Source organism: Amphiura filiformis, chromosome 20, assembly GCF_039555335.1.
Source record: "Amphiura filiformis chromosome 20, Afil_fr2py, whole genome shotgun sequence".
Classification (NCBI taxonomy): Eukaryota; Metazoa; Echinodermata; class Ophiuroidea; order Amphilepidida; family Amphiuridae; genus Amphiura; species Amphiura filiformis.
In genome coordinates, this window is record NC_092647.1 from 44,049,704 (window position 1) to 44,121,792 (window position 72,089).

The following is a 72,089-nucleotide window of genomic DNA, read 5'->3' on the forward strand; positions in this document are numbered from 1 at the left end:
GAGATTAGGATTTTGTAAATCAAGTATTCTTAAAATAGTTATCAATAGTTAATTCAGTTCCAAGCTGCATTTGAAAGTACTATGGAAACAAATATTGACATTTCAACACATTGAACAGTAGCATGTGTTTATTAGCAACACAGAGACTGATCAAAATGTTCCAAGAAAAGGAAGAACCGCTGCTCAGAGGTCAGGTTGTCAATACAATCAGATAAAGCCATGGAATAGAAGTTTAAAAATCATCATAAAAATCTTTATCTCAAAGCCACATTGCAGACTATTTTCAACTAACAATACACGAATGTGAGCTCTTTTCAAAACAGGTGGACATCGCCCCTATCATTTGGCATTAGAAGACATAACACTAGTTCAAGAATATATCGGCATATTATTTTGTACTTGAGAACATGCCCAATGGACACGGGTTGTACTTTAATAGATACCTAACAGTTAGACCTTTCTACTTCTGCACTCCTAAAAAACATTATGGGATATGGGCGCTTGAAATTATTCTCACTTGTATAATCAATTACTCAATAATTGCTTACAGAATTGCAATGATAACGGCATTAACAAATATGACATTTTATCATTAAAAGTATATCTTTTATTGATCGTGAATACATATACTTGCATTAATGTCATTAAAAGTATCATTTTCGATTCATCGTGTTCATATTTAGACAACTTACGTAATTCACAATATTGATATTAGTGTGGTATACGGTATGATATTGACACAATCTTGTTTTTGGTACACTACCAGTATTTTGACTTGGACACCTTAACACTACGCTAAAGCTGTCAACACTTTCTACGAATTTCAACACGTTAAAATTATGTCTAATTCATCTTGACCGTTTGATTACAAACCCTTAGAAAATGATATCCACGATTTTATCTAATTATTTTTTTAATACAAGTTTTATGGCAAAGGCTATTAAGAGGCGGATATTAAACAATAGCAAAGGTCATCACACATTAATTTTGTCATATAGTGAACCAAAGCTACATGTACAAAATAAACAAATTAAGAAGCAGGTGCAAGTTATTGCTTGTTCGCTGTTATGATTAATCAGCCATTCAATGAACAGAACGGAAGGGCTATCCTACAACCACAGGTAATAAATTGCTTAATTAGATTAATTGTCAAAGTATTGATTTGCGTGTGGAAAAATCAATCAAAAATCTACGTCCATTTATATACAGAAGAACACTGCTTGATAATCACCATTTTGTACGAAGAAAGAACATTTTTGATTACTTTTGATTGTTTTTCCAATGCAAGCCTCGTCCAACCACGTTTCCTAGTTCCTTAAAATTAAGAAAAGACAAACATAACACTCTACGTTATTTTTCCATACACGTTTTCAAAACTACAATAGAGGGACAAGATATGTTTACTACTTAGGATATTGCTTATGCTTGTAGTAGTTGTTCATTATTAAATTCTACTGATTTTATCGATGTATGATCGTTGTTTTACATATATACAACTCATTTAATATCGTCCCATACAAATACAGCTTCTAAAACAATTCACAAAGACAATTGTGCTAGTCAATGTTGACTTTCCACATCCCGGTTCTCCGTTCAAAATTGTATGCGCGATTAGGGCATCTACAGACAGCTAAGATTATTCAAACCCCTCTAGACAAAAAATGATTTTTGTGTAAACTTTCCTCATCCAGCACATATTTTGAATGATAGAAGATCAAGAAGAACTCACAACAAAATACAATAACCATGTCTAAATATATCCTATCATGATATTAATTAAATCATGAATAAGCATGATAATTCTGATTAAACCTTAAAATCTACAAACAGCATTATTTAGCATTGCTGTTGTATCACGGAAGACATGTAACTCATCAAGGGAGTATCCGATTGATTAGTCATTTTGTCTGATCATCTTTTTTTAATCTATTGAGAATCTTGTCTTACAAAGGATGTTTCCAACCACGGTAGCGTATTCTTTACATTTTAGCTAAATCACTCTAATTGGAAAATGATACCAATTGAGCATTAACTGTCAAATGAGTTAACATTAATTGTTGTAAATTAACTAACGATTACGTTTATATTGACACAGTGATCGTAGGTAGTATTTGGCACTGCAATGCGTTAACAAAATATACAGATGATTGGCTATATGAGGGCGTTAAGCAAAGAAGCAGTAGCAATCGAAGCAAGCTGTCTTGGTCACGTGGAGAGGCAGAGCTAACTCTATCTGATGAATAGTATAATATGTGCAGTCGCCGGCAACTTGTATTAGAACTACATAGTATAACTTCAGCAGTGTTCTTGTCACCAGTTCACTCCAGCTTCTGGTCTGCTCGAAGTTACCTGCTCTTAATATTCACCAAAGTCATGAGACAGAATACCGGTATACCACAACTTATCTCAATGGATGAATGCTTGTCATCGAATGTTTATTATGGATTTAAGATTGAAAATGAGGAAATTATTTGAATATATCAACAGGACTGGGACAATAACGTGTTGAACGGCATCGTACTTACGGATTAACGAATCATTTAATGCAAAGCTTCTTAAATTAAGCGTCAGGGAGAATTACTCGAGATATCTCTTTTTGGTAAGTGTTGAAATTGGGTGCAGAATAAGTTATCTTACACGTTAATGTGCCTGAATATGAAGCGAAGATGATACTTTAATGGCATCAATGTGCTTTAAGTATCTGTATTCACGATCAATACAAGATATACGTTGGATGATAAAAAGATCATATTTGTTACCGTTAGAATTGCAATTTTGTATGCAATTGAGTGACAGATACTACAAGTGAGTAGCATTTCAAGCGCCCATATCTCATAATGTTTCTTAAGAGTGCAATAGCTAATGGTCTTGTTAGGTGTCTATTTAAGTACGTGATCTAGCCAGGTGCAACCCATGGGCATGTTCCCAAGTATACTATATACAAAGAATTATCTCGTACCAGTATTGCGTCTTCAAATGCTAAATGATAGGGGCGATATCCACCTATTTTGAAGAGTCGAGCTCATATATCGGTTTAGTACCATTGCTCTATTTGAATCAATTAGTCCATTTTGGTAGGGAGTATTTGGTGTCAGTGTTAGTGATATTATATTTCACGAGCATTTCTATATGGAAGATTTTATTTAGCTGACACGTGTAATGGATGGATAATTTTAGGATTTGGGCACATGTAAATCATTGTCATGTTGATTTTGCTCATGTGGGGCTACCAACTGTCCGTGCTCATGTGTGGTGCTACCGATTGTCCGAAATATAAAACCGTTGTTTTTCACCCGCCTTCATGAGTTTATTCTTCGATGAGAGGCAATTTAGTGGATAATCACTTGGCTCTTCCAAAAATAATCAAGAGTACTCATCGATGGTTAGATATGTTTTTGTTAACCATAATGTTGGAAATTTTACCTTTTCAATGACTAATTATTACTTATTTATGGTGTAGTGGCAGCCTTTCGCAAGAAATAAGGTCGCAGGCTAATGAGAGACCCCTGCCTTGCAGAATGTAATGGACTAAAACATAACTAAAGCAGCCCCTCATTTGGTAGGGATAATAGACGTTCTCCCTTGTAGTAAGGCAACTAGACATGACTAAAGCGACCGCTCATTTAGTAGTGATTTGTGACGGATGTGTCGTCTACGTACGTTTTGCAGCAGCCCCAACCATGCCAACAGTGCCATTAACTTCCGAAGAACATTTAAATTGAAGGTTGAAAATGCCCGAATCCATTATTAAGATTGGTATTCATACTTAACCGAACGTTAACCAGGCCATAGGCATTACTTAACATGATGAAGAATTGAAAAACCCTCTTGGCTTCCTAAAGTACTGCACCGAGTTGTAGTTTTATACGGGTACTACTAGTTGAATGATTTCAATATATTTTGGAATTCACATATGCAGCATTTAATTAATTAATGTAGATATCGGTTTCATCAATAATTTACTATCAAACGAGTCTTTTGCATTTCCCGATCACCATCTAAATTATTTTTACCGATATTTGGCTCTGTTCAATTTAATGCATATATCATTAAACATTAAAAGGGTTGGGTTTTTTTCATTCAGAATTGAACGAATTAAGAAAAATACCAAGACTAATGTATAAAATATGAAAGCGGTATAATATACGGAATGCGACTCATAATATCTCCAAAATTGTATATGACAAGTCAATCTTTCACTTAAATAACATTTATACATTATCTAACAAGATTGAACAGAATAATGCTCTAGCTAAATGCATATAATATACATTTGAAAACAGTGTTTTGGTAAGAAATTAACGGATCAAATAAACAAAAACTCCCACCTGCAGGTTAGACGAGACGGATGCCAATTATGGAATGATGTAAATCATAATACCTCAACAATTATGGGTGACAAGTCATAGTACGTTCACTCACACAAGATTTAGACTTTCTCTAGGATTAAAAAAAAGTTATATTCTAAAAATAATGTCTGTATACCCTAAAGCAAGCTGTCTTATCCTCGTCATAACATGTTTCATTAGTGTTAACATTTCTGTCAGTATGTACAACACCCTATACCCAGGATACTTAACGCTTTTTTCCTTCAGAATTTTACCGATATTCGGATATGTTCAATGGATAAAATATGAAAGCGCTATAATTGCAACTCATAATATCTCCAAAATTGTATATGACAAGGCATTCTTTCACTTAAATAACATTTATACATTATCTAACAAGATTGAACAAAATTATGCTGTAGCTAAATGCATATAATATACATTTGAAAACAGTGTTTTGGTAAGAAATTAACGGATCAAATAAACAAAAACTCCCACCTGCAGGTTAGACGAGACGGATGCCAATTATGGAATGATGTAAATCATAATACCTCAACAATTATGGGTGACAAGTCATAGTACGTTCACTCACACAAGATTTAGACTTTCTCTAGGATTCAAAAAAAAGTTATATTCTAAAAATAATGTCTGTATACCCTAAAGCAAGCTGTCTTATCCTCGTCATAACATGTTTCATTAGTGTTAATAGTTCTGTCAGTATGTACAACACCATATACATAGGATACTATCTACATAGTTTATATCAAACTTTCAAACTGTGAGCGATATCATACTAGATGAACGATTTACAACTTCATTAATCTCGTAGGAGTATCCTTGTAATGAAAATTGTGTAAAATTCATCAAGCAGGATTTAATATGCTCTTCATAACGTGTTTTATGAGTGCTGTCATGCAATTCTGTCGCCATGTACAACACCTGATATTCAGGATGCTTAAAACTTCTGCATAGTTTATATCAGACTTTCAAATGATGATAGATGCGACATAAACCCGCAATTAGATGATGGGTTTATAGTTTTAGTAATGACAGAGGAATGCCACTCTTTAAACTATCTGCATACTTGATAAGAAACTTTTAACTATCTGCATACTTTACACGAAACTTTCAAACGACGTGGATTCGATAAAGGGTTTACAGTTTATGGCAGAGGAATGTCCGTAACTGATGGATGCTACAATAATCCTTGAAATATTTCAATAATTTATAAGTCTTTCAAAGATAATGACAGATACCTGTTAAAATGACGATTCGATCAAGGATTTACAGTTTCGGTAATGCCAGAGGAATGTCAGTTTAGAGGTAACAGTAAATGTGGGATTTTCAAGACTCTTTATCTGAATATTTAATATATAAAACAAAACTTTCAAAGATAGATAGTGACAGATACCCGTTAAAATGACGATCCGATCAAGGATTTACAGTTTCAGTAATGCCAGAGGAATCTACGTTAGACGTAACCGTAACTGGATGCATAACGCCCTTTAAATTATCTGCATACTTTATAACAAACTTTCATATGATAACGAGTACACCATAAAATCGGTTACTCGATTATGAAGGGTTACGGTTTTACTAATGACAAAGGAATGTTCTTTGTAAATAACCCTTATTTAAATAGTTCCAAAATACACCAAATGTATAAGAACTAGGAAGGTGTAATCTGTTATAAGCATTTGTAAAGCTGTTAAAAGCCCATTCGGTGATCCCAGCGAAAGAGTAAAAAATAAAAATGTGTGAATAAATTGCCTTAAAGTGGTCATTAAAATTGTCAATAGGTATTTTTGATATGCAACGTTTGGCAAACAACGTGGAAAACGGCAGTATTGACCAAGTTGAAGCCCCGTTCAAGTGCTTGTAGCTAATTTTTCTACTTAAGTTTTATTTTATTTTTTATACTGCTTTCGGCTGAACCACTAGCAGGTTATGTTAGTATATCTATGACACTAACAAAGGTGCCAAAATCTTAATGTAGATCACTTTTTACGATCCTCCGGATGAGCAAATTACTGAACAGGCCTTTAAACACATACTCATATCAAACAATTGATACAAATTCAAATGGCACAATAAGTTTAAGTTAAATGTCCCTACAAATTAATATAATTTTATAAAAGATGCACAGCAATATAGTTTTATAACAGCAATCACGTCATTGGTAATTTCACCTCAACTTCAAAGCACATCACATTTTGTTTTCTAACCTGGACACTTCAGTTGACAACATGTTTCAGGTTTTGCAAACGTAAGGGTCCTGTAGGTGTAAGTTTACTTGAGTCAACAGTTGAACGCGGTTTCTAGATGCACTTACTCTCAATGCTAAATACTTTCTTGAGACCTGAAGTGTTCTCTTCTACTCGAGGCCGCTGTTAGCTATTTTCATTACTCTCCGTGCACATTCAAAGTCATGCATGTTTTCCATTACCTATATTGATAAAGGTTACCAGTATGGCTCTTTTAAAGGTTTTGCAAAATCAAAATCTGGTTTTAAAAAACATAATATAAATATCACAGTGATTGTTGTTGTGATTGTTATGTATGATATCCTAAAGCGTAATTTTTCTCCAAAGAATGATTGTAACATGTATTTCAAAAACACACTGGTTCATACAAACTAAATATGACATTGTAGATTTAATTTAAGTGTAGAGTCGACATTTGAGGAGTGCGCGAGGCAATTTCGCAGACAATTATTATCATACCCTAAAAAGGTACTCTTTTAGAAAAAGTTTGATGATTCTGATAATAAAAAAGGCACCGATTGGTATTTCCAAAAATATGAATCATACATGTATAGCATATAGTACGAGAAAAGCAAATAAAGGATTCCAAGGTACGTAATTTAGTACACTGTTACTTATTGTAGTGTAGCTACATTGAATTCATCAACTTAATAAGAAAAGTCGAATAAGAATAGATTTAATCTGGGCTACACTGCTCCTATTAATATTCCTGTCTCCGATTTGCCGGATTCAAAAGACGTTTTGTTAAGAGGAATCAGGTTGTGAATAGTAATTAAAAATAATAAAACATTTCTTATTGAAGATCTCACTGCTTGCAGTGAAATGAAATGAAATGCCAAAGTAAAGGGGTTTCTTTTGTGATGTAATCTACACGGCTTGCACACTAAAATTAATATACTTCTAAAATCCACTTGATTTGCACAGCACAAAAGTTATACAGTCATACAGGGCTTCTCAATGTTTGCAGCTTTAAGCTAGATGGTGTGAATTAAGAACTCATTTTGAAGAAAGATTGGTCTACTTTTGCATACAGTGTAACGCCTAGCTCTTAACGTCTCTTTTGTGAAGATGAAAAGGCCTTTAGTAATACCAGAGCTAACTACAAGTACACACGCAATATGGCTACTTTTGATAATGGCAAGAAGCTGAAGTTACACGATTGATGCAGCTGGATTTTTTACTTCTAGATATAAATTGTTGCAAAACTGTATCAACAGCAATAACTACGAGACATTTACCAATCATTTATACAATTCACTATTGAGGATCTTTCTATACTTTGTTCGGATTTTAATTAGCGAAAAGTATTCAGTATTTGTTGTTGCGTGAGTTAATCACTTACGCTTGCGTAAATGCACAGCGCAACTAGCGTAGTGGCTGCGACCAACCGCGCACACGTCATCCTAACCCATCTTCGCCAATTAGAAACCGAACAAAGTGTACCACATCCCTTTCACCAGTGAATAAATTGTTCTTTCGGTAATTCAATGTGAAGTTATAAATTGTTATACTTATGTTCTAGTTCTATTGTAGGTAGGAATCAGTGATATCGTCGCACAAAAAGCATTTCTATTGCCAAAGGATCTCATTCATAATTTGAAGTTCAAGATGTTCATGAACATTTCTGGTAACAAATTCGAGAAAGACATCCATAGACACGTAATGAAGTAATGAAAATGCTTTTAATATGTCAATATGATTTCAAACAAATATCTATAATATCGGCTGTGATATAAGAGGAGGCACAATCATACTAGCTCGTACCGCTCGTGGAAAATGGAATATTAAGATATGTGTAGTCAAAACAACCTCTAAATAACTGTATATAATCCCTCACTGTATGGTACAAAATGCAGAATTCAATTAATTAAGAAAATTCATTACCTAGATGATTTGATGCACACTATTGCTCTTGCCTTAAGAGGGTACTACACCCCTGGCTAATTCTGTGCCTATTTTTGCATTTTCTCAAAATTATAGCGCATTGGTGACAAGTAAGATATGTTTATCATAGGGGAAAGGACTACAAATACTGCACTGAAAATGCAGCAACTCAAGGCAAGTATTTAATTTATTGATCAAATATTGTTTTTTCCTCATTTTTGACTGTAACTCCACAACTGTTGTCTGTGCTGAAATAAAAATTTCCAGTGCAGTTGTTCCATACATATCTTACTTGTCACCAATACGCAATAATTTTTGAGAAAATGCAAAAATAGGCACAAAATTGGGCAGGGGTGTAGTACCCCCTTAAAAAGGTATAATACGAGAGATTTCTGTGCTTCATTCGTCTCAGTACTTTGTTATACATAGTATCAACTGAGCTATATAATTCGGACACCTTTAAACAGAAACTTATTTGCGATGAAAATTGTACTAAAAGGAATAATAAAAGGTTTCTCAGAATTTAGGGGCAATCATCCATGATGAATTAATTTGAACATGTAAATGCTCTTTAGAAATCATCGCATTAATTTTAGGTTCATAATAATAAAGTAACCGTTCAAAAAAGACCGTGGTAAGCTATTACCACAAATCCAAACGTATTTATTGACAATATTGGCGATTTTTTTTCACCAGATGATTATTTTGTATTAATATTGTTTCTGCTTCATCCTTCGGGAGATCAAACTTGTTTCTTGCAGCTTCATCTGGAACTCTTCTTTGTTCTTTTGTAGCTTGTCCTGATTGACGTGCATCCTCTATTGCACGTGTTTGTATCTTTCCAATTTCAAGTTTATGGAGATCCTTGCTCTTACTAGTCTATGATCACTTATAATGTTAAAGCGGTTAAGAACTGAGACATCTTTTAAACTAGTTGTCAAGATGTAATCAATTTCATTTCGATACAATCCATTTGGGCTCTACTCTCCCCTCACCATAACCACTCCCGTGGTCAGGGACTTGACAGCTGTGTTTCATACTTTGTGCTGCCATATTAGTTGGGAGTTATAGCCTTAACTCGTCACCCTAGCCATTGTTGGCCTTTGACGAGTGATAGTATGTAGCTCGGTAACTGTTGATCACCTACACAGACTCTGGGACTGTATGCCACTATAACCCGGCAAGAAAATGAACTGGCTGCCCCAAATTCTTCCGCAGGAGTTGATGTCACTATGCCTCTGACAACTAATACTTATTAACGATATTAATTAAGCAAAACTGACGAGATTATATTTGTGGAGATGGTACTGATGAATAATTTACGAACTATTACTTTAAAATCATTTAAAGCTAAAATTTCCTCGAGTGTAATAATTTTTTTCAGGTCAAATTTAAAGATTATATTTTGAAAAACAAATACGACAATGATAAAGTTAACAATTTCTTCAGAATAGGTCACCATGGTTCACACAACAACATCAATCAGTCATTGACATTTTCGTTCAACTAAGCTTTAATTTACACATTTAATTGGTTGAATTCCTTGAATACACAATAACTCTTAATCGCATAAAACCAATAAGTTACAAAAGGTGGCAATTAAGCAAAATTGACGCAATTATATCTGCGATAGTGCTACTGATGATTTCAATTTACGAACTCACACGCATCATTATAAAAGCAAAGGACGTCTCTAGTGTTTAGTTAAAAAGCTCTTCTAACGTAAATATCTGAAGGTCATGTTTTGAACAAGTAAATTACTCTTTGACAAGTTAAGTATTGTGTTAATATGGTGAGCTGATTAAAAGTAAACAACTTCAGAATACAAAAGTTTACAAGATGAGTTGAATACGCGTTTATTGAAACAACGTAACAATCATGATGTGGTTATTTAGTTAATATTTGAATATGTTCGATTTGCATTATCTTCTTGCAATGAGGACCATATTGCATTCAATAGATAATTCAATTCCTGTTCATAATTGCCCAGCAAACACAAAAACGTTTTAAATAAGTTATATTTTGGCTTTTGGTTTAGGTAAAAAACGTTTTAATAACATTAAAATGTCGGGTTATATAAAGGTCATGATAACGTTTTAAAACGTTTTGTATGAAAACAAACTACAACAATATTTTTTAATGTTTTCAAAAATGTTATTGTAAACTATTTTTGCAAACATTTTTGCCAAATATTTTGTCAATACTTAAATAACATTATGTTAAAATATTTGAACCCAGCAAGCACAGAAATGTTCTTAAAATGTTATTTACAAAACGTTTTAATAACATTTAAATGTCGGGTTATATAAAGGTCATGAAAACGTTTTTAAAACGTTATTGCAAATATTTTGGGCAAACATTTTTCGCAAAATATTTTTTCAACTCCAAAATAACATTCTGTTTAGAATGTTTTGAATCAAGTTTTCAAGAATGTTTTTGGAATGTTATTAAAACGTTTTTATACCCTTTATATAACCTGACATTTAAACGTTTTCTGTAAACATTTGTGTTTGCTGAGCAGTAGAGTATCAAAAAATGTTTTTAAGGTTATGAAACCGTTTTATAATCTTAATATACCCTTTATATAACCCGACATTTAAACGTTTTCTGACAACCTTTTATAACCTTTTGGGAATGATGTCGAAAACGTTTTGTGTTTGCTGGGTGACTATGCAATAACCCATATAACACCATTCCCTTTAACGCAATCTGACAATGCTATTAACCATTGGGAAATGCCGAATCGTGGTAACTCAATTTTCATTTTGAGATTATATGTGTCCCTTGGATAATGTTACGATGGTATTCTGTATTGCAAAACGTTTACCATGATTACGCTCACCACAACCCTCAAACGTCCTCAACATCAGTTAAAACCTAACGCATCCTTTAAAAAAAACTGTAAAGTTAAAATTTAAGTAAGTAACCCCTTCACAATTTTTCAATTGTAACGTTCATTGTCTCCAAAAAAGGCATTTCTACCTATACGCCAGCTTTTAATCTGTAATTACTGTACAAAACAGGTGGTGACCGCATTGCATTCTCTAAATTCAGTAAATTTTCATCGTCAACCGTGTAATTGAATGGGATTATTTTGAAATTTTAAAACGCTTGAAATATCACAAACAAATAGGCCTATGTTGATAAATAATATAAATACAAGCTAAAACCGTTGGGGTTCGATAATGAACCCCACAAAACTAACCGACTATATTGGAAAATGCCATACGGCCGGGCGGTTTCACAAGTTGCCGGCTCGATCATGTCATCCGCCGCCTGGTACAAAAGTAGCTTTTACCGAACGTGTCAATGTGTTGATTACTTTTTATATCAACAATGGCGTCTGACAAACACTAAATGACAACACGGTAATTAAGACATATTCAGATATATCTCTGTCAGTTCAATTGCGGTATGTTTAGGTTGCATCTGCTCATTACGTTCTCTGCTGTCTCTGATAGACATGTTTGTTTGGTACTCTTCAGTATTGTTACATCACCTACCTGTGTTCCTCCGCTTAGAATATAGCTCTTGTGTTAATCGCTTTTTTGTTAATTATAGTTTATAATAGTTGATAAAAACATTGACATTGGCATTTTAACTTGGTCGTAGTTATGCCCGAGCGTATATCGTTTTGATTTTGTTTTGTAGTTGAGTCCAACGACAAACAAAATGAAGCTTACGATATAGGTACAAATTTTAATAAAAATAAGTGAAAGTAAATATTTAGTGGTAGAATGATAATTATTCTACCAAATTAAATCAAACAAATATGCAGAGAAGATGATCTATCTCGTAGGTCTACCGTTCATAAACATTATTCCTCTACATATTTATATTTAAAAAAAATACCACGACATTGGAATGCTCAAAATTTGAATTTGAATTTCACATTTTATATATTACAACTAATCAATAAAATTTCAATGAAAGATTGATACACAACAAACAAAAATATGTTCCATGGTGTTTCGTCTATCACCCCATAATCGGGAATCAAGAAACTCGAATGGATACCCTACCTAATAAATATTTGTACTCGAATTTAATCAAAATATGAGCATTCTATGTTAATGTTATTCAATTCTATACCAAAACTAGTATTAACCGCAAAAAGTTGATTTCCCTTTTTGGAGGGATTTTTTCAAAGAAAACGTGCCACGTGCAAATATCGGACAATGGAAAAGGTCATTCAGGTTTATGCATTGTGGAGGAAAATTAACATTAATAATACGTAGAGAAGTGATATTTCAAAACAATATTGTTTAGAATGGACTTGATTGATCAGCGACAGTCGCCATGCAACCTATTGACAAGTACTTAAATAATTTTTCATGTAATGGGTTGTATTTTCCTCAAATCCATTTGTACTTTTTAACACAAGAATTAATCGATGTTGTTCAAAAAATGATGGAAGTCAAGGTCACTAATATTGCTATAACAACTAAAAGATCATAATTTGTGCTATACACGGGCGTATTGAATTAGCCTTATGTAGGGGTGATCTTTACGACATGGATTAAAATAAAGCAAGTGCAAGTCCTTCCTATGAAACATTTAATATGAACTGCTTGCATTTGAAATTAATAATGGAGCTCCTGCGCTTTCTGAACATATAAGTTTGTAATTAACCCTAAAACTACGAAGGGGGGTTGTACCAACCCTGAAGATTTTCAATCCGTCGTAAAAAAAACGCGCGCGTTTATGTCCAAACGATCTAAGCTAATCGTAGAGCCATCCTTTATGCTCATTGCTGAGGCCCACCATTGGTTTCTACAGTGAAATGAATGTGTTGTATAGGCCACTTATTCCAAGATTTACCGACTTTTTACTTGTTAGTTCGCATGTTTGGAGAATTTTGAGCGAAACATCAATTTTGCCTATACTTTTGTACATAGCCAGAATTTGCCAAATCTGCATGGGCGCTCTCACATTAAGATGTCATAGCGACATTATGTGAAGAATGTTTGTACTTATTTGAGTATCACTGGATACAGAAGAGACCCATAGATATACATTGGAACCAAATATTGTCGTTTAAAATTAAGAGGGTGCCCCCCCCCCCTTCCTAGTCCGTGTTACAAAATATGGCTCAGCAGTTCTAGGGTTAAGAAAACAAATCGTTACTTTGTTTATTACAATGTTGGTAGTAATGTCTTCTTACCAGACTTTGCACTCTCTTTGGGAACAAATATGATAATATCGTAAACTTACCAAATCTTGGGCTTCCATTCGTATCCAATTTGGTTACATTATTGGTTTGTCTATTTAAAGCGCTGATAATGAAATTAATAGTAGCATTGGGAATTTTCCAGAACCGGCACTGTATTTTTTTTGTAGTTTGATAATTATGTAGCTTTAACAATTCCGGCTGTGCCTATCAATTCATATATAGTATTATTGTCGTTTTACCACATCCATTACTGTCTGTCATAACTGGTTTGGGTAATATCTTTGGGCTATCCAAATCCTGCACGGCTTTATTTGACAAGATTAATCAATTCATAACTGTTTCGCCTTTTATGTACGTCATTATAAATATAAAATGTTAATAAAAACATATCTAATACATAAGCTATACACGTTTGTAGATCAATTTAAATGTGGAGTCGAGATCTCAGTATAATTTTTTATAGACAGGGCAATATCGCATTAAATCGTTTTCATATCCCAAAATATGCACTCATTTAGAACAAAATCATTCCGATAATAAAGTTAACCATTCGTGTCGGGAAAAGAGGCAGAATTTAGTGATTACTTACTTTTTATAATTTGGCTGTGACAAGTAATTAAAAATAATAAAACATATCATAGGTTTAGTGGTGTGCACTCTATGTAAGCTTTGATTTTTCCTTTCTCCACGTTTCGCGGTACATCTGTTCTGACGCTAAGCAGGCCACGGAAGGTACAATGTTAATGCGCAATGATGTCGATCTTCTCGTACCGTACAATATTTGCAACTAGAATTGAGATAATACGTTATAGGAACCCAATTCAAAGAAAGATTGTTCTAGATATACATGCGGTGTAATGTCTCCTTTTCCTGTTGTAAATAAAGATGAAAATCACTTTAATAATTCCAATACCTACCGGTATACGCAATACGGCTACGTATGATATCAACAATGGAAAGAAGATGAAGTTCTATCTTACAGATTGACGCGGCTGGCATTCTTAACTTCTAAATATACGTTTTTTTGCGAAAATATATCAAAAGCAATAACAACCTGCACCAAGCATTGCAAATGCCTTATTGGAAATTTAGCTTCCATACCTTATAACGACGAATTCGAGTTGTTCTTTTGCTAACTTAATTTCTTATTCTGATACAATCACGGATATCGTTGCACAAAAAGCAATTTTATCGACAATTTCACTGCCTTAGGATCTTATCCGTAATTTGAAGTTCAAAAGGTTCATGAGAATTTCTGGTAACAATTTGAGAAAGACAGTTACAGTAAAGTAATGAAAATGCTTTTAAAAATGCCAATACGATTTGAAACCAGTATCTAAAGAAGTTGTACCATAAGGTTAGACAAAATCATATTAGCTCGCACAACCGCTCGTCGAAAATGGAGTAATGCTGATATGTGTAGTCAAAAGAACCTCTGAGTATTTGTATATAATCACTCACTGTGTGGTACAAATTACGGCATTCAATCAATTAAGAAATTTCATTACCGTAATGGTTTGATGGGCATTATTTTCCTGACCTGTCTGAAAAAGGGGTTTATCAAAAAGCTATGCTATGCCATTACTTATTTGTATTCGCCATTAAAACGGTGCTAGAATCTGAATCTGAAGAATATTTTCAACGCTTCTCATTCGAAGCCAACCGAGAAGATATGGTGTGCGCAAGAATATAATTAGTCCACGTATTAGAAAGATGCTCTTTAGATATTATCATATTAATATGATGGTAAATATGAAGTAACAGGTCAGCAAATTACTGTGGTAAGCTATCACCGCTAATGAATGAAATGACCTTATCAAATCAAGTGTAACAATTTTATGATTTAATTTCGCATCAATATTTGTGATGCGATCAAGCAAAATCAGTCGGAACTCAGAAATATTGATTTTGAGATATAGCCAAACAAAGGCAATATTTCCTTTTGTTTCCTATTGTTTTATGAGCTTTAATTGCTCATATCTTTAGAACTGGTTGTTCAATTTCAATGGGGGTTTCTGCAAAAATCAGGCTTTGTAAATCCTGTTTACTATCCTATAAGAAACTGAAAATTTATTATTGCCGAGTTCCGACTGATTGTGCTTGATCGCATCACATTTTACTTTAAATTTTCATTTTAAAAGGCTGATACTATATGTATAATATTTGTTTGCATATTTGCCCGTCAACGAGTGAGCCTGTCTGCTTTATCTTTATCTCTCTGTGATATATTTTAACGATTTAGAAGTAAAGTATTGCTATTTTTTAAAATTAATTTTGGATACTATCATATTCTTACCAAAACCTGAACAATTTCTTAATCATTTTTACAACTATTTATCTGCCATCTAGTGGCATATAAACTTAAAGATATAAGCTAACTTTGTTATCACTTCCCAAAATAATAAATACGTCACTACGTCCTCAGCAACGCTAAATGTAGAATCTTAATACACAGTTAATGGATGATTATCGCTAAAAACAAGATAGCTTTTACTTTCGATCGAGCACATTGACGCAATTATGTTTGCGGAGGCGCTACTGATGATCAATTTTCGGACTTACTAAAAGCATCTTTAAAGCTAAGGATTTCTCGAGTGTTTATCAGTCAACAAAGCACTAAACTTAGATTATAAACTAATGCATTTCAGATCGCAGGCTCTTGGACAAGCCTCGTATTATTTAAATATGATAAGATGATTGATAATAAACAATTAATAACCCATTGAATTGCCACCTTAATTCCCCACATCAGTTGAGTAGCCAGGTTTTCGGAATATTATACCGACGGCTTCCGATGAGCCGACTCCCTCCCTCCACCCCCTCACTGGCCGGCTACACCACTGTCCAACATCGATTAAAAAAATATTTAAGCCGATGAAGTATAGAATTAATATTTTAGTATAGTATACGTAAGTCTTTCACAAGTTTTTCAATCATAATATTTAACGTTTCTATAAGTATGACATTTCCACCTGTACGCAACATTTAAATCGGTCATTACTGCACAAAAGCTACTTTTACCAAACGTGTCAATACGTAGATTACTTTTCATATCCACAAAGAGAGTCTGGCAAACACTCAATGACAACACGATAATTTAGACAGATGCAGATGTCTCTGTGTCAGTTGAAGTAACTTTTATTGCGTTTCGTTACAGTGGCATCTGCTCATACGTTTTCTATTCTATTCTGATGTGACCCTGTGATACAGCTGTTTGTCTGTTATTTCCACCCTCAAATATTGTTAAGTCCCAATCAATCAACTTTATTTTCTGTTAATTCGTTTAGAATTGTAGCTATGTTCATTCTGATCTTGTTGCTATCATTATTTCGTACTTAATAATTGGTTACCGTCGGTTTTCTTGTTTATTATCTCTTGTGTTAATTACTTTTTGTTACTAAAATTAGTTATCACAATATATAAAGGCATTGACACTTTCACGTGGTCGTAATTTCGCTTGTTTACGCGGTTTTTTTAATCACATTACTCGTTGACTGCCGATAAACGTCCCAATAAATCGGACTTAGTCACCGGTCAGTTCTCATGATAGATATCCATGGCTAACGATGGTTAACTATGAAAACATGTTAAAGGACATCAAGAAAATTTTCTAAGTTATTTATTTTGAGCTCTTTCGAGTATCGACGAGTAATGGATATATTCTGTAGATTTAGGTTTTGTCTGTGACTGCTAATGTGAGGCCGTCGTAGGTCGTACGGGGCTCAAACTCGGTGGGTGGGTGTAGCTCTGTCCTGGCAAGAAGAAGTTTATGTTCGTTAAGTCATCCGACCCGGGGCCCCCTCCCAGGGGTCATTTGAGGTCAAATGACTAAAAACTGTCATATGGGCATGAAACTAGGTCGTACGGGACTCAAACTCGGTGGGTGGGTGACGTTCTGTCCTGGCAAGAAGATGTTTATGTTCGTTAAGTCATCCGACCCCGGGTCCCCCTCCCAGGGGTCATTTGAGGTCAAATGACTACAAACTGTCATATGGCCATGAAACTAGGTCGTACGGGACTCAAACTCGGTGGGTGGGTGTAGTTCTGTCCTGGCAAGAAGATGTTTATGTTCGTTAAGTCGTCCGACCCCGGGGCTCCCTCCCAGGGGTCATTTGAGGTCAAATGACTAAAAACTGTCATATGGGCATGAAACTAGGTCCTACGGGGCTCAAACTCGGTGGGTGGGTGTAGTTCTGTCCTGGCAAGAAGATGTCTATGTTCGTTAAGTCATCCGACCACGGGGTCCCCTCCCAGGGGTCATCTAAGGTCAAATTACTAAAAGTGTCGTGCGGACAGTCAAACTTTAGGTAACAGTCAACATTAAAAGCCAAATTTTTAGGTCATCCAAGGTCACCACGGGTCATCTGAGGTCAAATTAGTAAAAGCTCATATATGGGCATGAAACTTGGTAGGTACAGTCAACATTTAGAGTTATAAGTTTAGGTCATTTTGGGGTCATCCAATGTCACCCTGGGGTCATCTGAGGTCAAATTAGTAAAAAATTGTCATATGGGCATGTCACCATCAGCCTGGTAATCGCGCCCAGCCGAGAACCGCCAAATATGGGTAACCGCCTAGTCTATTTTAAAACTGATGCATCAATGACTATGTTCATCATTCTCACATAGATATAGAAATACTAAATTCGTTCACTATCTATATTTTTACTTCTAGTAGAGCTCCAATCTAAGGGTTAAAGTTATGTTTTAGGTTAGGTTAGGATTTTTTAAAAGTACCCAGTACAGTGAACCTTATGGTACAAATGCGCGCGAAAATTTTAGCTAGGCCTATTGAAACTAAACTGGTGAAATATGGGACAAAAGTGGAATAAATTCGCGCAAAGCGCTAAAAATGGCATTCTGAGGCTATAAAATGGCCAAATATGAGGTTAATTTCGACACAAACCAATACACAGGCGTCAATATTGTGGGGTGATTATATTGACCATCCCCCTGGCAAAATATTGTGGCATTTATCCCCCCGATCTACGCCTATGTAATTTAGAGCCCTGTGACTCCATCGGTCTCCCTCTCCCTCTCTCTCCTTCCCCCCCTTCCTTTTTTTCTTCCTCCCCTTGGCGGAAACTCTAATAGGCACAAAGGACCAATATGCGATACGTAATCTATTTCCTCTTCTTTCTATATCTAACCTCCTTGGGCCTACATATTAGTACTGATATATCATACGCTGGCGAAATTACGTAATTAATCGGATTAATTAACATACTGAGCAATAGGTGAAAACAATTTTGACAAAAGGAGTTGTCCTTGTCAATTTGTAGACATGTACTTTTGATTATTTACATAGCTTCTTCTCCAATCACTGTGTAAAACATCCATCCAAAAATCTGATTGCTATTATTATATGGATGAATGGACATATCACAAAAGGATTGCTTATCTCAATACGGCATGTACTTAAGCATTTTTTTTAACTGACCGGCGTTATTGGGCGTTTTATCGGAGGTCACCGAGTAATGCCGAAGATCAAAATCGATTTTATGTATTGTGTATGTATCATAGGACGCTCGTATTAATTGTCTCTATGCGCTTGAGAATTCAACAATATAAATAATGGTAGCAGTTAGCAGCCTGGACAACCGATTCTTTAGAAATGCTTAGTCGCGCTGAAAGTCGATCGATACATGTTAAAATCAGCACAATTCAGAGATACACCTTTTTGCTATGAAATTTATTTTCTCGGTCAAATATAAAGCAATATTTTTTTTTTCTTCAGTAATGTCAGTTAAAAACTTGGTGCTTGGATATACATTTTTTTTACAAATCCTGGTGTTAAAATTAAGCATCAAATTGTGTCTTTTAGTGTGATATTTTTGATTTTTATAGGCCTTCAGTTCGCACGCGAGCTTTTTACGGAATTCATTTTTTAGCGTCTCAAACTAATATAGTTTGCTAAAGAAAGATATTTCCCACCTCTGTAAAGCACACCGTGTGGGTCTATATATTATAGTTTTGTTAGAATTTCCGTTTTTATTTTACCCTTTTTCCCTTCTTACTCCGAACATGTCTAACTCAGTACTTTTATCTCGAGAGCAACCAACAGAAATAGTCGATATTTCCTTTGTTGTTTATCCAGGTCAATTTTCCATTGAAAGCAAATTGCCCGACCAGCGATTTGGTAGCCCAAATCCCCAATTGAGTGTTCTGGTTAAACATGATCAGTAGGAGCGCTATAGGCCTGGGAATTTCTTTGCTATATTGAAGTTCTAGCAACACTGTAGCCATGCCGGTATTCCTATTAAACCCAGGGATATCGATCCACAATGCTAGTATTAGCCTTAGATTTCACTCGTTGATTTTGAAAAATGGTCAGCCGGCAGTTAAAATAGTGAAATGAAAACGCAAATTCTGACAAAACTATGATATATCGCTCACGGTGATGTGCGTTAGAAAGTTGGGAAAAATCCTTCATTAGCGAACTATCTTACTTTGAAAAGCTAAAAGGTTGATCCAAAAAAGGCTCGCGGACAGAGTTTAAGCCTATCAAAATCGAAAATCTTACACTAAATGACTAAATTTCACGCCTAAGTTTAACACTAGAATTTGAAAAAAATACAGTATCAAGCACTACAATTTTTCCTGACATTTACTGAAAAAATGAAAATGATTGCTTTTCATTTGGCCGAGAAAATTAATTTTACATCGAAAAGGTGTAACTAAAAATTTAGCTCATTTCAACACCAAATTCGATCGTTTGTATTGCCTCATTAAATGACTGAGTGAGCCTTGCCAAACAAAAGAATCGGTTGTGCAGGCTGCTAACTGGTAGCTCTATTATAATACACATTAATGTTTTAAGCAGATAAAATTCCAAAATATAATACGTTTTCTGCCTTTGCTTGTCACGTGGTAGGCCTATGTTGAAGTTGCGATTATATTTTTAAATAAGTTTCAGCTGAATAACAAGAAGACAAGTGGCCTAGTGGTCTAAGGCGCTAGGCTCATAGAGTACTAAGCGTTGCGCCGTGAGTTCGAACCCCGCCTCTGCCAAACTTTAAAAGAAGTAAATTAAAATTTGACTTTTTTAATTTCATATTTGGGAAATGTGACTGGGAGAATTTATGTATGGTGTGGAGTGGTTGGGCGTTTTATCGGCAGTCAACGAGTAATGAGATGGCGACGAATATGTAGCTTGAGATACAGACAAAACTTTTTACACAAAAAAAATGAAAGTAAATATCTATTGGTTTACCAAATAAAGGCATACACAGATGTAAGCGAAGTATTATTAGATTCAGTGCCTCAAAATTCACTGATTGTTTTAGATATTTCTTGCGCCTTTACAAAAGAATTTCCATTTCCTTTTATATTCTGCAAACCGGGCCTTAAATATAACCTTTCGAGCCTCAGAGCGGAAAGCTATTTTCACCACCGCACGTTTTATAGCCATTATACTATATACGTTCGTTTTTACTTATTTTATTGAGTCTGACAGGCAAAGTACCCACACAGCATTCGCAAAACTCATTCACTATTCCTAGCATTCATAGAAAAAAATGAAGTTTGATCAATCTAAAGTGTAGCTGAGAATGTTGTTAAAATTACCGACAGATAAGTCCTAACCTCTTGCGTCGATGAATAGTAACTCGGTGTCGATAACCCGACAGCATAACCATTCAGTCACATTTAATAATGGCAAAGAGTGTCATTGGTCTAACCAATGTATAGTCTGTTCATGAACATTATCCCTCTACACACTTCAAAGTTAAAGATAACATTTGAGTTCGAAAAATCACCACGACATTGGAATGCCCATAATGCACATTGCATTACAGCTTCGCAATAAAATGAAAATACAATATTATAAGAACAATAATTATCACGATATAAGGAACACATTTAAAAATGCGTTCTACCATGTTTTTTTTGTATATATTACCCCATAATCGAGGGGAATGAAGAATACCCGGTTGAACTCGCTTTGTTCGCCTCCTGCTGTGCCATTTGGGCTCGAATTCATTGAAAACGTGTGCATTCTATGTTAATGTTACTCGATTCTATGCCACAACTGATATTCACTGTAATGGATTTCATTTCCGTTTTTTCTTTTTTTCTTTTATTATTGTTTCCAAAATGAAATGCGTCATATATACGATAGCGAGTTTAGACATTGAGGAGGGAAATACGCGTAAGTAATGCAGTGTGAAATGATATTTAGATATCTTTGTTTAGAATAGACTTAATTGTTTGACGAACAATATTTGTCAGGAAACCTATTGACGCTTTTAGGTAATTTATAGGCTGCAGATATAACAATTAATGGCTTATATTTGCTTGAAATCCTTGTACAACATTGCCTTGGTCTTCTTGGCATTTATTCCAAATGCAACTATCTCTGTAGCAACTTGAACAAGATGTAATATAGTTCTTTGATGTTTTCGGCTATAAGAGCATCTATTGTCTGCAAATCCAGGTCTGTGATTGTGCGCAGGCCTATTCGTCTACTTTTCCTGTGCTTAAGAGTGAATCTAAGTCGTTCTTCATTGCCATCCATAACCTTTCTCAGAACAAAGTGGAATGGTTCCAGAGTGTCTTCCTGCAGAACTCCTTGGTGAGTTCTTGGTGACGCCATCAGGTGATATGACATAAGATATAGTATGTCGTTACATGTATCCTAGGACAGCCACTAGCCTCTGAGGTACTCCATATGCTCTCATTATGTCAATCATTTTCCAAAGGTGGATGGTATCAAATACCTTCTTGAAATCGGTGAATATTACAGCAGCATTCAGAGTGTTGTTCTTGACTTCCTCAATTATTCTCCTTAGAGAACGTGTCTGTAACACCGTAGATCTCCCAGGTCGAAAACCATTCTGATTAAATCTCAGGGCCGGTCAAGATAAGGCGAATCCTATTCAGTAGCAGCCTGTTGGATGCTTTTGCTATGATCAATAAGAAACATATTCCCCTGTAGTTCTTCCCTTCTCTTAAATCTCTACTTTTGGGGATTGGTATGAGGTTGAGAAGTGATAACTGGTCAGGTTTCTTTTCATTCGTCAATGACTCATTACAGAATTTAAGGACTATGTCATCAAGGATGCAACGTTTTCAGGACTTAAAATATATTTTTAAATGAAGGAAAAATAATCGTTAATATCGTTTACTACAATTTTGACAGTAATGCATTCTTACCAAACTCTGCACTCTCTTTCCAAACAAACGTGATAAAATCGTAGACTTACCTAATCGCAGGCTTCCATTTATTTCAAATTTAATTATATTACTGATTTTCTATTCCAACAAAGATGATGATTCAATTAAAGGTAATTTGTGAATTTAATTTGCATTTTTTTAGTTTAAATGTGTAACTTCACCTAATCTGGTAGTGCCGATCTTACAGCGTAAGTATGGAATTATAGTCTCTTTACCAAATCCGCTATTATCTGTCGTAAGTGGTTTAATAATACCTTTTGGCTCTTCTTATCATGCACGGCTTTATTTGACAAGTCTAATAAATAACTGCTTTATCTTTTATAACTTTCATTTTGAAAATATAGAACTTCGCGTAGTATTTGTTAATATTGCACTTCTTCAGACAGTTAATATCGACATTTAGTTCTTGTGAACCTAGTTAAAGGAGTTTCTGCTACAAACGACTCGTGTCTCAAAAAATGGTAGACATATTATTTAGTTCAAACGATTACATCATTTACTTATGTAATGGTACTTAAAAGCAACCTAAAGCTGCTCATCTTTCTTGTTCTACTGATGCGTTTTATGGCAACTCTTAATATGTCAAGAAGTAATTTAATGACTATGATATAGAATTATATGCAGACTTTTTAGAATGAAAACAATAATTTGACAAAATCATTACCCGTCAAACCTTGAAAAAAGGAAAGATGATACCGAATGCAATATATCCAAGCCATCCAGATCACTCAGCAGTTACCATCTGATTTGCAAAGCACGTTTTTGGTGTAATGTATACGCTATCCATCTATTATAGATAAAGAACCTTGGCTTCTATCAAAGATTACATTTCACGATCAAGTTGAAAGGTAATAAAACATGCATCTTGAGACATTTGATGAGTTATCAAATGCGGCTTGTATTGTCCTCGATCGGCGGCTTTTCTGTTTGCGTCCGTCCTAGCTTTTATCACGGATTTAAGTGTACCACGCAATTTTATTGCAATTCAATATTAACCTGTTCTATGCTGTATACTGACAGGCTATGTTTGTAAAGATCTCTTCGCAGACGGGTTTGAAAGCATCTTCAATTCTAGAATCAAAATAATTATTATGAGGTTATTAAACATAATATCATATCATAGATAATATTATTTTGATGTATGAAAACTTTATGTTTAGTTATGTCGTGAATTCAAAACTTTGGATGTATTAATTTTGTCAAATGCGTGGCATTAGGTTGATTAATCATAAAACAATCTCTCTTATTACATTATGTCTGCTATTCTAATCTTATTGATAAATTCTTGTTTAAATACGGTACTACAAAAACCTTATTAGTTATGCTCAAAATTCAAACAACAGTTACTTTTTGTAATTCAACACTTTTTCCGCGCATTGTAATGAAATGCTGCTAGCAATATAGAAAACCTGTTTTTATCAATTGCACATGAAAACAAATACCGCTTCAACATTCTCAGTAAAGTGCGAAATATCAAAAAATAAGCATTGCAAAACCATTGTGCGGCACTATGTATCAAATTTTCTTATTAAAATTGTTCATTTTTATATTTTTCAACATCACCTTTAAAAAACGCTGATGACAAACGCAGTGTAATTTAAGTTAAAATCCAATATATTTACATAATAGAACTGTCTCGAGCAATCCATATAGTATTTACATTCAATTTCGAAACTCTTCATGCTACCTTACTCTCTCAGGTTTTACGCAACTGACTACAGGGCTATATAGCACATGCAAAACCTCCGCTTAAATCGTTAATGTGTCCTATTCAATTAGTACAATTAAATACGGAAATATCCAAAATGGTTGCTATCTTACCTCGCCATGTAGATATGATCTTTGTGTTTTACTTCATACCGCCAAAACCAATTAGTGGTTGATCCCAGAGAGCAAATATCATGCAACGAATTTTCAGGAGCTAAATATTTGCCCATTTTAAGATCAATTTGCGAGCAAAGCCTGTCAGCAACACATTTATAATTCGTTTTTATGCTTTTGTTTAACTAACATAATTTGTAGTTAAACCTGCCTTGCATGTATTGTACGTCAAGCTCAGTCGAAGTTTTGGAATAAGGCAAGTATACCGTTAATCAAACATTATTATTTTTGGAAACTTTCAATATGTTTAACCAATATTAGTCCTATATTTCAGTGAAATTTGACATTTCATGGTCTCAAAATATGTTTATCACTAGAACAAATCATTTGGCATTATCATATCTGTACCACAATAATCCACAGTATCATTGAAACTACCATATGGTAGTCAGTCCGTATCAGTGATAATTATGGGGCATCACAATATACCTGTATCAAGATTGATTCGTACTTAATATAGATTTATGTTATTCATTATGAATACTTACAAGCCGTGGCCATGATCATGATAATACGATATATCCCAAACTTTATATGTTGGAAAGGTGTACCATAAAAGCTGATTGGTCAAAAGGTTCAGCGATTTCTTAAAAAACTTAATTCGGATTAAAGGAGGTCAGATTAAACTGAATTGATTGACATTGTGTGGATAGTTATATTATGCTAATGTGACCCTCAAGCTAAAATAGAAAGACATCTGATCATAAATATAAATAAGAATATGGAAAGGCTAAATTGCCTTTATCTATTGTGGCCTACCTGTCCATCATGTTTGTCTGAAGATCTTTTATTTGACATTATGATATAAAGGTATATGCTGAGTATAAGCACTGTTACGAAACAACATTAAAGGTGCCTTATTTGAATAAGATTTAAAAGCTTTAAACATGTTAGGAAAGTAATAAAAAGTGACAAAAACTTCATTGATTGTTTATTACGAATATCCAGTACTATTTAGAGAAAAATCCAGAAATCCTTTTCATTTTTCAAACATTTTTTATTAAACTCGCCGTTAGATGTGAATTGATGTTGATTTTTCAATAAAAGATTGATACACAACAAACACAAAATATATATTTGTTTCATGTGTTTCAATTATCACCTATAATTGGGAATCAAGAAACTCAAATGAATCTCCTACCTAATATTTATTTGGACTGGAATTCATTCAAAATATAAGCATTCTATGTTAATGTTATTCAATTCTATACCAAAGCTATAGTATTTACTGCAAATAGTTCATTTCCTGTTTTAGAGGGATTTTTTCAAGGAAAACGTGCCATGTGCAAATAGCGGACAATGGAAAGGTCACTCAGGTTTAGTCATTGTGGAGGAAAAATAAACATAAATAATGACGTACAGAAATGATATTTTAAAACAATATTGTTTAGAATAGACTTGATTGATCAGCGACAGTCGCCATGGAACCTATTGACAGTACTAAATAGTTGTTCATGTAATGGCTTGCATATTCCTCAAATCCATTTGTACTTTTTAACACAAGATCTAATCGCTGTTGTTCAAAAAATGCTGGAAGTCAAGGTCACCTATATTGCTATAACAACTAAAAGATCATAATTTGTGCTATACACTGGCGTATTAAATTAGCATTGTTTAGGGGGTGATCTTTATGACATGACTTAAAATAAAGTAAGTGCAAGTCCTTAATATGAATCGATTGATGTGAACTGCTTGCATTTGAAATTAATTAGAGCGCCTGCGCATTCTGAACATATATTTTTGTAACTAACCCTCTGAACATATATTTTTGCAACTAACCCTAGAACTACGAAGGGGGATTGTACCAACCCCCCAAGATTTTCTACCCGTCATAGAAAAAAGCGTGTGTTTATTCCCAAACGACCTAAGCTAATCGTAGATCCATGCTTTTTACCCCAGTACCTTACTCGGGGTAGGACCGGACATCAAAGATGACCATTAGTGAATTTGCACTTGTTAGTTAATATGTATAGATAGTCATTTCCTTTTATACTTAGGAGCAAGTTCGGAGAAAATCGCATTTTTGTAAAATTTTAAGCCGAAAATCAAATTCGCCTATACTTGTGCACATAACCCTTTTTTTTTAAATTTCAATGGGCGCTCTCACATTATGACGTCATAGCGACATTACGTAGAGAATGTTTGTACTTATTTTGGTATCACTGGATATGTGGATAGAAGAGACCCATGGGTATACATTGTTACCAAATATAACAGTATATGTCGTTTATAATTGAAAATTTGGAGAATGAACACCCCCCCCCCCCCCTTCGTAGTCCGTGTTACAAAATATCAGCAGTTCTAGGATTAAGAAAACAAATCGTTACCTTTGTTTATTACAATGTTGGTAGTAATGTCTTCTTACCAGACTCTGCACTCTCTTTGCGAACATATAATAATATCTTAAACTTGGGATTACATTCATATCTAATTAAGTTACATTATTGGTTTACCTATTTCAACAGCGCTGATAATGAAATTAATATATAGTAATATTGGGAATTTGCCAACACCGGCACCTGCACGGCTTTATTTGACAAGACTAATCAATTCATAACCGTTTCGCGTTTTATGTCATTTGATACAATGATCTTAAAAGCTATACACGTTTGTAGATCAATTTAAATGTGGAGTCGAGATCTGAGTATATAGATCTGGGCAATCTCGCATAAAATCGTTTTCATATCCCAAAATAAGCATTCATTCAGAAAAAAAAAGTGTAATCATTCTGATTCAAAGTTAACCATTCGTGTCGAGAAACGCTCATAATTAAAGGGGTGAAATTTAGTGATTACTTTTTATAGTTTGGCAATGTTGGGTTTATTGAACTTATGTTAATAAGGAACAGATCCAACCTGTGCTGCATTCCTGTCCCCGATTTGCCGGATTCAAACGACGTTTTAAATCAGGCTATGACTAGCAATAAAATAATTAATTAAAACACATCTCTCACGTCGTCTGCTAGGTTTACACTCTATATGTAAGCTTTGATTTGTGCTTTATTCATGTTTCGCGGTACATTTGTTCTGACACAAAGAATGCCACGCGAAGGTACAACGTTAATCTCAATGATGTCGATCATTCGTACCGTACAAATTGCCACAATATTTGCAACAAAAATTGAAATTATAAGGTACTTACTCGTAAGAACTCAATTTAAAGAAAGATTGTTCTAGATTATACATGCGGTGTAATATCTCCTTTTCCTGTTATCGTGGTTGTAAATAAAGATGAAAATGACTTTAATAATGCCAAACCCTCACAAAGTACACACAATACTGCTACTTGTTATATCAACAATTGAAATAATACGAAGTTCTAACTTTTGATACAGCTGGCATTCTTAACTTCTAAATATAAGTTTTTGCGAAAATATATCAAAAGCAATAACTACCAGACATGCACTATGCATCGCAATGCCTGCTTGAAATTTAGCTTTCATTCCCTATAACGATGATTTGTTCTTTTGCTAACTTAGTTTTTTATTCTTATACAATCACGGATATCGTTGCACAGAGAGCAATTTTATCGACAATTCCATTGCCTAAGGAACTCATGCGTAACCAGGGCTGTCAACTTTTTGGAATTGCTTGGCGTGAGACAGAGGCGTACCGGGATTTGCCGACTGCAATGTTCATTTTGTACCATGATTATTTGAGCCACGGCGCACGAGAATGTGAAAAGCGAGGGGGGGGTAGGGGGTAGGAGCAACAAATTATTCATGACGATGCGTGAGATTTTACTCATTTTTCAGCTTTTGCGTGAGATTTATTACCTAGGCGTGAGATTATACAACCTTGGCGTGAGTCCGTGAGAAAGTGACCCAATGCGTGAGACTCACGGCCAATGCGTGAGAGTTGACAGCCCTGTGCGTAACTTGAAGTTCAAAAGGTTCATGAGAATTTCTGGTAACAATTTGAGAAAGACGTCTATAGTAAAGTAATGAAAATGCTTTTAAAATGTCAATACGATTTGAAACCAGTATCTACAGAAGTTGTACAGAAGGTTAGACAAAATCATATTAGTTCGCACCACCGCTCGTGGAAAATGCAGCAATGATGATATGTGTAGTCAAAAGAACCTCTACGTATTTGTATATAATCACTCACTGTGCGGTACAAAATACGGCATTCAATCAATTAAGAAATTTCATTACCGTAATGGTTTGATGCGCATTATTTTCCTGACCTGCCTGAAAAAGAGGTTTATCAAAAAGCTATGCTATGCCATTAATTGTTTATACTCGCCATGAAAACCGTGCTAAAAAGATGCTCGTTAGAAATTATCATATTAATATGATGGTAAATATGAAGTCACATGTCAGCAAACTACCCTGGTAAGCTATTAACGCAAATGAAGGAAATGACCTTATCAAATCAAGTGTAACAATATTTCATGATTTAATTTCGCATCAATATTTTACTTTCAATTTTCATTTTAAAAGGCTGATACTTTAATAATTGTTTACATATTGTCCCGTCAACGAGTGAGCCTGTCTCTCTTGTAAAGTATTGCTATTTTTAATTAAATTTGGATACTATCATTCTTACCAAAACCCGAACAAGTTTGATAATAGTGCCAAATACCAAATTCCGCACTGTCATTAAGTTACTTTATAGTCATTTTTACAACTATTTATCTGCCATCTAATGGCGTATAAAGGAATCACGATTTTCTAACAAATCATGGCATTATTCAATTGCACAACCTAAACTTAAAGGTAATTAAGCTAACTTTGTTATCACTTCCCAAAATATTTGTGTTCAGGTCATATGTACGAAATACACCCAGTCAACCAATACTTATTTTAAATATACGTCACTACGTCCTCAGCAACATGAGATTTAAAAAAAGATTTACTGACATTTGCTTATTTGTACAATTAATCTTAATACACACGTAATGGATGATTGTCGCTAAAACAAGATAGCTTTTACTTTCGACCGAATCAAAATAATACGTCAATATTTAAGCAACATTGACGCAATTATGTTTGCGGAGGCGCTACTGATGATCAATTTTCGGACTTATTAAAAGCATCTTTAAAACTAAGGATTTCTCGAGTGTTTATCAGTCAACAAAGCACTAAACTTAGATTATAAACTAATGCATTTCAGATCGCAGGCTCTTGGACAAGCCTCGTATTATTTAAATATGATAAGATGATTGATAATAAACAATTATAGAAACACCATTTATTTAATAACCCTTTGAATTGTTACCCTAATTCCCCACATCTGTTGAGTAGCCAGGTTTTCGGAACGGGGGGGGCACAACTTGTAAATGTACCGACGGAATATTATACCGACGGCCTCCGATGAGCCGACTCCCTCCCTCCACACCTCACTGGCCGGCTACGCCACTGTCCAAAATCGATTTAAAAAATATTGAAGCCGATGAAGTATAAAATTAATATATAAGTATAGTATACGTTAGTCTTTCACAACTTTTTCAATTATACTATTTAACGTTTCTACAAGTATGACATTTCCACCTGTACGCAACATTTAAATCGGTAATTACTGCACAAAAGCTACTTTTACCGAACGTGTCAATACGTACATTACTTTTCATATCCACTAAGAGAGTCTGACAAACACTCAATGACAACACGATAATTTAGACAGATGCAGATGTCTCTGTGTCAGTTGACGTAACTTTTATTGCGTTTCGTTACAGTGGCATCTGCTCATACGTTTTCTATTCTATTCTGATGTGACCCTGTGATACAGCTGTTTGTCTGTTATTTGCGCTCTCAAATATTGTTACGTCCCAATCAATCAACTTTATTTTCTGTTAATTTGTTTAAGAATGGTAGCTATGTTCATTCTGATCGTGTTGCTATCGTTATTTCGTACTTAATAATTGGTTACTGTCGGTTTTCTTGTTTATATCTTGTGTGTTAATTACTTTTTGTTACTAAAATTGGTTATCACAATGTATAAAGGCATTGACACTTTCACGTGGTCGTAGTGTCACTTGTTTACGCGGGTTTTTTTTTTAATCAGATGGCGATGAATATGTTTATAGACAAAACTTTTTACAAAATAAATGAAAGTAAATATCGATTAGTCTACCAAATAAAGTCATACACGTGTGTTAGCGAATTCTTATTGGATTCAGTGCCTCAAAATTCACTGATTCTGTTAGATATGTCTTGCGCCTTTACAAAAGAATTTCCATTTCCTTCTATATTCTGCAAACCGGGCCTTAAATATAACCTTTCGAGCCTCAGAGCGGAAAACTATTTTCACCACCGCACGTTTTATAGCCATTATACTATATACGTTCGTTTTTACTGTTTTATTGAGTCTGACAGGCGAAGTACCTACACAGCATTCGCAAAACTCATTCACTATTCCTAGCATTCATAGAAAAAAATTAAGTTTGATCAATCTAAAGCGTAGCTGAGAATGTTGTTAAAATTACCGACAGATAAGTCCTAACCTCTTGCGTCGATGAATAGTAACTCGGTGTCGATAACCCGTCAGCATAACCATTCAGTCACATTTAATAATGGCAAAGAGTGTCATTGGTCTAACCAATGTATAGTCTGTTCATGAACATTACCCTCTACATACTTCAAAGTTAAAGATAACATTTGAGTTCGACAAATCACCACGACATTGGAATGCCCATAGTGCACATTGTATTACAGCTACTCAATAAAATGGAAATAAAATATTTATTTAAAAAAAAATACCAAGATATTAGGAACACATTTAAAAATGCGTTCTATGATGTTTCTTTATCTATGTATCTATCCCCATAATCGAGGGGAATGAAGAATACCCGGTTGAACTCGATTTGTTCACCTCCTGCTGTGCCATTCGGCCTCGAATTCATTGAAAACGTGTGCATTCTATGTTAATGTTATTCGATTTTATGCCACAACTGATATTCACTGTAATGGATTTCATTTCCGTTTTTTCCTTTTTTTGTTTCTTTTTGTATTGTTTCCAAAATGAAATGCGCCAAATATACGATAGCGGGTTTAGACATTGAGGAGGGAAATACGCGTAAGTAATGCAGTGTGAAATGATATTTAGATATCTTTGTTTAGAATAGACTTAATTGTTTGACGAACAATAGTTGTCAGGAAACCTATTGACGTTTTTAGGTAATTTATAGGCTGCAGATATAAAAATTAATGGCTTATATTTTCTTGAAATCCTTGTACAACATTGCCTTGGTCTTCTTGGCATTTATTCCAAATGCAACTTTCTCTGTAGCAACTTGAACAAGATGTAATATAGTTCTTTGATGTTTTCGGCTATAAGAGCACCTATTGTCTGCAAAATCCAGGTATGTGATTCGTCTACTTTTCCTGTGCTTAAGAGTGAATCCAAGTCGTTCTTCATTGCCATCCATAACCTTTCTCAGAACAAAGTGGAATGGTTCCAGAGTGTCTTCCTGCAGAACTCCTGCATGGATCTCAAAATTCTTGGTGACGCCATCAGGTGATATGACATAAGATATAGTATGTCGTTACATGTATCCTAGGACAGCCACTAGCCTCTGAGGTACTCCATATGCTCTCATTATGTCAATCATTTTCCAAAGGTGGATGGTATCAAATACCTTCTTGAAATCGGTGAATATTACAGCAGCATTCAGAGTGTTGTTCTTGACTTCCTCAATTTTTCTCCTTAGAGAACGTGTCTGTAACACCGTAGATCTCCCAGGTCGAAAACCATTCTGATTAAATCTCAGGGCCGGTCAAGATAAGGCGAATCCTATTCAGTAACAGCCTGTTGGATGCTTTTGCTATGATGAATAAGAAACATATTCCCCTGTAGTTCTTCCCTTCTCTTAAATCTCTACTTTTGGGGATTGGTATGAGGTTGAGAAGTGACAACTGGTCAGGTTTCTTTTCATTCGTCAATGACTCGTTACAGAATTTAAGGACTATGTCATCAAGGATGCAACGTTTTCAGGACTTCAGGTGGAAACCCATCTTAAAATATATTTTTAAATGAAGGAAAAATAATCGTTAATATCGTTTACTACAATTTTGACAGTAATGCATTCTTACCAACCTCTGCACTCTCTTTCCACACAAACGTGATAAAATCGTAGACTTACCAAATCCCGGGCTCAAATTTGATTATATTACTGATTTTATATTCCAACAAAGATGATGATTCAATTAAAGGTAATTTGTGAATTTTGCATTTTTGTTAGTGTGTAGCTAATGTGTAGCGTTACCAAATCAGGTAGTGCCGATCAGTGTGAGTATGGTATTATAGTATCTTTACCAAATCCGCTATTATCTGTCGTAACTGGTTTAATAATACCTTTTGGCTCTTCTTATCACGCACGGCTTTATATGACAAGTCTAATAAATACCGGTAACTGCTTTATCTTTTATGACTTTCATTTTGAAAATATAGAACTTCGCGTAGTATTTGTTAATATTGCACTTCTTCAAACAGTTAATATCGACATTTAGTTCTTGTGAACCTAGTTAAAGGAGTTTCTGCTACAAACGACTTGTGTCTCAAAAAATGGTAGACACATTATTTAGTTCAAACGTTTACATCATTTACTTATTTAATGGTGCTTAACAGCAACATAATGCTGCCTCATCTTTCTTGTTCTTCTTCAATTACTGATGCATTTTATAATAACTCTTAATACGTCAAGAAAGTAATATAATGACTATGATATAGCATTATACGAAGATTTTTTAGAACAAAAAAAATAATTTGACAAAATCGTTACCCGTAAAACCTTGAAAAGAGGAAAGATGATATAGAATGCAATATATCCAAGCCATCCAGATCACTCAGCAGTTACCATCTGATTTGCAATGCACGTTTTTGGTGTAATGTATACGCTATCCATCTATTATAGATAAAGAACCTTGGTTCCTTACAAAGATTACATTTCACGATCAAGTTGAAAGGTAATAAAACATGCATCTTGAGACATTTGATGAGTTATCAAATGCGGCTTGTATTGTCCTCGATCCGCGGCTTTTCTGTTTGCCTCGTCCTAGCTTTTATCACGGATTTAAGTGTACCACGCAATTGTATTGCAATTCAATAATAACCTGTTCTATGCTGTATACTGACAGGCTATGTTTGTAAAGATCTTTTCCCAGACGGGTTTGAAAGCATCGTCAATTCTAAGGGACCGCTCATTATTTACAGGGGAGGGGGGCCGGGAAAAATGTAGGGGGGCTATGTGATTTTCACTTTAACAAACAGGGGGTTATGTGATTTTATTTTTCCTGATAGGGGTGTCAGGTGAAATTTAATATTAAATTATTCACTATGATTATGATTCACTACAATATTTACCTCATATTTGGCCATTTTAGCCACAAAAATGTCAATTTTTGCGCGCTTCGCGCGAATTTATTCCTACACCATATTTTGAGTTTAGCTTCAATATGGCAACATTTTTGTGCGCTTCGCACGCATTTGTGTCATAAACTTATTCTCTCACCAAAAAGTGCTGGATTCACATAATACTTCAAGAGATTGTTCCAACCACCTCATGTCAAAAAGAAATCTACGCCACTGTTCATCAGCACATTAGCCATATGGCAGGGTGGCAAGTCAGTCCCCTCCCCTGCTCAGTCGGCAGATGTATTGTGACAAAACTTATGATTTGCATCTTCCTTTTGGTCTATTTTAGACCCTAAATTAATCCCATTTTTTTAGTATCAAAATGCCAAATTTATCTCAGAAAAACCATTCTGTGAGTAGATCTGCGAGACGTGCCCTTGTAAATTCTGGTGTTTTTTTCATCTTGAACTTGAACACGAATGTCAAAAATGAGAGTTATAATTCCATCCATTCTATAATGTAAATCATAAATATGAGTGCTAGGGCAGCTCCTCTGATAGCTTCTGATGCTTGGAAAAAGCATAAAACTTGTATACTGGATCAAAATACTGGGACTAAATTAACCAAAAGTTGTGAAAGCCATATGCATCATCCTTTGGAATGATTTTAGGGCACATATTGTCCTTAATTTGTTCATTTTAGCTTTTTTTCGCGCGCTTCGAGCGCATTTGTCCCGGTAATGTTCTTTTAGTAGCAGATCAGTGGGACGATTTGGAAATTTTGCCCCCTGGCTCGGTGACTCCGATACATCTCTCTTTGAATTTTAGCATTGAAATAGCATATTTTCTGGGGACAGCTTGGAAAAAACTTGGATTACAATTGTGGGGAGAGGGGTGTCTTCTATACGAAGAGCCAGAGGTGGCAATCATGTTGCCATGCCCAGGGGCCATCAAAAGGTGAATCCGGCCATGGTATACCAGCAAAATGTATTTCTCGATGTGAGGGGGGGTTACGTATTTTTTGGCAGCAATAGGGGGGTTATGTAATTTTAGATGCTGCTAATAGGGGGGGTTGTGTAACTTTATGAACTCAATTTTGAAATCCTCCCGGCCCCCCCCCCTCCCCTATAAATAATGAACGGTCCCTAAAATCAAAATAATTATTTTGAGGTAATTTTTTTATAATGCCATATCATCGGTAATATTATCTTGATGTATGCGAACTTTACTTTTAGTTATGTCTTAATTTCAAAACAATGTATGTATTAATTTTGTCAGATGCGTGGCATTCGGTTGAATAATCATAAAACAATCGCTCTTATTACATGTGTCTGCTATTCTAATCTCATGGATAAATTCTTGTTTAAATACGCTACTACAAAAAACCTTATTATTTATGCTCAAAATTCAAACAACAGTTACTTTTTGTAATTCAACACTTTTTGAAATGAAATGCTGCTAGCAATCAAGAAAGCCTGTTTTTATCAATTGCACATGAAAACAAATACCGCTTCAACATTCTCAGTAAAGTGCAAAATATCAGAAATAAGCATTTCAAACCCATTGTGCGGCACAATGTATCAAATGTTCTTATTAAAATTGTTCATTTTTATATTTTTCAACATCACCTTTAAAAACGCTGATGACAAACGCAGTGTAATTTAAGTTAAAATCCAATATATTTACATAATAGAACTGTCTCGAGCACTCCATATAGTATTTACATTCAATTTCGAAACTCTTCATGCTACCTTACTCTCTCAGGTTTTACGCAACTGACTACAGGGCTATATAGCACATGCAAAACCTCCGCTTAAATCGTTAATGTGTCCTATTCAATTAGTACAATTAAATACGCAAATATCCAAAATGGTTGCTATCTTACCTTTCCATGTAGATATGATCTTTGTGTTTTACTTCATACCGCCAAAACCAATTAGCGGTTGATCCCAGAGAGCAAATATCATGCAACGAATTTTCAGGAGCTAAATATTTGCCCGTTTTAGGATCAATTTGCGAGCAAAGCCTGTCAGCAACACATTTATAATTCGTTTTTATGCTTTTGTTTAACTAACATAATTTATAGTTAAACCTGTCTGGCATGTATTGTACGTCAAGCTCAGTCGAAGTTTTGGAATAAGGCAAGTATATCGTTAACCAAACATTATTATTTTTGGAAACTTTCAATATGTTTAACCAATATTAGTTCTATGTTTCAGCGACATTTGACAGTTAATGGTCTCAAAATATGTTTGTCACTAAACACTGCTAAATCAAATCATTTGGCATTATCATATCTATACCACAAGAAGCTACAGTATCATTGAAACTACCATATGGTAGTCAGTCCGTATCAGTGGTATTTATGGGGCATCACAATATACCTGTATCAAGATTGATTCGTACTTAATGTAGATTTATGTTATTCACTATGAATACTTACAAGCCATGATTATGATGATACGATATATCCCAAACTTTATATGTTGTAAAGGTGTAACTATAAATCTCATTGGCTCAGCGCTTTTTTTATATATATAAAAACTTCATTCGGATTAAAGAAGGTCAGATTAAACTGCATTGATTGACATTGTGTGGATAGTTCTTTTATGCTAATGCGACAAATCACCTCAAGCTAAAATAGAAAGACATCTGATCATATATTTATAAATAAGAATATGGAAAGGCTAAATTGCCGTTATCTATTGTGTCCTACCTGTCCATCATGTTTGTCTGAAGATCTTTTATTTGACATTATGATATATTAAAGTATAATTATGCTGAATATAAGCACTGTTACGAAACAACATTAAAGGTGTATTATTTGAATAAGGTTTAAAGGTTTTAAATATGTTAGGAAATTAAATGCTTCATGACACAAACGTAATTGAATGTTTAATACGAAAATCCAGTACTATTAAGAGACAAGTCTAGAAATCCTTCCTTTTTTTCAAACAATTTTTTATTCAACTCACCGTTGATGTTGATTTTTTTCTAATACGCAACGACAAATACACGCATGAGTAAATATGTAGGTGGTTCCACTTGTTTGCTTACGATGCCATCGTAAGAACACAGTGATAAAATGTACATCAATTAACCATTATCGTGCCACGTAGCTATAGTATGTCATGTGAAGTATACACGTTCTCTTAAGGTAGAATTTCATCCCACCTGCTGTACTCAATACACTGTATTTCTTTCCAGAATCACCCGAAATGCCCAAGACATTACTGCCTTACAAAACTAAAGAAGGAAATTGAATCTTACTTTAGGAGTTTATTTACGACTAAAATGCAACGATGGCTCTTGAAGTTGCATTGATACCCCTTTTGTGTAGTACGCGAGCAGTTGCTCATTAGAAGGTATATTTTTACATTTATACGGTGCTTGCACAAACAGTCTGCCGCCTGGACAACCAATTCTTTAGAAATGCTTAGTCGCGCTAAAAGTCGATCGATACATGTAAAAATCAGCACAATTCAGAGATACACCTTTTTGCTATGAAATTAATTTTCTCGGTCAAATATAAAGCAATATTTTTTTTTTCTTCAGTAATGTCAGTTAAAAACTTGGTGCTTGAATATACATTTTTTTAAAATCCTGGTGTTAAAATTAAGCATCAAATTGTGTCTTTTAGTGTGATATTTTTGATTTTTATAGGCTTTGAATTCGCCTGCGAGCTTTTTACGGAATTCATGTTTTAGCGTCTCAAACTAACATAGTTTGCTAAAGAAAGATATTTCCCACCTCTGTAAAGCACATCGTGTGGGTCTATATGTTATAGTTTTGTCAGAATTTCCGTTTTTGTTTTACCCTTTTTCCATTCATTCTCCGAAAATGTCAAACTAAGTAAAAGTAGGCAATGGTGAGTACTTTTATCTCGAGAGCAACCAGCAGAAATAGTCGATATTTCCTTTGTTGTTATCCAGGTCAATTTTTCATTGAAAGCAAATTGCCCGACCAGCGATTAAATCCCCAATTGGGTGTTCTGGTTAAACATGATCAGTAGGAGCGCTATAGGTCTGGGAATTTCTTTGCTATATTGAAGTTCTGGCAACACTATAGCCATGCCGGTATTCCTATTAAACCCAGGGATATCGATCCACAATGCTAGTATTAGCCTTTTTAGATTTCACGTGTTGATTTAGAAATGTTTTCAGCCGACAGTGAAAGATGGTGAAATCAAAACGGAAATTCTGACAAAACTATGATATATAGCTCACGGTGATGTGCTTTAGAAAGTTGGGGAAAATCCTTCATTAGCGAACTATATTACTTTGAAAAGCTAAAAGGTTGATCCAAGAAAAAGCTCGCGGGCCGAGCTGAAGCCTATAAAAATCGAATATCTTACACTAAATGACTGAATTTCAGGCCTAAGTTTAACACCAGGATTTAAAAAAAATCAGTATCAAGCATTATAGTTTTTCCAGCCATTTACTGAAAAAATGAAAATTATTGCTTTTCATTTGGCTGAGAAAAAAATTTTACACTGAAAAGGTGTAACTCAAAATTTTGCTCATTTCAACACCAATTTCGATCGTTTGTATTGCCTCATTAAATGACTGAGTGAGCCTTGCAGAACAAAAGAATCGGTTGTGCAGGTAGCTGACTGCAAAAGCCAGTTGTAATTAAAGCATTTCCAACACCATGACGTCAATGAAATGGACGACTTACTTACAACAATACAAAAGTATTAACAAAAACACCAATGAATTTTTTATCAATTTATACCAGAATGATTTAATTATTCATGTGATATAAACCGTGAATAGGATATACGACCTTGTGTTTGGATGGAGCTTTCATTTCCAACGCTATCGACAACACTAAGTCATGAAGTGGCACAGTTTATGCATTCATTACAATGTTTGGTAGGTTGTCAACAATGGGAATAATGATCAAAAAGGACATGTACTACAGGGCACGAATTAAAGCACTACTTCTAGATTTAAAAAACAAAAACAAAACCATGTATTTGAACCACTTATTTAAAACACCTGTTGAGCAAAGTATCATCGTGAATTAACTAATTGTTGATTATAGTATCGATTTAGATACTCGATATGCCCATGATAATGGAGTCAAACGGCCCATCATGTTATTGTTCATTTGATCATTTGATCAATGTAATTGATTGTAACAGAAATGTTTTACCTTGAGAGATGAGACGACCCAATTATAACGCTCACCGAGGAAACGAGTTCTGAAAAAATCTCTGCGCCTATAATCGTATAGATTGTGGGTTGACTGTGGTGTTAATAATTACTATTAATTATTATTCTTGTGTGTGATCATGGTGATACATGTGTAAACATTGGTAAATTCGACAATTAAAGGCTACAATGCTATTTAATTTTGTTAAAGATTAAAAAAAACATGTTCGTGGCACACATGAGTGTTTCTATACATAATTCAAGGTGGGAAACTTGAAGCATGGATGGTATTCCAATAATACCGTTGCTACATAATTTGCAGCGTTACATCATGAACATAATGAACTGTCCAATTATTATGCAAATACCTCATATATATTATAACACCCTGCATTACTTGGGTTTTAACATCGCTAATCATCCATTAAGTCATAATGTTAGCGATTATCATAATAAATGAAAATCGTCAAGAGAATGCACAAAGGTTGTAACTGCCAATGGAACGCAAGGCCACTTATACCTTTTTGCATTCTGCAGATGCACATAGATCCCAATGAAAAGTGTGTCAGTCCACTAATTTTGTAGATTATGAAACACGAGTCTCGTTTAATTTGGATGCCAGTGTTCATTATAGTATGTTATATACGCAGCTCTATCGAATAGTGTCAGCCCATTAATTTGGTAGGTTGTAAAACGTGAGACTCGTTTTTTCAGTTGATAGCTTAAAGCTTAAACGAGTTAAGAGTCAATTTATGGATAATTAATTGACATCTCGTACATACATGTTTTGAAGGGTAAAAATTTGGTTTTGTGTTGTGCTTCTTATATAAAATCAAATTCGTAATAAATGGCGGTGCAAACGCTTTTAAACTTTTTAAAATATGATTATATCTATGAAGAGTGTCATTCTGTTTGGTACTCGCGTATTTTTGAGAGCATTCAATATTTTAATTTTACGTTTAATTGTATAAGTACCTGGTCACGAATCCATCCAGGAACAGATATATTAATATATCATATCCACCATACCCTTCTTATCTTTATATCCTTAAGGTCCATTCCCAAGCCAATGTTTATTTCATCATTCAATCAATGCAACTGCTTTTAACAGCATTACTTCTCAATAACATATAACATCTTTCTCCCTGTGGAAGCTGTGACATATCAGTGGACTGCTTAATTATGAAACATATGCACGGAAGCGTATCTTTTTATTAACCTTCAATAGTGCGCTCATGTATGTATAATTTGACATAAAGTAGCAGTAGCAGTTATTTCTTAAATAACGTCCGGGTACCTTTTCCGGTAAAAATGAGCTGTTTTGACCTTTTATATATTAATAGGTTTTTGGTAAGTTTTGCGTAGCTTAAGGTTGTGATCCTCAATGGTGTTTATCTTTTAACATTATCCTGTAGAACAGCAACAGTTGCATTATGAAAGGTTGTAGTGTGTCTTTTTATTGGAAACAACGCTGAGTAACAGAAACGTGCACGGCATAATGTAACCTACAAACGTCAGGTTTAGTCGTGATTGAGGACAACCTGGAAACGATTAACTCGACATTCTATTAATAACATTGGGTCAAATTGTCTCATAATGGCATAAAGAAGTTAAGACGTCCCTGTAGTACGGATAACAAATTAGAGAATATAATACAAAAATCAATGCGCATAAATCGTATTAATTGTAGCTATTCTCCATACCCTTCTTATCTTTATATCGTTAAGGTCCATTCCAAAGCCAATATTTGTTTCATCATTCAATGCTTTTCAATGCAGTATTCCTTCTCAATAACAAATAGCATCATTCTCCCTTAGGAAACGGTGACATATCATTGGACTGCTTAATTATGAAACATGTGTACGCACGCGTATCTGTTTATTAACCTTCAATAGTGCGCTCATGTAGGTATAATTTGACATATAAGTAGCATGTGTTTCCTAAATGACGTTCGGCTACCTCTTCCGGTGAAAAACTGTCTACTTTGACCTTTTATATATCAATAGTTTTTTGGTGATTCTGTAGAACAGCAATAGGTTCTTTAGCTACTAGTAGTGTGTCTTTTTATTGGAAATAGCGTTGTGTAACAGAAACGTGCACGGCATAATGTAACCTACAAACGTCAGATTTAGTCTTGATTGAGGACAACCTGGAAACGATTAACTCGATATTCTATTTACATTGGGTCAAATTGTCTGATAATGGCATACCAAATTGGAGAGTATAATAAGAAAATCAATGAAAAAGATTAAGAATCTTGAATAATACCATATACTACCACCATCTTATTAAGTGTAGCTATTCTCCATACCCTTCTTATCTTTATATCGTTAAGGTCCATTCCCAAGCCAATATTTATTTCATCATTCAATGCTCTTTAACGGTATTCCTTCTCAATAACAAATAGCATCATTCTCCCTTAGGAAACGGGGACATATCACTGGGCTGCTTTATTATGAAACATGTTTATTAAACTTCAATAGTGCGCTTATGTAGTTATAATCCGACATATAAGTAGCAGTACCTCTTCCGGTGAAAAACTGTCTCTTTTGACCTTTTATATATTAATAATTGTTGGTATGTGTTGCGTAAGTTAAGGCTGTGATGCTAATCTTTTAACATTATCCTGTAGAACAGCAACAGTTTGATTATGAAAGGTTCTTTAGCTACTTGTAGTGTGTCTTTTTATTGGAAATAGCGTTGAGTAACAGAAACGTGTTCGGCATAAAGTAACCTACAACCGTCAGCTTTAGTAGCGATTGAGGACAACATAGAAACGATTAATTCAAAATTTAGGTTAAATTGTCTGATGTAAAAGAAGTAAAAATATGTGATGCGATCAAGCTAAATCAGTCGGAACTCGGAAATATTGATTTTGAGATATAGCATAATAAAGGAAATATTTCCTTTTGTTTTCTATTGTTTTGGAAACTCTTTAATTGCCCATATCTTTGGAACTGGTTGTTCATTTTCAATGGGGTTTTCTGCAAAACGCAGCTTTGTAATGATTTTTACAATCCTATAAGAAACTGAAAATTTAATATTTCCGAGTTCCGACTGATTTTGCTTGATCGTATCACATATGCTCCTGTAGTACGGACAATAGATTAGATACTATAACACAAAAATCAATGGAATAAAAACAATGAATAAACCGCTGTACCCGCATTTAAAATTGTAAATGCAAATGACATGTGCTTATGGTTAAAAGAACATATATGGTTAAATACGTTCTTTTGTGCGCTCTCTTAAGGAGTTACTAGCCTGAGATATCGCTGCCTTACCATAAGGTCACCACTCAAATAATGCACCATATCCATTATAACTGTTGATTTCTTTTTATGCGTCGTTGAACTCACAAGCAAATATATAACAGAGTGTCTGTCGTATTTGATATCAGATGCGAACGTCTTATTGAAAAGCTTTGCTTTCCGGCTAATTGTTACTTACGATGTGCTCATTGATGCCCTTTATTTGTATACAATAGTGCTGTTTCTTTGATTGTAAGTTTGCTTTGTGTACAGGTATATCACTTGGCAATCTGTATTTGTTGGTGTCCCGTTTTAATATCCGCTACAGTTCGATTTCCCTGCTGTCCGATGAAACTGTGCCAGACGTTTTGAGATGTTCTACAAGTATTAGGCTATAACCTATATTAAAACCCCGCAAAGATATTGAATTCCAACCAACCTGATATCTGGTTGCATGGTTTACCGATATTTACTATTCAGCTGATTGGCTAAAAGTAATCGCCCGTCGCTGGAATTTACTGAACTATAAATTCAGTATCAGGATTTGTGTTTTTCTGTGACAAGTACAATTAGAGGCTGGCGATGAAGATGGTACAAATTAGAATCTCTGGAATGTTTCGTGAAAGTTAACAGCTGTCGCAACAACCACTCGTCACGGACGTAGGTGGTGAAAAGGCTGTAAATCTTGTTTCTACACTTGGAAGTGAAATTGAGCATATCGTGATGGTTTTGGTTTACACGACATTTTCAATAACATATACAGGGTGTCCCAAAAGTTTCGTTACCATTTTGAAATGTCATATCTCTTGCAAAGATTAGGCGAAGGGAAATCAAAATATATATTTGGAAAGAGTCAATAAATACAATTATTGGATACCAAACATGGTATATACATTCTTCTTCCTCATTATGACATACATGTACAAGGCCGATCAAAATACACCTGAAATACACTATATCAATACTGGGGTGTGTGTGTGTTTCTCCTTGAGAATTGTGAAATTGAATTTTAAACTTCGCTCTTCATCTCCTTCACTAGTGAAATTGTGACGAAAACAAATCTGTTATTATTTGGTTTAGAATGATGGATTAAAATCATTTATTCCAAGAATGTCCAATCTGATGTATGCAAATAGCAAGTTTACCCTTGGCACTTATTATGAAGCACCAAATATAGATCAGATTTGAATAGTTTATACTTAGACTTTGGAACACTTTAAATAGAAGACAAGTGATTTATAGTTATACATTAAGAAGAACGGTACTTATGTTTAATGTTATCCTCCGTCTGTTCTCGTCCATCGTGAATTATTAATAGTTATGTCCAGGTGGAGTAGTCTTATAACAGAGCACAGAATAGAAGGATGGAATATTACACAACTTAAGACGATAGCTTTTATACTGGCTTAATATCTGAATAAAATCAAACACAAGTATATACACATATCATGGTGTTGAATATAATCTTGATAGTCTGTCTGTCTGTCTGTCTGTCTAATATTACAATTGAAATGAATGTGAGGAATTGGTCTGGCTGTTGAGACGACGCAGTGAATCTGCATTAGATGGATTTGCGCTTAATATGCCTAAATTTTAGTCCCCATAGGTCATTTATTGCTTATTATTAGGTTTACAAACGTCTGCTTGTGGTTCTATCGTAGATTCTGGTTCTCATTACACGTACCTTCGTAAGGGACGCACCATTCCACGTCCAACGGTGGGCCGGAAGTTTTTGAAGAAAAAACCTTCCACCACTACATGAGCAAAAACACATTTCCCCACTTTCACTAAAAAAAAACTTCCTCCACCAACACTACCAAAAAAAGAAAAAAATACCCATTAAACAACATAAACACGGGTAATACCTAATGTTTAAAAAGAAATGCGTATTTTTAGCTGTTAACACGTTTTACAAATAACATTTCATTTTATTTCAAAAACAATGTATTTTCATTTCTGGACAGAATTATGTTTACTTGGAATAATTGAAACGTTTTTCACGTATTCTATTTGAAATATAATAGCATTACATTATCACATATTGTTGCTGAAACCCAGTTCTCAGAAGCACACAAGGGAAGCTAATATTACAATACATCTGAATAGCATGATGGATCCAATTACTAAAATATCTCTATCCAGGGTAAGACCTAACTCTTTCCCGCCTCGGCAGTGACTTTTTACCTTTTAACAACTTCAAAATACAAAATTGATAATAATTATTGACCGCAGTATTACAAGTATTCCATCTCAGCACCCATATAAGATGGCGGTTTCAAATAACAAAAATAATTTCAGTTCTGGTCATTTAATATCATGCCCCAAACATCTCGTAAAAATCGCAGTCAATTTTGGGATGGAATCAGTACCTGAAAGACTATCTGGTGATGAGCGGACCACGCCTTAGCTCAGAAACCGCATGACATCCAGTTAAACACAAACGCGCTAGAAAAAGGATTTAAGATGTTCTTTACTATGCAAATAACCTATTTTATTGTCCCACAGAACTTGTGCATCTATCGGGGACTAACCTTTTGTTATGCTAAGTACCCTTCCGAATTCGTTGTGTTGAAGGTCCAGCTTTACATACATCAGTGAACATCAAAAGAGGAGCTATAGGCTGTTGCCCTAAGTCAAAAAATGACACGGAATATCTGGCGCACTTATAATTCTGTCGGACCGTTCTCGTTCCCAAGACGCAATAATATGCTTTAGAGAACGGTGGCTCTTCCTAGGTCATGTAACAATCTCCAGTTCATATCCGCAATGCTCACAATGTTTGAGAATGTTACTTGACTGTAATTGTTTATTTTTGGACAAATTGCAGCATTTCTGGAAAGTAGAATACGCTACCTATTATATTGACAGCAGTACGTAATAAGAACATATCTAGCAGGTTTTGGCATTTGGAGGAGAATTTACACGTGTCATTAAAAACAATGTAACAATACCAGACAATCGACAAATATAACCGAAAATTATCATAACATGCTGTTTTCATGTGGTAAACGAGTTCTCAGAATCACACGAGGTAAGCTCATAATGCAATACATCTTTATAGCAAAATGGATCCAATTACTAAAATATCTACATCCCGGGTAAGACACCTAACTCATTCCCCCACGGCAGTGATTTCTAACCAGTCAACAGCTTCAGAACGCAATATTGATAATAATTATTGACCGCAGTATTACTAGTATTCGATATCTCTGTAACGTCTCATCACCGGTATTGGATGGCGGTTTCGGATAACACAGGAGCAATAAGTTCAGTTCTTGTCTAGATGATTGCAAACGGATTAATGGATAATGAATCAAGAGCAGTCTCACAATGGAAGGTAGACCAAAAGCTTAGAAAGACGAGGGTTAAAATAGACTTTGCACGCTATCAAAAGTTCTGAAAAATATAATACGCTGCTGTTATTCCCAATCAAGTGTCATGGTTTTTGATTAAAAAGTATACAACTGTGAAATGCTTTGTATAAGATGTAGCCGTAAAACATTAATCACTTATCTACGTCATTTTTTTCTGACTGTACTTTATGTGTTTTTTTAATTATATATACTGTTCGATAGTATGGTGCATCAGTTACCAAATGTTCTATAGTGAGAATAATTGGCCATGAACGATAAGGGCGTTATAAGTAAAAATCAGCATATCTAAGTGTTCCAACAAATTCTCAGAAGCACGTGAGGTCACCTGATACATCTTTATAGCAAGATGGATTTAATTACCAAATTATATTGGATATCCATCCAGGGTAAGAGACCCAACTCATTCACCCTCGGCAATGATTTCTTACCATTCAACAGCAGCAAAATACAAATTGATATTAATTATTGACCGCAGTATCACAAGTATTCCAAATCTGTATCATGTCTCATCACTATATTGGATGTCGGTTTCAGATAACAGATGAGCAATAAACTTAGCTCTCGTCTTCATCTTCTGTAGATGATTGCAAACGGGATCAATGGATTATAAAGAACGGTGGCATCCCGATGGGAGGTACTTGGAGCGAGTTACTTGCGGCTGTCCTCGGCTCATTTGTTTTATTTCCATATTTTGAAAAGTAGAATAAGCTTCTTATCACGAATTGTACGTCAGACCATTTCTACTATAGATTTGGACATGTGTATCAGAATACACAACATTACTTTCCACTAATACATATGCTATGACAATATTAAATTAGTAATCAAATTCGGGCTAAAACAATGAGGAGGAGGCGATGGTTTAAGCAATCTTTTAGATTATTGAAAATGTCTTAACATATGTATTGATTTCTGCTTACCTAATTAAAATATTAAAATATTTTTGATAAGCTAACCACCGCATATAGTCGCCAATTTGATACCGCGGGGTTTTAACAGTGTTTTGACCGCAATTAAGCTGCTTTACCTATTATATTCCTGTTCGCTGATAGTGTTGCAACACAGTACTGTCGCCAATACCAAAGTGAGAAAGAGTGATAAACAATATCTGTTGCATCAACAGTATACAAACTTGTTTTCTGCACCCACAATCCATTTATAAATGAAGATCGGAATTCTAGTAATCTATTATTCAAAGATATTTCGTGCAGTATTCTACAAGCAAGGTCAATGGAATGTATACCATACGTGTATCGTAAATTCATGGCACATATTTGTGAACTCGATTTTGAGTGGAAAGCCTTGAAGTCTTCGTATTGTTGCACGTGATGGTTGGCATTCTTGAAACCCGTAGGCATTAAAGTTTCCGTTACATGTCTTTGATTGATAAAATGTAGCAGAGCTTACCGAGTTCAGTGACTAATATATTAAAAAAATTGCATTTTCGTTTTGTTAAAAGCAATACTCATAACAACATAATTCATTGCTTTAATTTGGTAATGTTTGAGTACCTGGGGTTTAAGTTGATTGTACTTGGATCCGTTTGTAATAAACTATTAAACTTAAAGCTAGAGATTAAACATATGCAGATTTGTTCTTAATGGATTGCAAAATTCATGTTGTGGACTTGTTTTTCGTTTCCCGACCATCATCTGAATTATAATCAATGGACTAATAAAGCATATTATTCATACCTGTTTTGCCTCAAAAATCGTTAACATGGCCTTGAAAACTCACGAGAATTCATTATTCTGTGTTCACTAATAGGAATGTGATTAACATTAAAATTCTCCATTAAAAATTAATTTCTAGAAATGATTTTATCAACATCAAAAGTACAGTATACATTTCAATTATTTCGAAAACTTGTTGGTTGTATTGGTCAAACGAGAAAACAACATGAGCTTGCATCCAAATTCACAAGTTATTATTATATACCTAAAAGGATGTCATAATTAGCAGCCAATAGCTTCATTCTTTAGAGCGAATTTAAGACCTCAGTCGTTGAAATCGTCAAGAAATAAAGACACTGTCATCTAAAATTCCAAGGAAGATGCAAATTCAAAGGTTGCATATTGATCAACTGGATGCCCTTTTGATTTGTACAAAAATCGTTCTTGAACATGAAAATTACAGTTGCTTTCCATTGGTTAGAACATTAAAATGCACTTTTTGATTTCGTTCATTCCTTGGAATTTTGATGACCGTTTCTTTAATTCTAAACCGCTAATTCAGGATATACAGGGGTGAACATAACTGTCTGAAGGTCTGCATCACAAAAAAGACTCGCAGCATATGACAACACAGTGTTGGAACACTATAAGCGAACATGAATATAATACGCAAAGCAGCTAAATTGCGGTCAAAACACTTTTAACCCTGAGGTAACAAAGTGGTGACTATATGCTGTGGTTAGTTTATTAAAAATAGTTTAATATTTTAATTTGGTAAACAGAAGGGCTGCATCTCAAATTACATGCAACATATGACAACAACCACGTGTTACAAATAATGTATTAATGTAAGGGACATATTATAGTATTTTGTTATCTATAGGAAATAATTATTATAACTAAATAGCTACTTTTACAGCAGTTTTACGATTACGAATAACGAGAACAGATCTTCCCAAAGCATTAGTCTGTGCCATTTATATAATCATATTTAATTACATGTTTTCATTATTATGAGCTGTCATTAGCGCACATTGTGTGACAGTATTATAAGTCAATTTGGGATGCAATTAAGAACTGTGTGAATTTTGATTAATAACATGGATAATTTTGATAATATGTGTTTCAAATTTCACTTTTATCGTATCTAAATGCATGATGCAATTATCATATTAACACATCTGAATGTCAAGAATGCTATCCTTATTTTTATATAAGTAAATAAGTAATACATTTCACTAATTATGCATCCTAATTTTGAATACAATTATAGTCACGAAAGAATAGAAAAAGAAAGGACAAATTAGAAAGAATACGAATAAATATAGTAAAAATGTGTTTTGTAACACATTCCTTGTTGTTAGCTTAGTAATTAGTTTAAATCTGCAATTACGTCCATAGGTTTTTATTACTTAAACATAATGAACGAACCCAACACGCTAATACTATTCATGCAGTAATAGTGAGATAATATTATACTAGAGAGGTAACTGGTCTGACATTTCCAATAATTATGAGCCTTAAGAATTGCCAGTAAAACTATTTCAGAAATCCACGAAAAGCACACGTCATTTGCCGGTGATGTACTGATGTAACAAGAAAATAATACCACATTAAATGGCAACAGTTGCAATACGCATTCTTTCATTACACGGCTATCTATTTAATGATTCTAATCAAAAGACATTCTTGGTATCAAAGCAATCACATTCTATTATGTTTGTCATAGCAAGCTGTCACGTATAATAGCCTTAAGTATCAGATAACAAATATTAAATTGCGTACTTCCACATCAGCTGAAATAAATGCTCGGTCTGTCATTAGACTTTAAACGGGAAAATATAATGTTTGAAAACCAAGTATCACGCAGAAATCCAACATTTTGACAATATCAGTAATGTAGATGAAAATTTCATCTGAATAATTTGATTGGTGGATTTTATATCAGCCTTAAAACCGATAAACATAGTTTCTACAAACATATGTATGTATAAATATTGTTATTATATGTTCAATAAAATTCAATCCCGTTATCTTCCCCAGACCATAATCATCATAATGATGAAATTCTTGATTTTATCTCTAATCATAAAACCTTTTAGCAATCCCATTTTCTAGATATGAGATTCTATTGATAAAAATGCACAAAAACTGTGGCTAGATATTACTAGATGTACACTAAGATATGATGGATATGATAACATCTTCAGACTTATTAATATCTTCCACGATTCTCAATAGAAGTTTTTACTAAAGCTTACTTTGAAATCCAGTCGATGATGTCGATAGCGAAGTTTGATATTGTTTTTAACCTTGAGAATCGATCGTTCCAAATAAACGATTCGTCCCATTGGTGTTAAGATTTCAATCGAATCGCTATACTAGCAACTCGATTACAGTTTCCACTAATGCGTCAACACTAAGGGTGTGACTTAATGGGTATCGCGCGTCCGGGTACATAATGATAGATGTAATTTACGGGGCAGTATCATCTTTGATCAGGTGACCCCGAGTTTAAGAAGTACTCAAGTGCCATTTGACGACATTGAGGTATTGATAGCTGTGAAGCCTTTAGGGGTCAGACTTCTTATCCAAATTTTGATCTATTTGACCACATACAATAGAGATCACGCGAGGGGTCAATTGGGTCAAAAAATCAGTATTATTTACTTAAACTTTTTGTCAAATTTTGGTTAGTCATATCTGTAACACTTAAGTCAGAAGTTATGGTCAAAGGTTAAACGAGGTTGAATTTTGTATTCCTCTCAATATTGGCATTTCAAAAATACTTTTAACTTATAGTGTTATTAAATTATAAGACGAATACATTGGCTTCAAACTTACCCATGGCTGTAATGGATGAAGGACTAAAGTGCAAGATATTGATTATTGGTTGTAGAAAATAGAGAGTGATAAGGTGAATATACAGCTGTAAAAAGAATAATATAAGTATGATATTTTCCCTGCAAGTTTTAGTCCAAGATAATAGACTTTGTGAATTGCAGATCAATTTCAAAACTTTAAACTCACTTTTCTCAAAGCTGATATTTTATAATTTAGCTTCACACAATTCTGTGTAAAAGATACATTGTAATTCTTTCCAAACTGCTGACATCCGACAATTTCCAATCTATCATTAAAACCAATTTTTGATTGACAAGGTAATTATCCTTAATTTCTGAAATCTTACATAAAAGATGCAATTTGTAATATATCTAAGAGGTAATAGCCTGTTTCTTTTCACTTTAAATTCTTGTTTTACAAATTAGGTTACCTAGTTAGAAACGTAATTATCTCCCTGACTGAACCTAGTTGTGGTTCATTACTTATTAGAAAAATATTTACATCAAACATTGTATGAGTATACGTGCATGAATTATAAATTGAGAACTGTTTATAAGTTGTATTTGAAATTGAAATGTTGCATTTCAAATTAAAATGCTTGGATGTAAAGTAACCTATATATTTTAAATTGGAGATCAACAAAAAAAAGTATAGTCAATCTTGTTTATAAGCGCATTAAAATTCAGATACATTGCTGTACCTGTCAAAGTAAAGTGTTGTTTCGGGTATTGATAAAAGTGACTTGCATTTTATATATTAGGGAGAAGGCTCTTGAGGTGGCATGTGACGACTGCAAAAGACCATTTCTCCAAGTATTTACACTCGACTTCTTTAGGAAATACATCAGATATTCTGCTTTCGAATGTCGTATCTCATGCGCGATATTCACACTCGTTCAGAAGAATATCCCACCTAGTACTCTCTAGGACGTATGGAGGAAATAATAAATAAGTTGGCTGTAAACCCGTTTAATGGTGGTTAATCATAGACTTTACAGTGTGTATCAAAATGAGTGGAATGTACCCATCAGTGTTGATGTTTATGAAAAAGTATGCTTCTTTTTAGAAGTTGAATCCTCTTAAAATGACAATAATTTAGAGTTAGTTTCAATAACAATATCAGTAATATACAAATCATCTGAATCTTTTATTGAATTTTGATGTAGGATTTTTGTCTATTATACTTATTATGTTGGTACATTAAATTCTTACATATGCTTTGATTAAAATATATGAACAAAATTAAAATAATTAGAAAGCAAAATTTTATTTCTACGATACTTTAATTTGGTACACCGGAGCGCTTTCATCGGGTCAACCGGCGTCTTCAGCGAATGATATTGCTCTGAAGTTTAATTTTGATTTCTATTTACGTTTACCACTATGTATGAATGTACATCATTATATTAAAATAATTATTGTCTTCAACTTTCTCTTTTGTCTCATTTCAGAAACGCCTCAGGAATCCAGATGGCTTCAGGTGCAGACGGAGATTTTGAGCTAATGACCAGCGACAGGCCTGGTCCAGGTTATGTTGAAGTCAACAATACTAAACTAAGCAACACAAGTGATACACCAAGTAATGTGATCAACATCGATAGTGCCAATGCTCCCATGATGCTCTATTCCCCTACAGACAAGGTGCTGGTTACCGTCATAATGCCCATGATATTCACTATAGGCGTGCTTGGAAATGCCGCTATCATTATTGCATTTTTCAAATGTAAATACATGAGAACTGTTACGAATCATTACCTAGTAAGCCTCGCCTTTGCAGATATGACCTTTTTACTGTTCGCTGCTCCGCAATTTTGGATCCAGTATTTCACGTCACCTCTAGTAGCAGACAGTACTTATATGAGTTTAGTTTACTGCAAGCTAGGGTATTACTTCACCGATACGGGTATACTGGCATCAGGGTTAACTGTAATCATTGTAACAGTAGAACGCTACCTTGGAACCTGTTGGCCTTTTAAATTTCGCCGTTTCAGCTCCAAACGAAGAACGATTATGATATGCATATCTCTCTGGATCGCCTGTGCAATTTATAAAATCCCTGTCTTGTATTTTGGTACAAAAGTAAAGTATTCACTAACGTGGGATGTAGATCCAATTGGACTACCACCTCATATGCGACCTCAATCGGTACAATATTGCAATTATTGCTTTCCAAAGTCAGAACCTAACTGCAATCGTTATAGGAAGTCGCTGAGTTTCGATCAAATCATATTACTTTCCGTCATCCCGCTTACATGTATTTTGTACACTTTAATAGTGGTAGAACTTCGTCGTTCAGCAAATGCAAAAATCATAGCAGAGGACAAAAATGCTATCCGCACGAAGAAACAAGTTGTACGTATGCTCATTGTAACAATTGCACTATACGCCATTTGTATTACACCTTTTCGTGTTCTTAATCTTTTCGATATTTTTGGATACAATATACCACCTAAATTTATATGGATTCTTGTCAACATAAGTAGAATAATGATGTACATTAATTCGGCTACAAATCCATTCATATACAACGTCATGAGTGACAAATGTCGAAGAGCATTTCGGGAGTGCTTTTGTTTTTGTATTCCCGGATGTGAAGCAACTCGTCAATTCGGCACCGTCAGTTCAGCACGTCAAGTGCGCATGTCAAGATCTACAATGCGTACAGCGCTTGATAACCCGGATAGCGATCACAACAAAGCCAATGTTTAACATTAAAAGAGATACGTGTATAATAGAACATTGCTCGATGTTTAAAATCTTTATAATGTTGTTGCATTCTAACATGTTTATGAAAATGAAAAGACGCCAAATATAATCATACATTTGAAGCCTTCTGTCCTTTCGAAGATACATTTAAGAGAAAAAGTAATTAATGTGCAAGTACTATACAATGTAAGTATATTGCTATATATCAGAAAGGTAACATATTCTTAAGTATTTCTTGTGCCATAACCCTACCCTCCACTCCTGTACTGCCCTCAATCATGACCGTATATAATGGTATGTTTATTCCTCCATGAGGAAACACGCGTCATATAGCCAACATGGTATGCACAGAAGTAACATTACTTTGTTTTATGATTTTTCTTGCTTTTGAAAAATGTTTAGGGATGACTTCAAAACCCAACCGCTGGATCAACCGCGGGCGCCCTTCTAGAATTGGACCTGTTAAGGCACCGGCGGCTAAGTATTGAAATCATACCAGAGCCAATACAGATTTTTTACTCTTCTTAAGGATAACACCATTCAAGAGTATATAAATAAAAAGTGTTTGTGTTCTATAATGGTGGTATGTTGCAATGCATTTTATCCAATACAAATCATAAATACAAATAATGTGAAGATGATGCGACATACAGGGTGAGTAAAAAAAGTGCAATAGAGCAAAGAATCGATATTTATGCAAGAACCAAGTCAAACTGTCCCATTATTGAAAAATTTTATAAATGCCACACTCAAAAGTCACCTTCTGTGAAAATATGAAGTGAATCGCGACTACAGTTTAATTTTTATAAGTCCTTTCGCTGCGATACCCAATTTCTTTATTTGTCCACGAGATACCATGTATTTTGAATGAGAGCACACAATGCACGGTAAAGGCATTGGCTCTGAAACTGACATCAACTTAAAAAAGGTTAATTTTTGTGTTATTCTAATTTCTTTTTTTTCTGTTCAAACAAACTTTCTAACATTACTTTAAGGCCTTCATACTTCACTCGACTCCAACTCCAGTTTTTTAATCCCAATATGTCCAACTTACTGGATATTTTGTAATTCACTCCACTTCAATTTGCGCGCATTTTATTTTGGCATTTGAAAAAACCCGCCTACAAATTTGTATGTTTTTGATTAAGAATAAACATCTTTAAAGTAAAAGTAAAATGAAAATAACAACAAATAATGTTTCCTTTCCTTAAAAAGGACCAAGGGCAATAACACGTTGGGTGCTCCGTTTAATTTCAATGCCAATGAGATTAAGAAAATGGCAGTTGATCCAAATCTACCTTACACAGACTGCGCTGACATTCAAATTTTAGATGTCTCTTGGAAAAACTTTAAAATTGGGTATCGCTATAAAATGTGTCATAAAAACAATACGGTAAATGCTAATTCCTTTATTTCTTCACACAAGGTTGCTGATGAATATATCACATATAAAATGTTTTCAAACCTAAAAGGTTCAACTCGGTTCTTTAATAAAAATGGATTCTTTTCTCTATTGCACTTTTTTTTTACTCACCCTGTACCAAGATACTACCAAAGAGAGACAATAATATGAATCAAATTCTGGACTAACCAACGATTTTTGTTCAGTAACGTTGTGACCCGTTCACCGGGTCTTCACTAGACTGCACAAAGACATGGCTGATGGTTTGGTTACGTGATGGTAATCAGCGAGAAAGTAGTTTCACGGTGGGGACCCAGGGGTGTGTTAGCAGGAAACGGAGGCCGATTACGTGACCAAACCATCAGCAAAGTCTTTGCGCAGTCTGATGAAGACCCGGTGAACTGGTCGCAACGTTACTGAAAAAAAAAATCGTTGGTGAGTCCAGAATTTGATTCACATTATTGTCTATTTTATACTACTGGATGACTCAAAACATTCATAATTTTACATGTATAAAATAAATGTTGGTATTTATACAGCGCCTTTCACATGTGAACATGTACCAAAGCGCTTTACATTTATTCCGCTGTCATTAGAATATGTCAGCTGCCATACAATGCCCAAGGCATGCTCATACCTTTGGGCGGCGCTCAATGGACAGTATTCATAACAGCTCCCCATTTCACACCTTGGTGGAGAGGAGTAATCGAGATAAAGTGCCTTACTCAAGGGCACAACACGATGGCGTCGCCGGGGCTCGAACCCGCAACCTTCCGATTATGAGTCCTAGCCCGTTCCGCTCGGCCACCGTGCTCCCTACTAGCAAAGACTTAATGACAGTAACCAACAGTGTCAGTTTCATTGACTGTATTGACGCAATACTAGTATTTACCTCACATACCGTACCGACAATTTGTTTAATTTTTACTAACACTGAATATGCTGAATTTGACCTATGACCCAATCAGACTATTAATGTTACTTGTTACCTGACACTACGATACGACTATGCTCCGGACTATGCTTTGTCTGAAATTTGACTTGGCGTACCATGTACCGTTAAAGGTATTATAGCAGTATAATTAATACTTTATGACCAATGCTTTTGATGAAGTTTAACACGATTATATGATTTGACCGGACTAGACTAGTGACCAATATCTTTTAAAACAATCTGCTCAAACAATCAAGTTGTAATATAAACGCACCACAACCACACACCCTACACTCTCGTAACATAGCACAACATTCAACATTACAAATTGGAAGACAACACATAACACAAATATACAAAATGAACACATAAAAACGCAGCACAAAAGGCCCGACAGAACACGACATTACACTGCTACTGACACAGTACCACCACACCGCGAACACACCACGACATGCAACACAACGCACAAGTGCACACTGAACATGCTGAACGCGGAATGACCGGTCCACTCATTATGAGATTACCCACTCACATGTGGGCGCAACCATTCATATAAGACAAACAGCTAATTACCACCAAGTATTTTACACTCTTCACTGGTTAATTTTGAGTGACCTCCCAAAAAGTGCTTAGCAATGTAAGCACCTTTTTAAATCTCAACGATTTCTCTCGAAAGAAAGTCAAGTACTTTACTCAAACCGTGGATTTCATTGAAGTAGTTTATTCAAGTATAGTACAAGCATAATTCCATTTGATTTTCTCGAGACAGTGACGTCAAGGCTTTGGCGCAAGTGTTTCATGTCTCAAACAATATTAGACAGGATTAGATTTTTGTACGTAGACGTGGTATGCGAATGCCTTACGTCATGTTGATGCAATTCAGGAATACTGATTGGTTACATCGGTTGAAGTAACACTGATATCACGCGTTCACGTACCAGTAACATGCCCAAGTGCAAAATATCCAATCCTCACTACTGTCTGTACACATAATATGTATGTTCACGTGATAGTGATTTGTTTTTGATGGGATAATAATCTGTGATTATATGCGACGGCTGTACGCGTGACGAATAGTTGATGTCGACCAAGTGTACCGATTGATAACATGCAGGTAACATATAAACGGATGAATATTTAATCCGGTTAGATACCGCTGAATTTCGTCTACAGGTGTTTTTTTTTGACGAAATAGAATAGAAGAAGACACTCTTCGCAAAAACATTATTTGGAGTTTGAACAACTATATTACTGATACAGATGGCTGTACAAGTATTATTGTAGGACCAAACCATTGTTAAGTATTTGTGGAGGCCCTTTCGTCTCTTTCGTCAAAACAAACCCTCGTTTAGAGGCATATATGCTTGTAGACGTAATTCTACGGTGTATAATCAGCACAATAAGCAGTTCATGAAACATTACCTTACAGCCATCATGATAATAAACGCAAGAGTATTATGCTTTATTTGAAATATCACCGACGGTAAAAGATGGGAAAATAACCATGTTTTGAAACTAACACTGATGGAAGATTCAAAAGTTGCAATCCTATTGGTTTTTACCCTTGTACACATCAATAGGGATGTAACTTTTGAATCTGTGCCTTCTATCGGTTTTAATTTCTGCATTATTTGCCGTCATCGACCCTCACGTTGGCTATAAAGGCATGGTTTATGAACTGTACCTCAATCCCAATCGTGTTATTTATTGTGCTGATCGTACTGTGGCAATTGAATTAAGAAATCACGTCACCTACTCGTGAAGAGAATGATGTTATTACAAATCATAATTGAAGACCTGAGCGCAAGAAGACCGTAAGTCCACTTGGCCCCTCAACATGTATACACTAAAGTTAAGTATAGTTTCTTAGGGTTTTATAATGTTTAATACATGTTCCAGGGTAAAAACATCATGAAAGGTTGTGAAAGATTTGTTTTGGCCCCTGAACATGTATAAAACATTTCCAAACTATACGCAACTATACACAACTTTAGTGTATACATGTTGAGGGGCCAAGTGGACTTACGGTCTTCTTGCACTCAGGTCTTCAATTGTACTTCATATTAATTTCTGTTTCTGGGCGTATTGCTTTATAATTAGCCAATCAAATGAAAATTACCTTATAGGGATCATCAATAAGACCAGGCATTCAACCATGGGTCTCAAACATTTATATTAAGTGCAGAGAACTGGCAACGTCACACCAAGCCTACTTTAACAAAACATTTAATAAGGAAACCATTTTTATATGTTATAAATTGGTCATGAGAAAATAAACATCTCTGTCAAATATTGGTTTGAAAGGTATCTACTTGTACAACAACGCCCAAAGCAATCCCGTTCCAATCATAATAACTTCACTTTATATAAATGCTGCACAGCAAATGTAAAATATATTGGCGAAAACATGTTAACAAACAATGTATTGTGCATCGTTAACTTGGTTTACCAGGGCTGTATATTAAAGAATGTTTATTTTTCAAAAATTAAGAAATATGTAACACTGAAAATAAACTATGCGAAGCTCGAACATAATAATTGTAATATTGCGTATCATTTTGGTTTAATCTTCCATGCATTAAGGGATCTAGAATGAGCGTTCATGGCGTTTCGACAGTATTTTTGTGGAACATGAGAGCACCTCAGACGTATCGAATTGCATTCTGAATACGAAGCATGTCTTTCTGATATCAAATAATTTTCATTTTTGAAATTCACGATATAATACAAATTTTATGACAAATTATTAAAATTTGATATTTTTCAAATTTTTGATATAAAACAGTCCTCGAAATAAATTTTATAAATCTAATGATATATTCTTAAAGTGTATGTAGCTGGGAGGAAAAGCCGACGATCAATTGAAAAATTTGACCTTTTATATTGAAGATATGGATTTTTTTTCCCAAAAAGACCTTTTTTTTGGTGTTTTGAGGAAAATCCATATCTTCAATACGAAAGGTCAACATTTTCAATTGATCGACGGCTTTTCATCCCACCTACATACACTTTAAATATAAATCGTCAGATTTATTAAGTTTACTTCAAGTACTGTTAAATATCAAAAATATCAATTTTTAATGATTTACCATAAAATGTGTATTACATTGCGAATTTCAAAAAATCAAAATTATTAGATATCAGAAGGACATTCTTCGTATTCAGAATGCAATTCGATATGTCTGATGTGCTCTAATGTCCCACAATAAATAATGTCCAAACGTTCATACCCCTTTCCTTAACTCAACACTGATTAAATACAATGCTGGGTACTTTTTGTTTGGTACCAATCATTCAGTTGCAAATACTACATCCGTGTTTTTGACAGTAGAGAGATTGCGATTTCCAAATGTAGGTATCGGACGTCCGTTGATCTATTCAAAACCACTCTCCTGTATCGAAGCGAGGTCACGTATTTAGCCTGTTTTGAAGATTTTCCACGTGCGAAATAAACGTAGATATATCGTTGAAAATGCACACAATTTGTCCATTTCACAATATGTTAAAGACAGTCAATGATGATGAATATACGAAGGAAAGTGTAATTACTATTATGATCCTTTTTGTTTGTAACAAATCATTATAATAAAGGTACAGCGATGTGTTGAAAATCGACTAAGTTGATACGCGATGTCCATACGCAGAGATTGCCCATTTAAATGTGTGTGATACATTGCGTACAAAAATGACATTGCGATTTCCCATTTTGGATTCCAACGTAGTATAAAACGCAGATGCTACGTTGAACTATGCTGATTTTACTTCATGTCGAAGTTCATGCAACGCGCCCAAATTTCAGGACGAAAATGTCTCATTTTGAAAGTAAAGTCATGATATATGGATGTCGTGATCTTTAATCTACCAAAATATATGTTTTGGGGCAACTATAATATTAAGGGAGTACAAAAAAACAATTAAGTTTAAGCAGCATGTTAAGTCAAAATCAAAAGCGGGCTGTTTGAATTAGGCAGAGACTCAGTAGCCTGCGCTTACTATTATTTTTCAATCACTGCCCTCTATCGACCTAGATTAGATTAGATCAGATATTATAGTCTTTATTCCAGCCGACTTGTTCTCCTTGAATAAGCATAATCCAGTTTGGAACCGAGACTAGCAATATTTAACACCGTATTAACGTACGTAAAAACGTACGTAAAAACGAACGGTCCACGTGCTGCGTTTGGAACATCGCAATCTCTCTATTGCGATTTCCCATTTTGGATTCCAACGTAGTATAAAACGCAGATGCTACGATGAAATATGCTGATTTTACCTCATGTCGAAGTTCATGCTTTTTGAAAGTAAAGTCATGATATATGGATATTGTGATCTTTAATCTAACAAAAAATATGTTTTTGGGCAACTATAATATTTAGGGAGCCCAAAAATACAATTAAGTTTAAACACCGTATAAACGTACGTAAAAACGTACGGTCCACGTTTGCTGCGTTTCGAACATCGCAATCTCTCTAGTGTGTGATAAAGACTCCCTATCCATGTTTTAATTTTATGAGCCCTGAATGAGTTAAGGTTGGTCTGAACCCTGGAATTATGGAAACTTTCGGGCCTCATAACTTCTAAATTGTTGGTCTAAAGTATATAAAAGTATACATATTTAGAATGGCAAAGACTTGATAAGTTCATCTGAGAGGTCAAATTTGGGCCAAAATGGCACTTTTGGCTCAAAATCTAAAATAATGGTTTTTGGCCCACTTCTTTTTTGTGCACCGTAACAAAAAATTCTTGGGCCAAAATTTTTGAAACTAATTTTTTAAAACTAGATCAAAATATCTGGGACCCGTTTTTTTTTTTTTTTTAAATTCAACTAACTTTGAGAAATTTGCGCCCAAAATGGTCAAAAAATGCTGATTTTTCAAAAAAATCATAAAAAAACCCGATTTTGGCACAAATTTCAAATATTTTTGGTGAAATTGGTCAAAATTCAAAAAAATGAAAAAACGGGTCCTAGATATTTTGATCTAGTTTTTAAAATTAGTTTCAAAAAACTTTTGGCCCAAGAATTTTTTGTTACGGTGCACAAAAAGAAGTGGGCCAAAACCGTTATTTTTAGGGATTTTGGGCCAAAAGTGCCATTTTGGCCCAAATTTGACCTCACAGATGAACTTATCAAGTCTTTGCCATTCTAAATATGTATACTTTTATATACTTTAGACCAACAATTTCGAAGTTATGAGGCCCGAAAGTTTCCATAATTCCAGGGTTCAGACCAACCTTAAAGAAGCGGCCAGAAGATAGAGAACACACTATATCAATGTTAACTTGTACGTCGGGCCTGATTGTTGGGTGTGTGTGTGGGGGGGGTGGGGGAGTGGGCGTAGTACAATTTTTGGAAATTTTCCTATGTAATTTTCTAAATTTGAATTCGATGGGGGCGTAGCGTGCGCCATGCTAATGTGGGGCACCTACCATGATGGGGGGTGGGTGTATTCACAAGCTATTTTTCGGATTTTTTTTATTCCCCTGGGAACCAAGGGAGAATAAAACTAAATAAATAAATAAATAAATGCCTTTTTTAATTGTCAAAGACGCTGTGCCACTGAGTGGCGTAACGTTCGTTATCCTATGGGGTATTGTATTAGGGGGGGTACAGGACCTGATTGGGGGGTACAGGACCTGATTGGGGAACAATCTAATTTTCGGCAATTTTCCTGTGGTGTTTTCTAAATTTGGAGGGGCACCTCCCCCTCCCCAGTGCCGTTATTATGATACGCCACTGTAAAATGTACACCATGTACTTACATGTCTTCTGGAGCGTGTATCGATCCCCAAAGGTGGTGGAGAAGGGCGATGAACCCACACCCCACCCACGCGCTCGATATACACAACCCCGCCGAGCACCCTAATTATAACAGTGTGTGTGCACAGTTGACTTTTCAGTCCACCAATGGCCACTCAGAACGCTAGTCATTCGATGGCTATAAAGTGTTATTCAAGGCTCTCTCAGTCATGTATTTAGGCACTGAAACCGATTGAAGTCGGTTTTGAAATGAGCACAATTGTGAGCTACACCTTTTTACTTTAACTAATTTTCTCTTCCAAGTTGAAGGCAATAATTTTCATTATTTCAGTATATTTGAGGAGAAAACCATAATGCTTGATACTTGTTTATAAAATCCTGGTGTTAAACCTGGGCGAGAAATTTAGTCGTCTAGTTTTTTCGGTTTTGATAGGCCTGAGCATTTTGTAGGTCAGCTTTTAGTTTGTAAAAGTAATATAGTTCACTATGTGACGTTTTTCTGAACTTTCTAAAGCACATCATACGGGGCTAAATATTATTGCTTTGTCAGAATTTATGTTTTGATTGGGGGATTTGCCATTTGGTCTAATACCATTTGGTCTAATATCCATTTCGTCTACATCCATTTCGTCTAAACCCATTAGGTCTATATCCACTACGTCCAACAATCATTTGGCCCTATAACCATTTGGTCCGATAACCATTTGGTCCGATAACCATTTAGTCTAATAACCATTAAGTCTAATACCCATTTGGTCTATACCCAATAGGTATAATAGCCATTTGGTCTAATACCCATTTGGTCTACAAACCATTTTAGTCTTACAGGCATTTAGTTTATTAATAAATAGACGAAAAATTGTATTAGACTAAACGGTTATTAGACCAAACGTTTATTAGACCAAACGGTTATTGAAGAAATATTAGACCAAATGGTTATTAGACTATATGGTTAGTAGACATACTGGTTATTAGACCAAACAATGTTAGACTAAATGGGCATTAGACTATATGATTATTAGACTAAGTGGCAATTAGCCTTTTTGGTAATAGACAAATTGGATATAGACTAAACGGGAATTAGACGAAATGGTATTAGACCAAATGGCAATAGACCTTTGATTGCACCAATTTCACTTCCCACTGTCATATTTTTTTTTAATCAACGCGTAAATATCATACACATGGATTGATGACTATGCAGGCCACAACAGATAAAATATATAGACTCGTACGATTTACATTTTTAGATTTGGAAAAAAATCTTTCTGTGGTTATTAGTTTAAACGCTAAAAGGTTAACTAAAAAGGTTAAATAAAAAGCTCACGGGCCAAGTTTTAGTCTGTAAAAACTTAAGTTATAACAAGACACAATTTCATGCCTAATTTTAACACCGGGAATTTTTTTAAAGGTATATCTAAGCACTATGGTTTTAATTGACATTACTGAAAAATAACAATTATTGTTTTTTTTATTTATATTCATTAATTTCAAAGCGTATCTCAGAATTGTGTTGATTTCAACATGTATCGATCGACTTTTAGCACGACTATGCATAGCGAGTCACTGCTGAAGTAGTGATGTAACAGGATTGACTACAATCTTTGAATGTATTGAACTACACTAGACGCACGCTGTACCCAAGAATGGTCAAAGAATAGGCATAAAGACCCGGATCGTAATTCTATCGAAATTGCACATGTATCTTCGAAAAGAGCGCTATTGTATTCAATCTATGATTGCACAAATACACAGACATGGCAGGTGAAGGGTGCAGCCTACAAGGCAATACATTCAAAAAATAGTTTTGCACCTATCGCTATGGTAATTAATCCTGTTACATCACTACTTCTACGACGAATAGTGGGTGGTAGAGTAACGTTCTGAGTGCAGCAACCGCTTTAAACAACCATTATTGATAACCAACAGGTTTTTTTAACCGTCTTTAAACAACCTGAACAATTTAAATGAGTTTTTTAAACAACCCATCCCAGACAATTTTCTAAAACAACCCTGGATATTTATAATAATTTTTAAAAGTTGTCTAAAAGGGTTAATCAACCTAATAATTATTCAAACTTTAAACAACCCTGCTCAACCCTAATTGTTCAAGAATAGTTTTACTGCGCAGTGCATTTTATTACCTGTTGTCCTTTTATCTAATCAAAACAGTCATCACCAATCACTCGATATGTTTATTTTTTTAATATTCCAAACCATCTGCTCTTTGAGCACGATCTTTGAGTTGCCTTGTAATGTCTAAAAGCGCTAGTATGGCTAGTATGACGAAAATAGTCATGTTAGCAAAAGTGGTATCACGGGAATTCCATTTTACAGACACTTGTGTGATTCTGCAATTCTCACAGATGACATCAGGTGGGTCATGCAGTATCTTACCAATCTAAATGCCAATGTACTTTTACGGCTGAATACCAAAGGCGGTTCGCGGTATGGCTATCGGCCAACATCTTGTAGAAATTAGTCACGTCCGATTTGGTCTAATTTTGGCATTGCCGCAGCAAATTGCAATCTCTGGAATGAACTGCGAGAAGTTTCGGGAATCATTTATGTCTTACAGCAGGTAAATTATTACTTCCAATCGTTCTGTAAGGTACACTCGTACATGCTTATTTTTTGTACTTTCAATTTTTTAAAGTCACACTTAGCGGCAGATACAAGCAATTTAAGATTCGGTGAATAATATAAGTTTTAAATGATTTTATTCTCGTAAATAAAACAAGACAAACACAAGTGACAAGTACAACTGAAAGATATAATATATATTTTATCTCCCGAGAATGAACAGCACTTTAATAGCAAGGCAGGGTACCTTTTTGAGATTTGCCACCAGTATAATATGATTATACCCAATCCCTAATTCACCTAGAATAAATATCATATCACACTATAACCAAATTAATTCGAAATGTCAAATTGGGTTTAACAATGTTAAGCAGAGACAAGATTGACAACTCTTAAATGTTAATATATTATAACAATAAAGCTAGTGTGGCATAGACCACATTAGATCCCTTAGAGAAAATTGTCTCAGAAAGCGGCTTCTCAAATCCCCATTGTGCCATGTGAATTACAGTATTACAGCTACTTCATACAAGGCTGAGTGTCATCTGAAACTATAGTAAGGACATAAACATTTATACTTCAGTGATCGGATATCTGGATGAAGAGGTTGAACATGAAAAGAAAATAAAGAACCATTTCAATTATACGAGTCAAACTTATCTTCTGAGCAGCGGAATGTTCAATACTTTGATTTTCTTGGGGAAAGGGTTGAATGCCAGGCAAAGGAAATATCATTTTACGCTTGTGTGTGATGCTAAAAAATGCTTACATAGCCTACTCGATATAATTATAAGCTTTAATGAACATGTTTCTTCGCGTGCCTCTTAATGCACAGCAATATACTAGTACGCCAAAATTGAAATTGTTTCTTAAAGTGTGTTTAGAATTATAATTTATAATAATGCTAATCTATTGCACAGGCTAAGGAAGCCTGATAACCTTTTAGAAATAGCCGAGTCGGAGGGTTGTCAATAAAATAATTGTTGTGAAAATAATGTAACGATATACGCGATACAATTGATCTGGTTTAGAAGGTAGAGTATTTTGTTTAAACTTTATGTACGCCATTTCTTAACTTAAATTACATAAAATCCCGCTAAAGATTTATTTTCTGACATTAACTTTGGGGTTCTTTGTGGAATTTTTATATAATTGTAAAAATCCAGAGCGTGTTCACAAACAAAATTGTACCTTGTAAGCCGGTGCGGTGACCACGAACACCGATGTCAAAATGATCGATGTGTTATGCACTGTAGAGCCCCCCCCCCTTCTCCATTGTTGTATTCTCTGTATATAGAAACACACAATTTATTATGAACAATAGCCTATAGCTAGCGCTATTATACACATGAATGACTTTAAGGGGGTACTACACCCATGTGGTAAATTTGTGTCTATTTTTGCATTTTTCTCAAAAACTAATAACACACTGGTAACATAAGTTCTGTATATTATTGGGGCCAGGGCAGCGAAACATTATTTCCTTTCTGGGAACGTGAACTGTTGTTTGAAATATTTTCTGTGAGCGTGAGGAGCCGGAGCGCGAGTATGAACACAATTATTGAACAAGTGGGGTCCAGGGGCGAAGCCCCAGCGCCGTCAAGGCAGGGCTTAGTGGATTTTTTATGGGCAAAAGACAGCATTCTGAAAAGTGGAGACTATTTGCATTTTCAATTCCTTAACCTTAAGGGATGGGGTATGAACGTTTAGACAATATTTATTGTGGGACATTAGAGCACATCAGACATATCGAATTGCATTCTGAATACGAATAATGCCCTTCTGATATGTAGGTGGGATGAAAAGCCGACGACCAAATGAAAATTTTGACCTTTCATATTTAAGATAGGGATTTTTTTTTCCCAAAACACAAAAAAATGAGGTCTTTTTGGGAAAAAAATCCATATCTTCAATATGAAAGGTCAAAATTTTCAATTGATCGTCGGCTTTTCCTCCCAGCTACATACACTTTAAGAATTAGAGTCACGCGGTAGCATGACCAGCAAGTTTAAAAAAAAAACGACTGATAAAGAAGAATAAACAGATGCGCCGCGAGACTATATTAGAGTCACGCGGTAGCATGACCAGCAAGTTTAAAAAAAAACGACTGATAAAGAAGAATAAACAGATGCGCCGCGAGACTATATTTACACGGAACAAAACGCTATTGTTCTATGATATTTTTCGCTGGGTACAAAATATATCTAAAACCATGCTAAATCGTATTTACTGTCCAAAGTGTCATATTTTAACAACTCTTTATTTCAAAAGTTACACCAATCTTACAGTCAATCCGATTGTTTGATAATAAACAAACATTCTTGCTTTATTTCACGCGGTATTTCATAGCCAAAATTAGTGGCAAATCATAGCTAATCATACTGATATCCACAATCTTTCGTCACTGCTACAGCCATACATGGCTGTCACTGTCGCACTAATTTTTCAGATTCACTTTCAAATATACCCAGGCATTTTCCTGGATACCCTACATACAAATTCTGGACCCCATTCGCCAAAAAATCAAGTTTTTCACAATTCTTTTATTCTTTCCGGACCACAGCATATATTCATATTAATAAATACTCCACTTTCACACAGCGTAATAACGGGACGTCCCCGTGGCGAAGTGGTTAAGGCCATGGACTTCTAATCCATCCATTAATGAATTTTTGCTCAAGTTCGAAACTTCCCACCACTTTTTTTTAATGTTTTATTAATCAATTTATTGTCTTAAATCAAGAATAACACCATTTCGAACATCCATTGCTATTGTGATATTTTTTTTTTTTCATCAAACAAACATGTTTGATTTTTATTCACATTTAGTCCCAGGCCTAGGGCCTACTTTCACCATCCAGATGCTATCACCATGCCTGACTATCATGGCATGGCATCTTCGTCATTTAAAACACATTTATCAGTGGCTCTGTTCACAGCTCTGACTGAAATTATATTTGATAGAAATATTATAAATTAAAATCACAAACCGCGAAAGATCGCCAACAACTGCCGCTGAATATTGATATCCAACTAGATTTCCCCACAGGGTTATAAAGAACCACAAACCTTGAAATTTGGATATCCAACTACATTGCCTCGCAGGGCTACAAAGAATCACACTCCAAGAAATATGGATATCCAACAAGCTTAAACTATAAATTAAGCTCCCGATACAGGGCAGGACTTAATAAGGGGAATTAAAATCACAAACCGCGAAAGATCGCCGACAATCGCCGCTTAAAAGGGGTATCCAACTAGATTGCCCCGCAGGTCTACAAAGAACTACAAACCGCGAAATTTGGATATCCAACCAGATTGCCCGCAGGCCTATTATAAAGAACCACATACCGCGAAATATGGATATCCAACAAATTAAGACCACAAACCGCGAAAGATCGCCAACAACTGCCGCTCAATATTGATATCCAAGTAGATTGCCCCGCAGGGCTATAAAGAACCACAAACCGCGAAATTTGGATATGGAACTATTGCCCCACAGGGCTTCAAAGAACCACAAACCACGAAATATGGATATCCAACAAGCTTAAACTACAAATTAGCTCCCGATAGAGAGCAGGACTTGATGAGGGAAATTAAAACCACAAAACACGAAAGATTACAAAGAACCACAAACCGCGAAAGACTAGATTGCCCGCAGGCCTATCGATTATAAAGAATCACAAACCACGAAATACGGATATCCAACAAGCTTAGACTATAAATTAGCTCCCGATAGAGGGAAATCAAAACCACAAACCACGATATTCAACTACCGTATTCACTCGATAGTTAGCACATGTGCCTACTATCAAGGGCTTTTGAAACGTGCAAAAACGAAAAAAAAATGAACAGCGCCATCCACAAAAGTGACAAAAGTGTAAAGGGTTTTGAGCAAATCATCGATACACATAGCTATATACGAACAATTAAACCTACAAATTTGTGTGTTAACTACATTAGCTCAGTTGGTAATGCGACAGACTTTGAATCATCTTAAGAAGAGCGAACTGAGCAGGAGTTCGAGGCTCGTTATAAACTTTTCCGTTGCTTTATTTTTATTTTGGGGTTTGAGCTTTTCTTGATAAATTTAATCTTTGTTTTTCATTTTGTTTTTTTATTGTTTCTTATTTGCTTTATTTTGTTTTGTTTTTTCTTTTCCTTTCTTTTTCTTCTTTCTTTCTTTTTTGCTCTATTCATACTGGGGTCATGGGTTATTTATTCAAAACATACCTATATCGATATACGAACAATTCAACCTGCAAATGTATATCTGAACCCCATTAGCTCAGTTTGGAAAAACGCCAGACTTCGGGACTCGATGAAGTTCAAATCTGTTCAGTATTTCACTATTTAGATTTTTTTCTCTGCCATGTTTGTTTTACAGGTCTTTTTTTTAAACTACGAATATAGGCCTACATTTGACAATTCTTGAAGGTTTTTTTGTGGGCTTTTTATCTATTTATTTATTTATTTATTTATTTATTTTTTACCAAAGGAACAATTAGAGATCAGTTGGATTAAAAGTGGAGTGGTTACATAACTCCTTGGTAACTGGATCACGCTCCTTTTTGAAGGCGATTAAATACGCTCATTTCGTGTCTAATAGACAAAGTGATAATCGGATTACACGTAACATTTCGCTGGCGAATAATTGGATCAACTTTAAAATTTCACCCCTACATCCAATTTCATGCATTCCTACACCCATGCTACACCGCAATGGCAGACATAGCTGCTGGGACACAATAGAACAATAAATGGCGTTGAATGCCATAGACTTTGTGTTGCGATCATATCGATCGTGGTGCAGAACTCAAAAGCGTGATCCAGCTGACAGTGATAATCGGATTACACGTAACATTTCCCTTGCGAATTGTTACGCATAGTCGTGCTAAAAGTCGGTCGATACATGTTGAACTCAGCACAATTCAGAAATACGCCTTTTTGCTTTGAAAATTCTCGGTCAAATATCAAACTTTTTTTTTCAGTAATGTTGAATAAAAAATGTTAAATAAAAAATATAGTTCTTGGATATACATTTGAAAAAAATCCCGGTGTTAAAATTAGGCACGAAATTGTTTCCTGTTTGCTTTTGATAGGACTCAGCTTCACCTAGACTGCGGAACTTAGTCTTCAATGATAGTCAGTCATTTATCTTTTGGTCGTTATATGACTATCATTTGAGGAGTATGATACATCTTCCGAGGAGCAATCAGACAATTGCTTGGGATTACTGGGGCAGAGGTTAATTGAATCCTTTCATGACCACTGATGCATAGTCAAGTCTGACAAGGACACTCGGCACGAATTGGAAGACCATGTCACTCTCGACAAAAGAATGCATGCATGTCAAAGGTCATCCGACACCAATTGGTGTTTGTTATGCTCCTCGAAATATGTACAGTAGGTCTATGTCTGGTTCCCTTCATTGTAATGTCCTTCCATACTTCTCCAACCCACTTGGTGATCAGAATTCGTCTTTGGCTTGCTGTTATGTCATTGTTGGCGTATTTTTGGCCATTCAATCAGGTACTGGAAACAGATTATTGATAGCTATTGTCAAGCTATTGTTATCACATTATCTTTTCGACCTTCGATTGTGTGCGAGTTGCGCCGAGGGCGCTATGTATGAATTTTATTATTTAGGCCTACTCATGTTGCCCTACTAAATATTTTAAAAAAACATCAAAATATTCCAATATTTTTTTTTAAGTTATGTAAAATTGTGTAAAATGTCTATCCTTTGTCGAACACAATTTCTGTGTAGCATGGAAAATCATTTACATAGGATTTTGAACACAAAATGTGATAATTTTGTGGAGATACAGAATGCTAGAACATCTTAAGATGATGTTGGCATTTCTAGAGTAGGCAAACATGTAGGCTCATTTCGCAATGTATACAAGACAAGCCACGCGCTGTGTTGTAACTGTGCTTGGATTCGTACCAGGGTCTATTGATCAACGTATTATTCATGCTTGCTCAACTGAGGATAATTTGTAAACCAGCAACTCGCATGGTAATGGGTGGAAACCGTTTCCAGTCCCTCCATATAGAGGCCTTGCATGTGACGTATCATCCCGTAAATATGGCGGACTACTCAAATGCATTCAACAAAAGCATGATTGCAATCTACCGTGACAGTTCGTCTCACACACATAACCCTGCACTACGATCAAATAGGTTGATGACAACATTTGATTGAATGGACTGCACTCCGCTATAACTACGGTGAAGGACACCGGTTCAAATCCTTTGTCTGGAGCCAATCGATAATTTCATGCAGGGCCTCTATGCAAGGTCCCTGATTCAATAAAGCACACAATGTAACAGGCACAATTGAATCGGAGCGGGATTTTACATCCAAATGAGAACTGAGATTTTACAACCAAATGAGAACTGTTTATAAATTACTTAGAGTGAAGGATTTTCCTTTTCTATATTGAAGTTCTAGCAACACTGTAGCCATGCCGGTATTCCTATTAAACCCAGGGATATCGATCCACAATGCTAGTATTAGCCTTAGATTTCACTCGTTGATTTTGAAAAATGGTCAGCCGGCAGTAAAAATGGTGAAATGAAAACGCAAATTCTGACAAAACTATGATAGGCCTATATCGCTCACGGTGATGTGCGTTAGAAAGTTGGGAAAAATCCTTCATTAGCGAACTATCTTACTTTGAAAAGCTAAAAGGTTGATCCAAAAAAAGGCTCGCGGGCAGAGTTTAAGCCTATCAAAATCGAAAATCTTACACTAAATGACTAAATTTCACGCCTAAGTTTAACACTAGAATTTGAAAAAAAATACAGTATCAAGCACTACAATTTTTCCTGACATTTACTGAAAAAATGAAAATGATTGCTTTTCATTTGGCCGAGAAAATTAATTTTACATTGAAAAGGTGTAACTAAAAATTTAGCTAATTTCAACACCAAATTCGATCGTTTGTATTGCCTCATTAAATGACTGAGTGAGCCTTGCATAACAAAAGAATCGGTTGTCCAGGATGCTAACTGGTTATACAATGAGCGTGTTTATAGTGAGACAATCTTTCCGTTATTTAGCTAAACTACCGCGTAGTCTAGATTTACAATGGTTAGTAAAACATAAACAAATACAGACTGCGTGGCAGTCCAGCTAAATACCGCATAATCTGGCTCACTATAAACACGCTCTTTGTTTTTTATTTTCGTATTGCACAAAATCATAAAAGTATAATGGATAAGGTTAAAATTATAAAATGCAAAAGATTTCTTTGTGGTTAAAAAGCATGTCCATATCACGTTTAAGTCGCATTTATTGTGTCCTTCTTGATGTAAAACGAAGTCAGTATTTTGAAATAGACTGCGGAACTCAGTCTTCAATGATAGTCATTTGATAGAAGGGAACCATCATCAGAGCCTTATGGAATTTCTGTAGCGTGTAATGGCAAAGAGGACCATGACCACCTCATTAACATTGAGGGCATACCCAACTACATTGTTGAATAAATAGCCCATGACCCCAGTATGAATAGAACAAAAAAAGAAAGAAAGAAGAAAAAGAAAAGAAAAGAAGAAACAAAACAAAATAAAGCAAATAAGAAACAATAAAGAACAAAATGAAAAACAAAGATTAAATTTATCAAGAAAAGCTCAAACCCCAAAATAAAAATAAAGCAACGGAAAAGTTTATAACGAGCCTGGAACTCCTGCTCAGTTCGCTCTTCTTAAGATGATTCAAAGTCTGTCGCTTTACCAACTGAGCTAATGTAGTTAACACATACATTTGTAGGTTTAATTGTTCGTATACAGCTATGTGTATCGATGATTTGCTCAAAACCCTTTACACCTTTGTCACTTTTGTGGATGGCGCTGTTCATTTGTTTTCCGTTTTTGCACGTTTCAAAAGCCCTCGATAGTAGGCACATGTGCTAACTATCGAGTGAATACGGTATATTGCCCCGCTGGGCTACAAAGAGCCACAAACCACGAAATACGGATATCCAACAAGCTTAGACTATAAATTAGCTCCCGATAGAGGGAAATTAAAACCACAAACCACGATATTCAACTATATTGCCCCGCTGGGCTACAAAGAGCCACAAACCGCGAAATTTGGATATCCAATTAGATTGCCCGCAGGCCTATCGATTATAAAGAACCACAAACCGCGAAAGATCAACAACAACTGCCGCTCAATATTGATACCAACTAGATTGCCCCGCAGGGCTATAAAGAGCCACAAACCGCGAAATTTGGATATGCAACTAGATTGCCCCACAGGGCTACAAAGAACCACAAACCACGAAATATGGATATTCAACAAGCTTAAGCTATAAATTAGCTCCCGATAGAGTGCAGGGCTTGATGAAGACCACAAACCACGAAAGATCGCCGACAACCGCCGCTTAATAGGAATATTC

The 72,089-nt window shown here is 35.0% G+C and overlaps 1 protein-coding gene across 1 annotated transcript; it reads left to right on the forward strand.

The window, feature by feature from the left end:
- Positions 1–2,289: 2,289 nt before the first annotated feature.
- LOC140141782 (neuropeptides capa receptor-like) lies at positions 2,290–54,912 on the forward strand. The gene is made up of 2 exons (XM_072163646.1): positions 2,290–2,599; positions 51,747–54,912. The coding sequence occupies exon 2, from the start codon at positions 51,766–51,768 to the stop codon at positions 53,002–53,004; it is 1,239 nt and encodes a 412-aa protein (XP_072019747.1). The 5' UTR covers positions 2,290–2,599; positions 51,747–51,765; the 3' UTR covers positions 53,005–54,912.
- Positions 54,913–72,089: the final 17,177 nt, after the last annotated feature.

Excerpts from the sequence above, each read along its gene's own strand:
- LOC140141782 (XM_072163646.1), top strand. The coding sequence starts at position 51,766 with ATGGCTTCAGGTGCAGACGGAGATTTTGAGCTAATGACCAGCGACAGG.